This window comes from Protopterus annectens, chromosome 4.part0, assembly GCF_019279795.1.
Source record: "Protopterus annectens isolate FY-2018-M chromosome 4.part0, PAN1.0, whole genome shotgun sequence".
NCBI lineage: Eukaryota > Metazoa > Chordata > Ceratodontiformes > Protopteridae > Protopterus > Protopterus annectens.
In genome coordinates, this window is record NC_056733.1 from 1626230303 (window position 1) to 1626302391 (window position 72089).

Below are 72089 nucleotides of genomic sequence, written 5' to 3' on the forward strand. Positions count from 1 at the left end.
GCCCATATTAGTAGACCATTCTGTGTACTATGTGTTTGTACCTACCAACAAAATGACCCTGTGGAAAGTCACCTGACAGGAACAATTGGTAGAGATCAGACGTGTCATATCTGTGAATCTTATGAACTGTTTGGGTGTTGTACATCACTTTGCAGCTGATGCCTTGGGTATTACAAACCACCTGACAGTTCAGGGAGTCTTAGCCATCCCCGGTTATGTATTTCTGTCTCTCTCTGCTCTAGGTGGGGCCTTTATAGCACCAGAGGAGCTCAGGGGATCATACAGTCTCATGGAATGCCTGTACGGTGCTGGTTCTGTACTCTGCTGTCCTTGGGAACCAGATATGTTCCTCTACAAGTTGCAGCATGATATCAATAATCTGATTAAGTATTCATGAGGCAAAGGACTGCAATATACCTAATGTGTTCCTCAGTCATAACTGGAAGGTCCCTATTTCTTGGATGGTTAATACTACACCTAACAGTGTGTCCTCAGGAATGAGCATACATTGTATATCGCTCACGTCTACCCTTGGGTGATATCATTTAACTAGATCCTGTAGAGCATCTCTGTCAACTCTTAAATGTTTAGTTATGTGTTGCACTGTCAGTAGCTGGCATGTGAGTCACTACCTGTACATACTTCACCTGGTGCAGGTGGCCATCATGTGCAACATTGCCAGAAATGGCTATGACATCAGCTAGCAACAGATACAGATCTACTGCTGCTATGTCCAAGATGGCTTCTGTCCTCCACTCTGTAATTCATGGCACTCTAACTAGGTCAGCAAAACTATGCAGTGTTGCAGTTTTATGCCTCTCTAAATTACTGTGCCATGTTGCCCTCTTGCTTTTGCATATTCTATTTTGCTAATTTGTATGTGGTTCTCCTTTTTACATGTCAGTATGTGCTTATTTGCATGAGCTGCATATGGCAGAATTTTGACCATTACACTTTCGAGAAAAAAATCTCTTTGGATCACCCACACCCTGCAAATGGCCACTATTGGTGCTATTTTGCACTGCACATTGACCAGTCCTTCTATGAATCCCATCCTGTGTCTCTTATTGGACTTCATCACTCAATCCACTGCTTTTGCAGAACTGTAAAGTAAGGGCCTAAATTTCAGCATAGCAACTTGCAGTTAGAAAAATACTTTCCAGTCACTTATGCTGTCAACAGTTCTTGATGTTTACACACACAACATGCATTGAAAATTCCAGTGTGGAACCGATCCTTTCAAAAGCAACAGCAGTAACAGTCCCCTTCTTAAAACAGTTCAGAATTTTCCTTTCACCAAACATTCACAAAGACAAAAACATTCACTATTATCAGCGTATCCTCTTGATTTACAATATGGACATATTGCTATTTTTACCAGTTTGTATTTGAAACTTTCATACTCTAACTAGCTTCCAGAAGGCTCTCTGGAACACCCTTCCTTAGGCTAGTGTAAATCCAAACTGCTGTCAGTTTCTTAAAGGGATCAACCTCCATTTTAAAGTAATACTAGTCAAATGCACTCCAGACGCTCAGGAGAACTATATAGTGGTTCCCCTATGCTCTGTTACATATCCTTCTCCCTCAGCTCAGACCCATAAACCTAGCAAATCAGTTGGGCATTGTCTTTACTCATACAAGGTTGTTAAGACCTGGATCCATCAGGTCTATACCCATTTTCCTATCCAAGAAAAAACGAGAACGAAAAAAACACAAAGTGTACAGCTCCCAAGCAGTCGAGTATGTCAGATAGCTCAAAACACTAAAGTAGTGCTAATCTTCAATCCAAATAATGCCAAACAGCTACAGAAATGCTGAAAAAACACTGGATCCAAGTGATAGCAAGCAGTTTAATGAAAAGCAAACAACTGTTAAGCGCTTTTGTCCCACCAATACAGAACTTCATCAGAGAAATGACATATAAAATTCAACAGTATTTAACCAATTCAAACATAGTCACATGAACAAGAATTCTTAAAACCATGCCCCCTTAAAAACATATAAAGGTAAAATACTCATATAGTACAATATAATAGTATGGTAAAAAATAAACATGTGTAATCTAAATATATAAATATATATGTATCTAATAAATATAATAAATATAATATATATAAATATAATAATATTCATAGTTATCTAAGCAAGGCTTTGAATCTCAATAATGAACTAATTGAGATACTTTCATTAAGTCCTGGCCAACTGGCAGCATCTAAAAATAGCTGCCAATATAATTCTATTTTCTCTAGTAACATAGACCAAGCACCTCCTCTTATTTCAATAGAAATATGGTCAATAACAAAAAATTTAAAGGAATGTGTCTCATTCTCAACCAAGTGCTTATAAAGTGCATTTGTTTCCTTTTGTTTCCTTATTTCATACAAATGTTCATATATACGATTCTTAAGTTTCCTATCGGTTTTACTAATATAGAAACTATTACATTGTTCACACATAGCACAATAAATAACCCTCTCAGAATTACAATTATATTTACTCCTCAATTTAACCATAAATTTATTAATTTCGTACATATGTCCCTCTTTAATCTATTTACAAAAATTACAAAACCCACATTTTCCCATACTGGCTCCATCAGATTTAATCGTAAAGGGGTTCTTTCAAAATATTTTTTTAAGTTCATACCCCTCCTAAAAAACATTGTGGGCCCCTCACCAACATATTGTCTCAAACTCTTATCCTGTTTTAAGATAGTTCAATTTTTAATTACAATATTTCTAAGTTCAAAACTATCAACAGTGTAAGTAGTAACAAAGGATATGTTATAATTTCTATTAGCAATGTCCTGTTCAGTATTAATACAACTGAACTTGGTGTCCTGCTGTGTTGGACATTCAGCTAACACTGGAGTAAAAAAATTCCTTTCTCTCTTATTAACTACTTCTGAAACTATCTCAGAAACAAATCTTACAGGATATCCTCTTTTTACAAACATATTTTTCAAAATGTCACACTCAGTGAGGAAATCTTCAAAGCCTGATAGCACAAACAAGCTGACCCTTCACAATGGCTTTCTTTTGCTTGAGCGGGTGACTATTAGTATAATGTAATAAAGAGTTGCAGTATGTCTCCTTCCTATAAATTTTTGAAATAAAGTTATTATTTATATAATCTTTCGTTAATAAAATATCTAAACATGCTATCTCTTGTAAATTAGCATTATGGGTAAACTTAAAAAATGGGGTTGTCGAATTAATGTAAACCATAAATTCATTTATTTTCTCATAAGGTCCATCCCATAAAATAAAAATATCATCCAAAAAGTGACAGTAATATTTGATATTAGAATAAAATATGGAAGGAAACAAATATTTCCTTTCCCATTGGTTTACCACTATATTAGCATATGTACCACCACAGGCAGATCCCATGGCAACACCTTCTTGTTGTAAAAATAGTTCATTTTCAAATAAAATATAATTATTCTTTAAAACCATCTCCATAAACTGTAAATATAGTAACACCTTAAAATGATTTACTTTCTTAACCTATAAATATTCTACAAACCATTCCAATCCACTTTCATGGGGGATTGTGGAATATAAATCTTTAATATCTGTAGTTAGAAACATATAAGAATGCTTAAAAGGAATTTCATTAATAGCTTTTAAAAAACCTTTACAGATGTGAGTTTCACTATATACAAGATTTTCTAATTTACTATCTAAATATTTAGCCACAGGTTGTGTAATACTGCCTTTAGAATTTACTATCAGGCGCATAGGTGGTTGAATCATAATTTTATGTAACTTCGGTAGCCCAAAAATTACTGAAAACTTCAGATGCATAACTGTAAGGTAATTCAATTCATCTATTGAGATAAATCCTTCTATAAACAAATCATATAATTCATTTTAAATTTTTACATATGCCCCATTTAATTCATTAATGGAGGATTTTGCATAAGTGTTCCCATTTAAAATATAAGTCATCTTCTTATTATAATCCTTAACATTCATTATAACAGCACCTCCCCCTTTGGTTTCATAATTCTAACCTTTTGTAAGAAACCACCAATTTCATCAATAAGCTGCTTTTCTTTTAACTCTTCTCTAGTTAAACATCTATACCTAGATGTTGAACCCGAATATCAAGTTCACACATTTTTTCAAATAATGATACCATAGGGTGTAATGCGGGGTTATAGATGCTAGAAATAGTGAGGGGGTTCAAAATCTGCTCTGAAAAAGAATTTTGAAATAGCACTTTTAAGTTTAATTTTCTAGTAAATACTTTCAAATCCCTAAGCACATTAACTCGGTCACTATGTTGCCAGGGCACAAATGTAAAGCCTTTTGCCAAGATATCACAATAATCAGTATGCCATGTTAAATCTGAAAAATTGTACACATTAAAATCACCTAAAGAATTAGAAACTATGGAACAAGGGGGTAATATATGATCAAAAGAATTTGCTGCTGTAAGGGGCAAAACTACGTCATCATTTAATACATGAAAATGATCATAACTCAATCTCTGTTGTTCCAACTTCTGTTGTAAGATTGTCTCCCCCTCACATTCATTTTCCCCCCTCTGTTTCACCAATTGTTTAATCATTGTTGTGTTTGATACCCCTCCCCCCTCATATTCTCCATTGGGGTATTCTTGTTCTTTAGACGTTCTGAACGTCTCAATGGGGTGTATTCCTCTTGATCTAAAAAGTTTCTTCATCTTCTATGTGTGAGGGCTGTGGTTCAACAGCATTCAAGTCATTTCCAAAATGTTTATTAAATTTGTTACCCCATTCTTACAAAGGTGGTGGGTTAGGGTATGCTACACCCCTACAATACTCCATTTTATCTCTGTTTAGCTTCCTAACCTTACGGGTTCTAATCGCTAAAGCCAGGGAATCAATATTCTTAAAAATCTTTACATGTTCATTTTTAAAATCATTGTACAATCTGTGTGCACATATTGCATTATCTAACTCAGTAACAGTTTCAATCAATTAATTGATAAGCTTATCATTGTGTTTAATAATTAAATTCATATAATCATACCCATGTTGGTCAAACAACGAAGTAAGTGCATTAAAAAAAAACAGAGTCAGCTTTTAATCCATTTGGGTAAGCTAACTAATCAGCGCTCATCTGCCAATAAAATAACTTCCCCTTTGAGCTGATGTGAGTACTTGTCTTCACTTCAACTGAACTTAAGTGCTACAGATTAACCTTCCACAGGAATCTGGACCCACAGAATGGGTAGAAAGAAGACCCACAGAATGCATAGAAAGAAATACCCACCACTACAGGAGGTTCTCCCTTAGAAAGAAGCACCTAGCACTACAGGATGTTTTTTCCCCTGAAATTATCTCCTTCAATACCGTTCTGCATCTAATGAAGTCTATGGAACTTTGACGGAAAGGCTATTTAATATAGTGTATGCGTTTATGAGTGTACTGTGTTCTACATGGCTGGATTAAAGTTTGCGAATACCAGAGCTGGCTTGGACTTTCCCTGGGTACTTTTGTTTTTGATTCTTAAGTCTATAAAGATGGTCTCTTTTGGTGGTCACTATGCCTGAAAGATAAGATGGCTAATTTGTGGTCAGATTTAACCAGGCATGAGGAAATTGGTGATATGTAATAGGCTGGGGTTAGGTTGGTGTGGACCAGGTTAAGGTTATTACAGCTTCTTGTCGGTACTTTAGAATTTGTTACAGTGCATTGGTATTAGTAACGTCTAGGAAACGCTGGGAATATCCATTTGTAGAGGTGTAAGTGTGTCAGTCAATGCCTAGATAATTGAAATCCTCTAGTAAGAATGTATTTGGCTTGACATTTAATCCCTTAATGGTATTAATGTGATTTCCATTACCTTTGAGTGGCATTGATAGAGATCTGTAGCCAACAAGGAAGTAATAGCTGCATTTGTTAAGGATGATTTGGATCTCCAGGATTTCCGAGTTAAGGTCTTGAGTAATTTGACATGATGTAATGATGTTTCTGACAAATACTGATTCTCCCATGCAGTTACCCAAACCCTGAAGGCATGCTAAATCCTGGTATATGGGGATTGCTGTCATTGCACTGAAATCTTGTTTCACTAACTCTACAGATATGAATGTGTCTGAGTTTCAGGAGTGTCTCAAGTCCTGACATCTTTATGTTTCAAGTCATAACATTGAGTTGTGCCATCATCATCATCATGGAGTTTGCTATATAGGAATTCCATTATGGAGAATCAAAAAAGACACAGTGAAGGTAGCAGGGGATTTAGCCAATATACGGAATACATGGTATGAGAATCATTATGTAATGTAGAAACGGGAAAAGGCTCCAAAACCAGTAAAAAACACTCCAAATTCCCCGTAGTACAGAAACCAATGAAGGCAGTCTCACAGTACTATATGTGGAATAGTTCTCTAGCATACCTTGGATACCACTGGGAAAAACACCTCCAACACCAATATACACCAAAACACACCCTTTCTTGTCATGACATACAATGTCAATACTTACTCAATAAGAAAACTTATAAATAAGACATGGGACATTTTCAAAACTATGCCTAATGGGCTAGAAATATTTAGTAGACAAATAAGCTACAGTTTTAGGAGGGGTCCTAACCTTAAAAATTTGTTCGAAATGAACAAGCAGGACAACAACAAAAAGAAAAAGGGTATTTTTCATTGTGGGAGATGTTCTCAATGTACATTTATTGCAAACACAGAGGAACTAACATTACCTTCTATCCCTACAACCTTTAAGGGTAAATACCACTTTACCTGTTATACCAGTGGGGTAGTATATTTGGTCTATTATACTTCATGTTGGGGAAGTTATGTGGGTAAGACAGAGAGACATCTACGACAAAGAATATACGAGCACATGTATGATGTAAACAGGAAAAAAGAAACAAATGCTTTATACAGACATACATTAACCTGTTTAGGAGCTAACTTCAAGTTTTGGATATTGGAAAAGGTACCCAGGAATAGTAGAGGGGGAACGCAACTCAGTTACAGAGAATTAATCTGGCAACTACGTCTGGATTCCAATACACCTCCAGGAATGAATGATCACGTGTCACTACTACCAGCCCTAAAACTAAGGGCCAACAGGGTAAAAACAAAAAATAAAAATAAGAACAAAAACAAAAACAAATAGAAACATCATTTTTGCAACACCATTACTATTACTATTACTAATACCTTACACTTTCTTACCACCTATATATTGTTCATTTTCTCACCACTTATCCATTTTTTTATCCATTTATTATCAACTGTTTTTGCTTATTTTTTATTCATTCATCTATTTATTATTTCTATATATAACTTGACAGAAGTTTTTATAAAAGTTTTTTTGCAATTTGTTTTTTTCTAAATTGTTTGTAGGAGACATTTTTTTTAAAACTTTAAAACTGTTTTTTTATAATACATATTGCAAATCAATATATATAGTTATAATACACATGGACATATGTATTTATCTATTTATTTATTTATTCATCCAAAAATGTATACATATGTATGATTTTAAATTAATATGTTACTAGTGATGAATTTTACATACGTATATCAAATTTGTAAGTCAAATTTGTAAGTCATTTCACTTGTACAGACAGACTAACCATTTGTATGTATACGCTTGACACCACACTTACTATTCCTTTCAATTCATTCTTACCTAAACGATTTGAATTGAAATTCCAAGTTAATTGTATTTAATTTATCTAATTAACCAATAAGAAGATGTATAAAAGATCTTGTATAGTAACAGCATACATTCTGATGAAGTTTCCGGTTAGGAAATGAAAGTGCTAAATCCTTGATGCTATGTTTATTTGTTTTGTTTTGTTTTGTTCAATAAATTACTTTTTCATATCACGGACTGCAGTCTTGCTAGAGAACTGTTCCACATATAGTACTGTGAGACTGCCCTCATTGGTTCCTGTACTACGGGGAATTTGGAGTGTTTTTTACTGGTTTTGAATCATTATGTAATCCCTAGTGTAACAGAAAGTCTTATCTACCATCTCATCCCAGGCTGACACATACTGGCTCCCATTTGAATTACACCAACTACTTAGCCAATCGTTAAAGCCAGTTATCTTGTCCTGGTATCCAGGCATTGTTCACGGTGAAGGCAATATACTACTGAAGGCCAGTGTTATTCCTACTTTGAACACAAGCAAAATAACTTCTGTCATGTTTCTCTGTACATTCCCCTCTTGCTGCAGTGCCTGAGGTCATTCACACTCACATGGGTCACCACAAGGTGATAGTCATACTTGTCTGGTTTAAGGGACCTTAGGGCCCTTGTGTCATTACAGATCTCACTCCAAGGCAAGCAGCTTGTCACCCTGTTCTTGTCAAGTCTGGAAAGTGTGGAGTCTCTATACAACATTTCCCTATGATAATGCCAACATAGTCGGCCTTACAGGCTTAGGTCTGCTTTTCTGGTGACTTTTGGGTGACTTGTGTGAATTCTCAATATGTGAGAGTAGAGAAGAGTACATGTTGCCTTGTGTTCTGGAAGCTGTCTTTTAGAGTGTGTTCTAGGAGACTTTGGCAATTTTCTTCTTTAGAGCATCTGCATAAATTATGGGCTTAGTCATGTATTGTGACTGACTGCGTTTTTGTGGCTGTTTGATGCTTACTGATAGTGGGCTAATGTAATAGGTTTGCCTTAATGTTTCTTAAATATTTACATTTCTCACTAGTTGTACTATTAGGTGGTAGAAGGAGTGAAAAGCTGGTAAGCATAAGGCAGCAGCTACACTTCCTTAGAGCACCTGATGCCATCAGGCTAGAGTCTGGACACAGATGGGGTGACAGCAGACTGCTGGGCCATGTTGCCAGATTGTTGAAGACTAGAGCTGGTAGTAACACTCAGGAAAAGCTGCATTCTTGTCTGAGCTAAGGAACAGAGTTCCAGCAAAGTACAATTCACAGTTCTTACCACCACATTCAGAAAAATTCAGCAGTTTTTTTATTTTAAGACACAACATTCCTCACAGTATTTTGCATAATCCTTTCTAAGGGTGCATAAATCACTTAGGTAAAGAGCAAGCATATGGGAATTTCCATAGTATACAGTTTAAGGGAAAACTTTTTTTTTTCATTGTCAGATGAAAACCATTTTAGTGCTGGCATACCTGTAACAGTACAACTGTCTCTGGACTCAGTAGTTAGTTTCTAACTGTAGATCAGTTTAGAAAACATAAAAGGGAAAAAAAGTCTGCATTTAAACTTGGGAAAAATGAAACCGAAAGAAAGCATAATTTCATGTTCACTGTTAGTCTGAGGTCATAAGCTCCAGTTTCTACCAACAATTTCCGAGTGCAGTCTAGTTACAGAGACCACTTCCAGAAATTAAACCTTGCTTATCAGTACGTTAAGTAGTGCCAACTATCCTACCTGTGATAGGATAACAGCACAGCTCCAGTTCAGGATAATCAGCACAGTTCAGACAACAGTAGAAGCATTCCTTCTGATTTTTCCTCCTGCATACTTTAAAATCTAAGTGAGAATGTTCTCTTTCAGAACAACACCATACATCCAGGTAGCTCTCTTGACTTCAACTGCAGGGATTTACTCTTTACTGACAGTACTCCAATTATACTGCCTAAAACAGGTTGCACTCAGGTTAGTTGTTTTTCTGTTTGTCTCAAAAATCTGTATATTTCCTCTGAATTACAGCCATCTTCTGTAATGTACCTCTTCTGTTTTATATGCGGAAAAAGGCTTAACAGTCACAACATCACAGTAGTTTTATCTGGTCTTTGTTAGTAGAAAATAATTAGTTTTCGGGAACTAAATCAGAAAACACTTTTTATTTCAGATAAAAATATGGAAAGTGTATTATTACCTTTCATTAACTCATTTGATTATAGCAGACTTGATGAAATCTCAGTTTATCTACATTACTCTGTTTTAGTCATGATTCACAGCTAATTGCTTCAGTTTCTGCTCAAGCTTCTTCTGCATTCTGGGTGTACAGGTACCACCATTGCAGACAAGATCCTGCTTTGTCATAAACTAGAAATTTCACATCATAAAGCAGGTACATTTTACATTACCTCTTCAGAAATGAACTGACTGCATTTTTAAGTAACATAAAAAGTGTTTAGCCGTTACATAAAACTTGGGGTAAAAATTTTCATTTTCTATACAAGACAGATTTTTCCTATGCATCTACATTGGCTCATATGTTCTTTATTAGAGACCCTGCATTCTTATGAAGGATATTCCAACTTTCCTGTCAGACTGAGACATCCAGATAAAATGTGCCTGGGCATCACACAAGTGGTTATTCCAAATTTTCTGTGTTTTAAGTTTTGGTTGGTATGATAACTCATATCTCACCACCTCTGTAGTACAACAACACTGCGCATACTGAAAGGTTATTTTCATTCTTTACATATCCCTGGTGTAGTAACATATGTTCCCATATTCCCAAAAGGAAAACAGAGCTGTCTTCTACATCACAAACATCTTTGTCATCATTAGATCCTAGGTCACTGTCATCACTATAGATAATGTCACCATCACAAGCCAACATCAGCTTCATCACAGTTCACTTAATTAGCAATCTGACAAGACTACCACATGTGCATGTGGGACAATGTACTTTTAACTGGAATACTGTACATAGTGGTTCATACGTCTGTTTTTATTTCACATCTTTCCAGAGCACTAATTCATATGCTGCTTCTGTTTTGCTTGTGCAGAGGAATAGCTTTGAAAGGACTGACAGACATACAAAATAAACTGAGATCCCTTGAAAAAACTGAAAAGGAGCTTTCCTTAGACAGCTTTCATTTATCTGTTTTTAATGGTATATTGTGCTCTTTTGTTGCTATGTACTGTAAAATATTTATACAAATCTTACTACACAGATGGCAATAGAAAGGAATTTGGTAATTTAAACAACATTTAAATAACAAGTAAATTAAAAAATCCAGAGTTTTTCAAGACAGTGAGGATTTGATATTATTTTCCAAAGTTACACGTATAACACCTAAATAAAAAAAAAATAGTCTTGAAGTTTTCATTTCAATGCCACTGTGATGTTCCTTTCCAAAGTTACACTCATAACTTTAACAGGTCAGACTGCAATTTTAAAATCTTATTGGCCATCGATCAAGGGAGTGGGTATCATGGAGTTTACCAAATCAGTTGTTTAAACCTGCTAAAAACTTACTTCACGGATTAGGAGAGCAAACATAAATTGCAAAATTCATGTTGCTTGTTTAAGTTCCATTAAAAATGAATTTAATCTCTGCTTCCATAAGGTTAAAAGTAGGGATACTAATTCAGATGTACTGAGGAGTTCACTGACACCACTTTACATTTGTTTTCACACAGCACATATTTGGTAGAAATTTTATATGTAAGCTTCATAGGTTCATAGGTAATTGCTAGGTTATTGAACTATGTGGATCTGAAGAAGCTTAACCTTACATTCCCTTTGTAGTTTTAGCCCATATATTTTGTATGCAAATAACCCAGAGATGGGCAGAACACAGGTATGTTGGGACATTTACTTGTTTCCCCTATCCATGAGGGGCAGGGGTACTAAACCGGGGAGTGAATTTGTGGTTACCAATCCAGTCATCCAAATTACATTTGAATAGAGCAACAGAGGTATTTTGCTTTATGTGATGTTGAAGATGGTTTCATAAAAGCAGTACTCTCTGTGATACAAATCTATCCCTCCAACATGTTCTACTTATTTTGCAAAACAAACTGAGATCCCTTGAGCAGGTGTTTATGATGTAATTGGACTTGCGAATGTGTAATAGGCCTGACAAAATAGGGTCTGTTGCAGTTCTATATGCAAGGCAGAGGTTGCCTTTGAGTAGCCTGAATGATACTGAGAAGAGGGATAAGGCCATCAGATGGTCTGCATAGTTTTAATGATTTAGGTTATTGACTTTTTTAGTGAGAAAGCATTGTGGTTGTTCCATTTGTGACAAGTGTTTGGATAGGTACATCCCAAAAGGGCATTATACTCAAGGATTGGCCTAAGCACAGTGTAACAATTACACTCCTGGATCTGGATGCATTACATTCAGATATAAGCTGTGCAATGGAAACTGACTCCCTTACAACAGTGGATACATGTTGATCAAAGGACATTTCATTGGTGACATAGGTTCCCAGATCTCTAACTATGAGACCAATCTTCAGGGGTGTTTTGTCAATATGATAGTTACAAGGGGAGTCATGCTTCCTGAAGGATACACTTACTTACTTTTTGGCATTTAGTTTTAGTCCATGATTTTGACACAAGCTATTTATTTGAGACAGGCCTCCTTAGAAGATCTTGTTGTCCACTGGGAAGTTTTTGATGGCACCAAGATTTTATTCATCTGCGAACTTGTCAGCCACAAACACATAACCCTGCCTTTAACTTCTGAGTACTAAATGCCAAAGAGGAGTGAATGAAGGACTGAACCCTGATGTGACAAAAGGAGATACTGCCAGCACAGTTAACTGGAATTTTGTAAATAATTATATGTCATTGGTGACTATTGAAATGATTTATATAAGACGCGTGTTACAAATGTATTACAACTGTATGTTATGCACATATCAAACTGCTGTACAGACGTGTGTGTGTTGAAAAGGTATTTGTAAAATGCTTGTATTTAAAATGGATCCATAGTGTGCCCTACTGAAAGAGAACAGAAATGTACATGCACTATTGTAACTGTTTAAATCTATATATTTTAACAGTGGAAACTGGAATACAAGGAGTTAACTTCAGAAAAATAAATGAAATTAAATTACTTTATGGCTAAGCCATAAAAGATGGTATCTTACAGTTTTCAATGCAACAAGAGACACACTGTCTGTACTAGAAAACTTTCTGCATTGTCTTTAGGGTGAACTAATTACTAGTTTTGAAAGAGTTAAGGAATGCAATTGTTTTATATGACTTAAAGCATCTGCCAGCAATATGAGGAGAAGCCCTTATCTATATATTTTACAGGTAGATGCTAAATACTGCCAGCTTCATCAATGGTTGTTTGGCCTGGGAACTAGCAGTCAGATGACAAGAAATTATGTCATTCTACAAACTATCAGTGATATTTTAGATATTAATTTGAGAAGTCTCGTAGTAAGACAGTGCATTCTGGATTCTGTCTTTGACCTGACAAGAACTAGAAAATCCATTCAGCACATGTGCATTGCTCTATTAGTAAGCTAGTATGTCCTTAGGTTAAAGTAATTCTCTTAGATTCAGTCAGGAATATAATGAGGCTTAGTTTAGATACTTTTCTTTATTTATTTGAGACTGTCCTGCAATGTTGTTTTAAATATTTCCTGTGGTTTTGAACTCTGATGTCACTGTGAATATATATTTAGTATTGTCTTGTTCTTTTATTATTTATTATTAAATATATTTAAACCTGTCATTGTGGCTGCTCTGTGTAGAAATATTTAAGCTTTGAGACTACATGCATATTTATTTGGTGACACTGTGTGGGCTACTCCTAATAGCCTTGCTCTTGGTCAAATTACCATTTGTATTAATATTAATATTACACAGTAAGATTGGACACCTTTAGTTAAGGGCCTTAAAGTATATGATAAGGAGTGGCTGGTGGCAGTAATAACTACCTTATAGTCTGGGCAGAAGGGGGCATAGCTAGTAAACCTGCACCAGACTTTCCCAGGTGTGTGTGTGTGTGTGTGTGTGTGTGTGTGTGTGTGTGTGTGTGTGTGTGTGTGTGTGTGTAAATTAAACCTCAAAGTTTGTGTGTGTGTCAGCTACTTGGGCAGGGACACAAAGCACTGTTTGACTGTTTGGACAGAGAGGGTGCTGGAGGAGTCTTGGCTTGGTCACTCAGCTGAGATCTCAATGCTATAGCTGTGCCAGTGGGGAGTCTTATTGAGTATCTGGAGGAAGAATGAGAAACCAGCCCCGGACTGGCTGTGTCCTCTTAAGGGAAATTGCACTTGATGCAGAGAACTGCATCTGGAAATACAGCGTGTGTGTGTACACGTCATCCTCCAAGTGAACGTTCCTCCACTATTGCCAGTGGTGAGGCTTGAGGTTCCTTGATTGCTGGTCCAGTGGTGGGATGTCACACCTGGGGTACATAGCTATTGACAGGAGGTATAGCCACCCACCCTAACTTCTTGGGGTTTTGTTTGTGAGCCTATTTGCTATCCAATGCATGACATTGGGATTGACATTTAGTTAGGAGACTTCATCTATGATACCTGAGTGCTGGATGGTGTTGAATGCCTTTGAGTTTTACCCTCATCCATTACTTCAGTAACTTTTTTGAAGAAGTTGGCCTGGTTAAGAAGGCAGGATCTGCCCTTGTTGAATGCAAACAGAGATGGTTCAGGAGTTTGTAGGTTACCCATATGCTTATATATTGGTTCACTAACGATTATTTACATAGCCATACAGATAAGACTGGTCAGGCTTATAGGCCTATAATTATCCAACACATTGAAGCCTCAACTTTGTGCAAGGGAATGACTGCTGCTGTTCTCCACTCATCTGGCATGAAGCCTGTTTTAAGGCTGGAATTGAATAGCTTCTGTAGAGGATCAGAAAAGTCATGTTTTAGGCTGACCAGTAGGCATACCTACCAATTAAATGAAACAGATACATAAATGTCTGTACCATGAATATGTTCAGCTTCTAACTTTAAATTCTGCACTGATAAAATATTCTAACTATCCTTCAGTCTTATGGTGCAGAAATGTCTCCACATACTGACCTTGGTATTCCTACATAAATTTGCACAGATCTTGTTCTAGTAATTGTTCATTTTTTCTAATAAGATTGAGCTTGTATGTTCCTATTAATGTACTTGCTGAAGTTGATAACTATCATGCATCTTTGTAGTGTGTGTGTGTGTGTGTGTGTGTGTGTGTGTGTGTGTGTGTGTGTGTGTGTGTGTGTGTGTGTGTGTGGGTATGTGTGTGTGTTTATGTTTATGTTTTATCAATAAAACATGGCTCATTTTAGATCGGTTTTCTCATCTACATTGACTGTAACCTTGCTGCATCCTGTTTGAATCATGGTTTCCCATTCAGAACAGTGTTCCAGTTATGGTTATACCTACACCCAGCAAAATGGTGACCTGTCATCATATTTTTGCTATAACCGTCACTTCTTATAAAACATAGCAAACCACAACACTATGCATGTCTTTCCATATTGCCAAGTCATCTTTATGCTCTAATTGCAGTTATATCCATTTTCTTGATGTTAGCATATTCCATGTTAAAAATCATCGCACCTACATATGCAGATATAGGACAGACTTGGTTCTGATTTGGAAATAAAGAATTAACTGTACTCCCATTTAATACTAAACGAAGATTCATCTTTCACTGAATATAGTGGTGTTTTGCAGGTCAACCTTTTGTTATCTCAATTAGTTAGTGTAAGTAGTATTAGACATCACCACTTGTTTCTTATTCTTCAGTAATTTTTTGCATGGATAAAAGTAAATATGTCACACTCAGTGTGATCAATCTCTTAAAACCATGTTTGTAGCAGTATTTTGATTCTCATTTAATACAACACATCTAGTAATGTCAATGATTGTTTATAATATAGGCTCTACAGTTCTTCATTTTTACTAGATATTTGTTCATGACGTGATATACAGATGTAAATTTAATTATCCACACATAAAAAGAAATTATCAAAGAAAGAAAACATGTCTCAGTTCCTGTGACAAAGGGAGATACTGCCAGCACAGCTATCTAGAATTTTGTAAATAATTAAATGTCATTTATGAATATCAGCATGATCTATATAAGATGCTTGTGTTACAATTGTATTAGAACCATATGCCATGTCTATATCAGACTGGTTTGTACAGACGTGTGTTAAAAATGTATTTTATAACGTGCTAGTGCTTAAAATGTAACCACAGTGTGCCCTGCTGGAAGAGAGCAAAAATATACATGCACTAATGCAACTGTTTAAATGTATATAATTTAACACTGGAAACTGGAATGCAGGAGGTTAACTTCAGAAAAATAGCTGAAATTAAATTAATTTATGGTGATGCAATAAAAGATGGTATCTTTCAGTTTTAAATGAGCTAGAGACATAATGCCTGTATTAGGAAGTTTTCTGTATTGTCTCTAGGGTGGACTAATTACAATTTTTGAAATTTGAAGGAATACAGTTGTTTTATGACTTCTAGCATCTGCCAAAGATCTGAGGCCTATGTATTTTCACAGGTAGATGCTAAATACTGCCAGATTCCAGCAGTGGGGGTTTCACCTGGGATAGAGTCAGGTGACAATAAATTATGTCATTCTACAACTATCCCAGCAGTAATATTTGATATATTAATTTGAGAACTCTCTGAGAGAGACAGAACATTCTGTATTCTGTCTTGGACCTGACAAAGAACATTCACCACAACGTCTGCCTTGCTCTGTATGTAAGTTTCTAGGGTATAGTTACTCTCTTAGATATAGTCAGGAACATAGCAAAGCTTAGTTTAGATATTTTTCTTTATTTATTTGAGAATGTTCTCCAATGTTGTTTTACATATCTTCTGTGATTTTGAACTCTGATGTCACTGTGAATATATATTTAGTATTGTCTTGTTCTTTTATTATTTATTATTAAATATATTTAAATCTTTCATCGTGGCTGCTCTGTCTAGAGATATTTAGGTTTTGAGAGTACTTTCATATTTATTTGGTGACGCTGAGTGGGCCACTCCTAATAGCCTTGCTGTTGGTCAAACTACCATTTGTATTAATATTAATATTACACAGTAAGATTGGACTCCCTTTGTTAAGGGCCTTAAAGTAGCTGCTAAGGAGTTGGCTGGTGGCAGTGATGACTACCTTATAGTCTAAGGGGGCATAGCTAGTAAACCCGTGCCAGCCTTTCCCTGGTGTGTGTGTGTGTGTGTGTGTGTGTGTGTGTGTGTGTGTGTGTGTGTGTGTGTAAATCAAACCTCTAACAGTGTGAGTGTCAGCTACTTGGGCAGGGACACAAAGCACTGGTTGGACAGAGAATGTCCTGGAGGTCTTGGGTTGGTCACTTGACTGAGATCTCAACTCTATAGCTGTGCCAGTGGGAAGTTTTAATGGGGATCTGGAGAAAAAAGCAGAAACCAGCCCCAGACTGACTGTGGTCTCTTTGTGGTCTTAAGGGAAATTGCACCTGATGCAGAGAGATGCATCTGGAAATACTATGTGTGTACTTGCCATCCTCCCAATGTCCGTCCCTCACTGGTGCCAGTGGTGAGGATTGAGGCTTTTTGATTACTGGTCCAGTGGTGGGGCATCACAGTTCCATAGGTGAAGAACAAAGAATACTAAGAAAACAATTTTAACAATGAGAAAGTCTAACAACAAATAGGGGACTATGTAAGGAAAATGTCAGAAAATGGGAACCCTTTTAGTTTTCGTGAAACTATAAAAAACTAAACCAGAAGGAGAAATTTTGTTTACATAAATTATATCATCAATCACATGCTCTAAGTGGAAAGACTCAAGCTCTTATTCTCTCTGATTAGATCAGCCACTGTCTCACTGCCCCCCCCCCCGTTAGTTTCACCATTCCCTCTTTCCTCATCTAGTAATAACTCATACTCCTTGTGACAAAGTAGCTCAAACCATTCTCACTTTCCTAATTACTTTATTTTTCAATAGTAAATGTAACAATACATTCAGTTGCCCTGCTATTGATATATCACTCAGTATTACATTATCAACCACCTTCCCCCCTTTCCAGTGCCACCATAGTTAAACTGCCCCTTCTTTTCATTATTTTAATTGCTAGAAATCACAGGTAATATTACAGCATCTTTTGCAATGTTATATATCACTCTCTCTGCTATGTACAAACCTGTTGTCTATTTCTAATGAATGATCAACATTGTATAAACCCATGCAAGCTATGTACATGATCTGCTTCTAAATGATGTTTACGTAAGCTATTATAAAGCTTTTTCTCTCCTGTATGATACTTACCTATACTTTGCATTCTTTCTGCTATCATGTAACTGTATTTCTTGTATATGTCAACACTGGTGTTAAATGTGGAGCTTTTCTCCTCTGGACTCCACTGAAAAATGGTTTTATCCCAGTCAGACTTCCCTGGTAAACAAAGATAAATAAATAAACAAAAACAAACCCTATTTGAGATATGTTTGATGTGTGCCTTTACTATTGCATGTCTTTCCTTTTTGTTTTAAATTTTTACATTTACAGTGTTAAATACATGAAATAAACTGAATGCAGATGCATTCTGTGCAACTTGTTTGCAATTATAACAATTTAAGAGGAAACTCCTTAAAGACTGGGAAGGGGTATATGATGTAATTCAGAGGATTGTAATTGTAGTCTTTGGAAGTGCAACACTGTTATTTTGATAATAAGGGAATATAAACCATGTCCAAGTTTGTGGTATCTCAGAGTATTCCCCCTACACTGACCTTGGAGTTAGTATATATATATATATATATATATATATATATATATATATATATATATATATATATATATATATATATATATATATATATATATATATACTTTAGGGGGCAGAGTGACAGATAACATTTTAGAATTCAGGAGCCACAGGTTTAGACCTTACACTTATAACAGGGAGCCCTAGAAAGAGTAAAGATTCAAAGGAATAATCCAAAAATAATCCCACAGAGAGACTGAACTGTGGTGAAAAGATAATGTTGGGTTTAAAGAAAGGAGAATGAGGACAACTTGAGTAGAGACTATGCCTTATCTTACATCTGGGAAAAGAAATCAAGGTGTGTTGGAAAGAAAAAAAAAACAGGATGATGGCTAGGTTTGGAGAAAAGGTAAACAGGCTGAACTTACCTCGAATGGAGACTGTGCCTCATCTTACATTTGGCAATACAAACCAAGCTGTGCTGAAAAAAGTCAGATAGTGGTAAAATAAATGCTATGCTGCTGTTCATGTATATGTCATCTGGCAGTAGATGTACGTGAACCACTAAAGCAGAGAACAGTAGAAGTTGGGAAGTATTGCAGGAATAAAAAACAAAACTCTGTCTCTAAGAAAATATATAACTACACTGCTAAAAGTATAAATGTTATTCCACAGTACACTTATTATTGAATAAACATTTACATTTTTAATGGTGTAGTTGCACGTGTTGCATATTGCTGAATAAATGTTTGTACTTTTAATAGTGTAGTTATATATGTTGCTTGAGCCAGAGTGTTTTTTTTTTTGTTTGTGTTCTTTTCATTTGACTTCTGGTTTGGTTTGCTAGTTAGATCTCCCATTCTGTGAAAACCTCTCCCCTGCAACCCAGATGTGGGGCACAAGCCACCCATCCCTCCTGAACACACACACACACACACACACACACACACACACACACACACACACACACACACACACACACACACACACACATAAATATATATTTTATATATATATATATTATTTCAGACAGCTCACTTCACTGAAAGCACATTTGATTGAAAGCACATTTGGTCGAATTCCATTTGGTCGAAAGTGGAATATAATCCCTGCCCCCACTGCAATGTGACCCTGGATTGAGAATATAAAGTTGGGAGGGTGTGGGGGGGCATAGCCCCCCACATTTTGCAACAGGTTTTTACTGACGTTATATGTTTCAATGTATTTTTAATGGATACACAAGTATATAATAGTGAATACACTGCAATTATGTATATAGATACACCAATTCCACAGTTACACTAACTCAAAGAAGGGAAAACTTCCCCTGGGAATGGGTGTCACTACTGGCAGAACTTGCCAACAGTAATTTCTTGTGAAGGAACTCCAATCATCAGCAGGACAACTTAAGCTCAAGAGTTCAGTCTTCATCTACTCATTGGTTACCAACCAAAATATGTCCCTGTAGGATTTTAACAGGAAATCTGCATGCCAAACAACTGTAATATGCACAAATTTTGCACAAATGCTTATTTAGTAATTTGATTTATTTGTAAGTAGACTGATCTCGTAGGCCTTTTTCAGCTATTGTACAGGTTGTAAGGACAAGGGTAAAGGTCAAATGTGCAGGTATATATTGTAGCCAATCAAACCGAAGATCTTTTGGGATCTGGGAGGAAACCAGAGTATTCATTAGTGATCCACTTGCAGAGTGGAAGATAATGAAAGCCACAAAGGCAGTACTGGAATAAAAAAGATCCTCTAGTTATGAAGTACCTATGGCAACTCTTCTAACAGCCTTTCTGATAAAAACTAAACAGGAGTTCATAAGGTGAGGAGTGTGGCCATATAAAGCAAGCACTAAAGATGAAGACTAGTGGAATATGATCCTAGACAACAAATGCTGACCATGAGTTTGTGACTGGGGTAATGAGGCCCTGAACAGTGAATACATAACATCAATTCAGGATGTGGGAAGCAGGAACTCTGGACAAAACACACTGAGCAGAAATTCAGGAGGTTGGGGGAGTGACACTAGACAAGCAATCAGCACGAGTTCAGGGAGTGGGTGAACCAGGACAATGAACACTCAGTAGGGATTACTATGTCTTGTTGAACATGCTGAGCTCATATTGCTCAGCAGTAAGTTCTCATAACTGTAAGCTCAAATATGCAAACTGCTTAAACATGGGTACTTAAGGTATTACAGTACAAGGAAACAAAGCATATTAAAAACACTAAAAAGTATTTTATGGTGAGTGTGTCCCTTTGAGATCCCAGCTAGGGAACTCGGGCCCCCACAACCTCTAATTTTATTATTTCTTCAATGACTTCAACGGTAAACCTAGCTCACTCCTTCTCTAGGAGGTCTCTATCTTAATCTAAGCATTAGAATATTTCTCCCTTTTGAGACACACAGCTCACCATGAGCAGTTGTGATGCATTCAGTAGTGTCTTGAGTACTTAACAGTAAGTTTAGTGATTATGAATTCAGCAAATGGGAAGGGAAAACTAGAAAACAAGTAATGAATGTGAATTTGAATAGTACGAGAGCTCAAGGACAGTGTAGCTGTTCAGGAGGTGAGGTCCCATAGACACCATTTTGGTTATGCAGTGTAAAATTATTAACATTTAGAAAACATAAAGGAGTGTTAACCAAATAAAGCACAAGTTCATAATTGTGAGACAAAACTTTCAAAATACACATCATATGCATCTAGATCATGAACTGTAATGTCTTTGTGGAGTATGGTCTTAAAATGTGATTATGTAGCTGTTGAGGAAAATTAAGTTTTCTGTCCAAAATCATGCTTTGCAACAGCCTGTGATGTCAGGTCCCATTCAAAGTGTTTTGCAAATCTGGTATGAAAACTTTTAATTTCAATGAAATAATGAGGAATAGTTTTTGAAGTAAAACACAGGCTCATAAATTTGGCAGCCAATAATGGTTTAAGATTTAATGGCACTAAATATACAGAACCAACGGATATTGCCAACATGCTGGCAGATAGGTTCAGTGCTAATTTTACCCCTCTGTCATCCCCTAAAGGGCCCATCTCTATACCAGAAAAATGCAAAGTTCCTGTAATCACGGCTGCACAGGTAAAAAACACACTATTCAAAGCCAAGAACACAGCATCCATGGGACCTGATGACATCCCAGGCTGTGTTCTACATGAACTACAGAATGAACTGGCACCCCACCTAAGTACCATGTTCAGTCATAGCCTCACCTCAGGTTATGTGCCCACTGAATGGCGCACGGCGACAGTTATCCCACTCCACAAAGGGGGAGCCACCACAGACCCTGGAAACTACCGCCCAATTAGCCTAACGAGCCTGGTCTGCAAGGCTATGGAGCGTATCATCATGGAACTTATAAACAATGACATTGGTAATCTCCAAACTCAGGACCCCACCCAGTTCGGATTTGTAAAAGGCAGATCATGTCTCCTAAACCTGATAGACTTCTTTGAAGCAGTCACCAAAGCCATAGACGAGGGTAAGGTGGTTCACACAGCCTATCTAGATCTCACCAAGGCTTTTGACACCATCCCCCACTCTGGAATTATAGATAAACTCACTAAACTAGGTATAAATCCCTATGTCACAAGATGGGTTGCCAACTGGCTCACTGACAGAACCCACACTGTGAAAGTAGCAGACTCCAAATCCAGCTTCAGACCAGTAACAAGTGGAGTACCACAGGGTTCAGTCCTGGGTCCTCTCCTGTTTGGTATCTACTTCTCTGAAGTACAGGCCAACACAGAAGGTCTTTGGCTAATGAAGTTCGCAGATGACTGTAAACTAGGAGCCATAATCAAAACTCCAAAAGATGTGGACATCCTACAAAAGGGCCTTGCTGAGACAGATGCCTGGTGTCAAAGCCATGGCCTCAAGCTCAATGCCAAAAAGTGCATTGTCATTCCTTTTGGTAAAAACTCAGTACCCATGAACTACCACATAGGTGGTAGTCTACTTAACACCGAAAGTGTGATAAGAGTCCTTGGGACACAGGTGGACAGTAGTCTCTCCTTTGATAATCACATTGCCACAGTAGTCAGGAAATCCTTCTATGTGGCACACCTCATCACAAAAGGTTTCTCATCCAGGAAAAAAGAGGTCATTGTTCCCCTCTACTCATCACTCATTAGACGCATTATAGAGTACAATGCCCCTTTTGGTATGTACCTCACAAGACATCTACAACAACTTGAAAGGCCACAGAAATACCTCATAAAGAGGATTACCGGCCTCAAAGAGATGCCCTATGCAGACCATCTCAAAAAACTGCAGCTTTACTCCATTGCATATCGCCTACTCAGAGGCGATCTCTGCCTAACACACAAAGCTATGTCAAACCCAGAGCTTTTAGACATGCTCCACTTAAAGAAATCCCAATCCCTATGAGCTACAAGCTCTAGGGACCTAAACCTCGTCACCACAATAAACAGAACATGCTGGAGGGATAGATTCCTGTCCCAGAGACTTCCAATACTCTGGAACAAACTACCTATCTATATCAAACAAATCTCCTCATTAGCACTGTTCAAGAAAAATCTTGATGATTGGATGGGAGTTAGGAAATTCACCCCGGGGATCACTTCTGTGGCTCTGCTCGACAGTGGCACAGGAAAATAATTTTCTTGGGTGGCGAAAGCCAGGGTACCTTTGGCTAGGCTTATATAGGCCCTAGGGCCAATAGCCTAGTACCTACCTATGAACCTATGAAGACAAGCTTTCAGAATACATACAGTATATTAGCAGTCCTCACCATGACATCTGTGAGGTTCTATACATGACATTTTCAAAAATGTGGAGAAAAAGTTGAATTGCCAGATTCAATAAAGCCTACACAGTCCATATATACCATGTATGCATTGCACCTCTGCGCCCACGTAGTAGAGCACTGTTTTGGATTCAGTAAGTGACTCTACATGGTGTGTAGCGCAGTGCAAACAAGGTAAACAACGTGGCAAGCTAATTACAACATAAGCAGCTGAACTGCATGCTAATCAACCAATCTAAGATGGAGGAGCTATTCAATAAACTATAAAGCAGCTGTGTAGACTCAGTGCTGGTTTTCCCTGTGAATTCCAAAATCTATTGGAATACAGCCACAGAAAGGAGTCTACACAGAAAGAATGTTAGGGGCTGCTGTTGCTTTAATTCATGTGTATGTGTAACAGGCTGAAGTCCATGCTGCTGCTGCTGTTAGTAGACAACAGCCAAGAAGGAGAAGAGTTTTCAGACTCTATTTAACATTCTACAGTCTGCATGAGGTAAAATTTTTAGAATGCTACAGGGTGGATAGAGACACACTACAGGAACTCTGAGACCTCTTTCATCCTTAACTCAGAGCTAGGGCAAACCAAGGGGAACTCACACAAGTGGAGACAAAGGTGTGTGTATCACTTAGAATTTTAGCTACAGGAACCTTTCAGAGACCAACAGGGGACATGCTGGGCATGTCACAGGCATCAGCATCTAGGATCCTCCATAAATTCCTGAATGCTATGCTACAATATTTTATTTTTTTATTTTATAATAAAATAAAAATAAAATAAAATCTAGAATCCTCCACAAATTCCTGAATGCTGTGCTACAACATGCCAGTGACCACATATATTTTCCCATGTTCTTGAAGACAGGGCCACAGATATGCAGGAGTTCTACCCTGTAGCACACTACCCCTGAAGTATTAGGTGCCATAGATTGCACACATATTGAAATTAAGGCAGCACTCAGGCAACAGGGAAGGCTCTACAAAAATAGAAAGGGCTTCCACTCTGTTAATTACCAAGTCATGTGTAATGCCAAGGGAATCATCTTGAACATGTGGGCTGGCAAGCCAGGCAGTTACCACTACTCACATATCAGGCACACCTCACAACTGTACCAGATCACTAGGGGAGATATCCCACTGGGTCATTTACCGGGGGATGCAGGTTATGCACTGGAACTGTCTGATGGCTCCCATCAGAAATCCATACACACCTACTGAAGAATGCCATAATAAGGCACACGTTCAAACCAGAAATATCATAGAGCATGTGTTTGGGCTGCTGAAGTCACGGTTCCAGTGCCTAGATACATCTAGGAGAGCCCCGCAGTACAATCCACATACATGTACTGAAATATTCACTGTATGTGCCATGTTGCACAGCATCATCCTGAGAAAACAGTTTCAGCAGGATCAACAAGGGGAAGGGGCACACATCCCTCCACCAATGGCAAGTTCACCTCACCTATATGCAAGAGAGGAGTCATGGGGGAACCAGCAGCTGTTTTGTGTGTAGGCAGATGTAGACATGCTCACTATGGCCTCACATTTGTTAAGAGGCAATACATAACACACTCACTCACTACCTAAGGGGCTAAAACCTTCCTCCTATGCACATACATATAGTAACACTGACACCAGGCAATGGTCACAACCCTTGCCTACCCATGCAATGGCTGTGCACTCCTAGCATCAGAGTCATCCCTGAACTAAAACTGTTGAAACTTCTGGATTTACAAGGTAAGTGTTGAACCTGGGGTATATTGTGTAATAATACGAATGAATGGCATATCCTTGCATCTTGTTTATTGGTAATGTGAGCAAGTAAACGGTGGATGATTTGTACAGAAATTACTTTAGCATGTGACAGCAGAGACTTATGTGACTATATGTGTCCTGCATCAAGTAGCAGGCCTTAAGCATCAAAGATTCACACAGTCATGCCTCTCAAAAGTACTGATGGTCACCAAATGTCCTCAGTTTAGCTCCATACTTTTGTACTGGAAAATCATTAAAGAGAGAAGTTAGAAAGGTAAGACACATTTCAGTTTCAGACTTCACAACCCTCACAAGATCATTAACAATACTGATGCAAAAAATATTTGATTATAACAACTGACTAACTTTCTAAGACCAAAATATGTCAAAGGTACAATTACAAAATCAACATCGCAAATGTAGATATACTAAGCTTTAAGTCAGCTATGCACCCTGAGCATCAGACACAAACATTATGTAGCCCTGAATCCAGATGATAGAAAACAGGAATATGACACAGTTATCATCACTTGCACAGGGTGTTGTGTGTGTGTGTGTGTGTGGGGGGGGGGCAGGTAGCCTAGGCTGACACAAAAAGTTGATGAGTGTGTGAGTAAGAAACAGAAGCAAGCAGACATTCAGATAAAGTAACAAATGGCCAGTGAAACAAAATGAGCTTTAAGCTTCATGGATGAACTATGTAACTGTTGTGTGTGTATCTGTATGGTTCCTCCAGGTTAAATTAGTGTGTGAGTGTCTGCACAAACACAGCCAAGCTCTGTTCTAACTCTGTGTCTTGGTATGTCAGACAGGTGTGAGCCCTGCATGGTACAGGTGGCAGGTCATTGTTGCACCTGACCATGAGAACTGGTTCTGCTAGGAGTTGCACTGGTACATCCACACCCATGGTCAGATGCACTGTTGTTACCCAAATGTGACTTATGTGTGCTGGATGAGCTCCTTTCACGAGGATGCCCAGGACCATGACTCCATAGCCTGCAATGTCTAGGTGTGGACACCTCAACAACTGATGGAGCAGTAGAAGTAGTGCCACTATGGGAGCATGATTGGGCACAGGCACGGCCAAGTCAGCTAGCAGTAGATGATGTGGCTGACCTACACCCACAAGGATGCTGTCCCCCTCCCAGCAGACATTCCATCACAGACACTGCTCATTCCAATGTGTCATTCACCTGATCCATTGAATCAGAAACATGATGGAGGCAGTCATACATGTCAGCCTATGCCACATCTACAACCCTAAACATTTCTCTGGAGGACATATGGGAACATGCCTGTGCCTCCATGATGGCCCTAAGCATACATCGAGTGGAATGTGAAGACACACCTGAATCAGATGCAGGATGGACAGCAGGCTTCCTCCAAGCACCCCTGACAACCCTCCTATGTTGCACCTTGCCCACACTTTGGCAATGGCCAGAGTCAACTGGCACTGAAGTCACAGTAGCCACATGAAGCCACAATAGCCACACTTCCCTGATCGAGTGTCTCACCCTCCACCTGCTCAATATCTGAGGGCTCACTGGAATGGGTTGGTGTAGGCCTACTGGTTGTTTCTGATGGAATTACAGGGGGTGGCTGAATGTCTACCTCAGTGTCAGATTCAACCTCTGCACCTCCTGACTGTGCCTTTGTTTGACCACCACCATCATCATCAGCGTCTGCCAATACTCTGACATCAGGTGATAAGAATCCTACACTTTCACTGTCAGGATCACCCGTAATAATAAACATACACAGAAAAAAAAATTAATAGTTACACTACTATAGTCAAATGTATGGTAACAAGTGGTGCCACTACTATAGACAGAACAGCAATACACACAACAGTTCTGACACCCACATCACACATATGGATAAAATTATACATTTCTTTGAACTGCTCATCACCACTGACAAAGAAGATATTTGGCTTACCATGTGCAGTTGATGCTATGCTTCCCATGGATGATGGTCCTGGAAGAAGTTAAGCAAACGTTAAGGACAACATTGTCACAATTAACACTAATACAGCAGGTTACATTTTTTTGCTCTTTATATATCCATTAACTATACTTTCAACAAGAACTTGAATGATAAGTCCAGCCCAAGCCAATGTGTAATCAATCAGAACATATTGCTAACTGCAGCAGTCTGCAATCCACCCCCCCTCACACACACAGACCAATTTATTGCCAAACATACCTAATGTATTGCTGTCAGTTTATTTTACAATACAAGAATATTTAACAATTGGGATACATAAGCCTACCTGGAAGTTCTCCTGGGACATACTTGCTGTCCCTGAAACAGTAGCACCAATGTCTAGGTCATGCTGTTCTGCACTTTCCTGGGAGCTGTATAGATCCCTGACTGTGGTCACAAACTCTTCATTTGCTGTTAGTGGTGGCTCTGTAGCAGGCAGCCCCCCAGTACCCATCCAGTCAAGGGCCACTGCAGCTGCTCTCCTCCTAGGATGAGATCATGTCAGTGGCTCTGTGGTGCACCTGATCATATGTCCAGCTGTGGCTGCCTACTGCATTCACATCAACAACTATCTGTTGCCAAATTTGCATTCTGCCTGACATATCTCCATGTCCCCTCTCAAGCAGAAAGGCACCATGTCACCTAAAGGCTTCCACAATAACCTGATTCTCAGGGTCACTGAACGTGAGGTTTCAGGGATTGAGACACCTGGGTACCATAGTCCTAGGTGACTTAAAACACAACAGAAAGACAATACACATAAGTATCACATAACTAAACAAGTCTTGTTTCCAGATAAAACAGAAAATGTAACATTTCACTGTTACCCACTGGAGAAACATAAAACAGTCAAGATACTGAAATATAAAAAAGGGAATTGTGTGCTTGCAACATATTACATTCACATGCAAAGCAAGTCTGAATGCAAAACAAAGGAGAGTAACAATAGCAACATATCCATGTTTGTGCCAAAACAAAAATGCAACTTTGTTCCCCCAACCCCAAAAGAACAGGCAAATGACACATTTTGCTGACAAACCATCACTGAAATTCTAAAAATGCTATAAAAAGAACTGTCACTGAAACATGTCTACAGATTTAACATAGACCATTCCATTTTTAAGCTATTGCAAATCATGTATACTTGTGGAATGACCTGACAAACATGCCCATGTCAACAGTACACTTGCAAGTAATGCATACAGATAAAAGTAACATTTGCTAATTGCTAATGTAGGTGTGTGTGTGTGTGTGTGTGTGTGTGTGTGTGTGTGTGTGTGTGTGTGTTTGTGTGTGTATGTATGTATGTATGTATATATATATATATATATATATATATATATATATATGTATATATATATATATATATATATATATATATATATATATGTTCATAGGTTCATAGGTTCATACTAGGCTATCTACCCTGGGACAATTATAAGCCTAGCCCGATTCTGTATGGCTTACGCCACCCCTTGATTTGAGTACACTGTGCCCTTTTTAAGGTTTAGTTTACTGTGCCTCTGTCTAATAGTGACACGGGAGTAATCCCTGGGACAAACCTACGATCCCCCATCCACTTATCGAGATTCTTCTTGAAGAGATTCAGTGAGGTGCTCTGCGTCACATGAACTGGAATTTTATTCCAGAGCGAAGGGAGCCTTTGGGTTATGAACCTGTCCCTCCAGCAAGTTCTATTTATTTCTGTGCTGAGGTTCAAGTCCCTCAAGCGTGTGGCTCTAAGGGATTTAGATTTACTGAGGTGGAGCATGTCCATTAATTCTGGATTTGACATAGCTTTGCATGTCAGGCATAGATTGCCTCGAAGTAGGTGGTATGCAACTGAGTAGAGCTGGAAGTTTTTTAACCTAGCAGCATATGGCATCTGTTTGAGACCCTTGATCCTCTTGGTGAGATACTTTTGGGGTCTTTCTAATTGCTGCAGGTGTCAGGTAAGGTACATCCCAAAAGGGGCATTGTATTCTATGATGGGCCTGATGAGGGATGAATAAAGGGGCACGAGTACCTCTCTTGATCTAGATGTGAAACCCTTCGTGATGAGGTGGGCTATGTAGAAGGTCTTTCTAACCACTTTGGCAATGTGGTTTTCAAAGGAGAGATTGCTATCAACTTGGGTCCCCAGGTCCCTAATAACTTTCTCTGTACTTAATGGGTTTCCACCTATGTGGTAATTTGTGGGCACATTGTTTTTGCCAAAGGGTATGACTATACATTTTTGGCATTTAGCTTTAAACCATGGCTTGCACCAGTTATCTGTCTCTGTGAGACCTTTTGAAGGATGTTTGTGTCAGCTGGAGAGTCGATTATGGCACCCAGTTTGCAGTCGCTCGAACTTGGTGAGCCATAGTCCTCCCACATTTGCCTTTACCTCGGAAAAGTATATACTGAACAAGAGTGGTCCCAGGACAGAACCCTGTGGGATGCCACTTGTGACTGGTTTCGAGTCTGACATGGCTCCAGCAACTCTCACTCTGTGGGTTCTGTCTTTGAGCCAGTTTGCGACCCATCTTGTGACATAGGGGTTTATATTTAAGCTGGATAACTTATCTATGATGCCCGAGTGGGGTATTGTGTCAAATGCCTTTGCAAGGTCCAGATAGGCTGTGTGGACTACCTTCCCTTCATCTATGGCTTTGGTGACTGTTTTGAAGAAGTCAGCCAGGTTCAAAAGGCAGGATCTGCCCTTGACAAAGCCGAACTGGGTAGGATCTAGTGTCTGTAGGTCCCCAATGTCTTTGTTTAAGAGCTCCATGATGATCCTCTCCATAGCCTCGCAGACTAAGCTAGTCAGGCTTATGGGGTGATAGTTTCCAGGGTCCGTAGAGGCTCCACCTTTGTGGAGTGGGACCACTGTTGCTGTACGCCATTCTGTGGGCACATATCCTGTAGTGAGGGTGAGATTGTATAGCTGTTTTATTTGAGGGATTAGTTCCTCTTGGAGTTCATGTAGGACGCAACCTGGGATGCCATCTGGTCCCATGGAAGCAGTGTTTTTTGCTTTGGAAAGGGCAGCCTTCACCTGAGCATCAGAGATGTCTGGGAGGCAGCCCTCTGCCAGGATAGATACTTGCTCTTTTGGGGGGGAGGGGGTGGAGAAGTTTGCACTGAACCTGTCTGCCAGGATATTGGTGATGTCTGTGGGTTCAGTGTATTTTTTGTCATTTAGAATCAACTCAGAACAAGTCTGGGAGTTGCATCCCAGGTTCCTAACATAACTGAAAAAAGCCTTATGATTGTCTTTGGTGTCCTGTGCAATTTTTCTCGAAGCTGGCCTTGGAGGATTTTATGAGGGATCGTAATTTTTGCTAGTACTGATCAGAGATGTCTTCCCTATTAGGGATTTTGCTCTATCATGTAGTAGCTTCCTCCTTCTGTTGTACAGTTTATTTATAGCAGGGGTCCACCAGACTGGACGCCTGCCTTTGGATGATTGGGTCTTGGTTTTGTTTGGGATAGCATGATCCATGCATTCCTGGAGATGTCCGTAGAATGCATTTATATAGGATTCTGCAGTTTGGGCCATAGTTTCCACTGGCCCTGGGGCCTTGAAGGATTCCACTTCAGTTTTGAGAAGTGAGAAGTTCGCTTTGAGAAGTTTTTCACTGTGGTTTTCTGGGCTGGGGGTGGGGTCGGGATGTGGACATCCAGTGAAATTAATGTATGGTCTGATCTTACCAATGAGGGATATACTTCTGGTGTGGAGCATAGAGTCCCCATGTTGGTAATGATCAGGTCTAGTATGTTGTCCCCTCTTGTGGGAGTGGTGACTAGTTTTTCCATAGCATTTGAGTTTATAATTTCCAGGAACCTTTGGGCTAAGGTGCTGGGGCTTGAGTAGTGCTCCCAGTCAATGTTTGGGTAGTTGAAGTCACCCAATATAATGGTGTTTGGAGAGATTTTCATGTTCTCCAATATATATATATATATATATATATATATATATATATATATATATATATATATATATATATATATATATCCAGGGTGACAGACATCCCACCCACTGGAGAACAGTGTAGCACAATATTTAAGGTACAAGAGGGATACCCTCAACCAGTGGTTAAGTGAGTTTCAAACTAGTGACATCCCACAACTATGTAAGTATTCTAATGAAAGAATATTTGTAATACATAGAAAGCTAAATATAGGCAAGACCTGTATGCATAATGCTATTCTGTTCTTTCTTTTCTGTTCTTTCCACAGCTAATGCCAAAGTAGAGTTTAATCACCAGGCTCTAGCTGATTGAATGGAGTGACTGAGGGGAAGCAAGTGTTATGTATGCATCACAAGAGAAGTATTATTGTAGCTTTAAATGTTAAAGATATATTGTAGGGTTCTATACAGTTGTAGGAAATTGAGCATGCATAGCCTAACTCTACAAGCAAGTATGCATGCATTAGTCTGTAGTGCAAATCAACTTTAGGAGTCAAGTATAAGGCTGTAGTCACAGGTTGTGGATTCAAATACCATGTGTAACAACCATACCATACTACATTTCTTTAATAATATTACATAAATTAAACTAACTGTAAGCTGTATAATTGGACCAAACATATGTGCAATATATGCACATTTCAAGGATTACTTTCAGCAATCTGTAGTTATAGTGTGTAGTTGTTAGGATGTGTACTTAAATGTAATAGTTAGGATGTGTACTTAAATGTAATACTTCAGATAAAATAGTTGTATAATTGTGTTAATGCATTGTATGACACATATGATGGTACTAATGTTCTCTCTCTTTTTCTCTCACCCCAACCCTTATCTCTTTTTTTTTAAGTTTCTATTATGTGTCATCAAAATGTCTCCATGCCATCCAGCTGTAACAAATCACTAATGCTTCACAGGACAGCAAGGTAGGACAGCCCTAGTGGACCAGCCTGCCCCCGCTCAACCAGCTACAGCACCGATGCCCAGCACATCTGGGACCCAAGATGACAGCACTGCATCTGCTGATTCTGTACTACCTGTCCCCTCAGGTAGTACTGTCCTGGTAGCTGATGCTGTGGTACCCTCCAGGAGTAGTGATGGAGATGGGGATTTCATCACCAGCCAGGAGATGCCAGGGTTTGTGCGCAGTGTTGTGCACCGCAACATTGATGCGCACCTGTGCTTGATGGAGAGGCTGCTCTCCCTCATGGTACATAGGAGGAGAAGACATCAAGCACTTCAGCCATGAGTGGAGTAAGAGGACAGTGATGACAGTCCAGTGGGTGAGGACTAGATTCTCACTGTCTCCATGTTTGATCGGCATTACACTGGGTTGTCTCCTCCCTCACCCCAATCATGGTTTCCCCTAACCTTTTGTCTTCCTCAATATCCCTGTGTCTTGTCTTCTTTGTCTTGTCTGTTTGCATTTGCTTCCTCACCTAGCCACTTATCTGACCCAAAAACAATGTCCCTTACCCAGCATTCCTATCTTACTGAATTAAAAAAGGGCATCTGTCCCACAAAAAATATGTCCCATGCATTGTTCTCCATTTCACACACATGTCTTTTGGACACACTTGATTTAGTCCAATTGGCTATACAACATGATTATGTTGTTGTCACCCCTCTTTCTGGAGGTGACAGTGCAAATTCAGCTAATATTCTGCACAAATTTTCAGTGTTCAGTTTACACTGTTGAAGAAATGGATAACTATGTTTCTTTCCTACCTCCCTCCTGCACATTCCTATATTGCTTTCCCTTTGTACATTCCCCTGCTTGCTCCCCATTTCACCAATTTCCTATCTACTCCAGTTTAACACCTATAATCTGGTCAAAAAATCCAATCACACACAGCACACATAAGTACCAGAGAAAGCAATGGATCCCTTCACTTTTTGGCCTCTGCGTTTGTATGCAGTTTGGCCAAGGGACGGTGAGCATCTCTACAATGTTGCAGTTACCTAAGCCCAATACCACTTAACACCGCTGTGCTAAGTCAACACTCAGTAATGCATGTTGAATGTACTATAGAGAATAATGTAATTGCATTATCACTGTTTATTTAACAGTATTAGATACACCTGGATTCAAACCCAGTATCATCTGGGCTCAAAAAGAAATGTGTCAATGCATTTACACCTGCTGCCACAGAGTCAGCTAAGCAGATAGTGTGTTTCATACACTCAAAACAAAATCTCGGAATTTTAGCAATGAGCCCTGCATTTGCACACTGCTTAACTACACACAAACAGGGAAAGTAATGGAAATATTTATCTTGTATGCACAAACATTTTGCCAACAATCATGCAAACCCGCTGCTCACTGCTGTGCAAAGTCAATATTAACATGTATAAGTGCTGTTTACTGTACATTTACTCTTCATGCCATGATACTACATGTGGAAACATAATAAACTGAAAGCCCTATATAACAACATGTCACATATTTACAATGCAGCCATGTGTTACTTCCCCCATGCACTGCAACCCTGGTCTCTCAGTACTTGTTCACAAATATATCAATGACACTACATAAGTTAATAGCAAATGTTGTTTGATACGCAATGCATGTCAATCTGGTAACATGCAGAGCTAGAACTATCTTCACAGTTGAACATGTCTACACATCCATTTCATGCAGGCCTCCCAACAGCTTTTCTCCAACATCCACTGCTGATGTCATCCGCTATAGGTCATCTTGCAGCCTTGTAAAAGTCAGACCTGTGCTGTGGAACTTGCATAAAGTACTGAGCTCTGTAGTCTGTCTACTTAAATAGGTAGTGGTTCTGTTCTCACTGCAGTCAACTGTGTGTGTGTGTGTGTGTGTGTGTGTGTGTGTGTGTGTGTGTGTGTGTGTGTGTGTGTGTGTGCATCCTATAGTTACCACTCCAATCCAGTGGATTGACACTTGCACATGCCTACACATCCATCTCATGCAGGCCTCCCAACATATTCTCTCCAATATCTACTGTTGATGTCTGCAGCCTTGTAAAAGTCAGACTTGTGCCATGGCACTTGTGTAAAGTACTGAGCTCTGAAGTCTGTGTACTTAAGTAAGTAGGGGGTTCTGTTCTAACTGCAGTCAACTGTGTGTGTGTGTGTGTGTGTGTGTGTGTGTGTGTGTGTGTGTGTGTGTGTGTGTGTGTGTGTGTGTGTGTGTAGCTAGACAATCATAAGTTTGTATCCTACAGTTACCACTCCAATACAATGGATTGACACTTTTTTGACACTTGTGAATGCCTACATATCCATGTCATGCAGGCCTCCCAACATCTTCTTTCCAACATCCATTGCTGATGTCATCCACTATAAGTTATCCTGCAGCCTTGTAAAAGTCAGACTTGTGCAGTGGTGCTTGCATAAAGTGCTGAGCTCTGTAGTCTGTGTACTTAGGTAGGCGGTTCTGTTCTTACTGCAGTCAACTGAAGTGTGTGTGTGTGTGTGTGTGTGTGTGTGTGTGTGTGTGTGTGTGTGTGTGTGTGTGTGTGTTTCTGCACTTGCATGACATTAGAGAGAGCCTTTTACACCAGTATGTGGGACACTGCTATTACCATATTCCCCTGACACTGCTGATGTCAGCACCTATAAGGTGTTGTCTGAGACACACTAAGTCAGACTTGAGCTGTGGTGCTTGCCTTTAATACAGAGTTCTGTAGTCTGTGTACCTTAGATAGGCAGGGGGTTCTGTTCTCACTGCAGTCAGCTGGTGTGTGTGTGTGTGTGTGTGTGTGTGTGTGTGTGTGTGTGTGTGTGTGTGTGTGTGTGTGTGTGTGTGTGTGTGTGTGTGTGTGTGTGTGTGTCTGTATGTGTGTCTGTGTGTGTGTGTTTGTGCACTTACATGACATTAGAGAGAGTCTTTTACACCAGCAAGTGGGACACTGCTATTACTGTATTCTTCTCACCAGACACCGCTGATGTCATCACCTATATCTGATTTATGGATGTGCACTTTTCCCAGCAGGGCAGGGTCAGAGTCTGGCCTGGAGGCCAGGCAGAAGTCACTTTGTCCTATATGATACAGATTACAGTGACATGGCTTTCAGTCTAGCCACATGGATCATGACATGGTTTGTAGGCCCTGTGTTTTCTTGGTGAGAAACCCCTGTGGTCTTTCTAGCTGCTGCATGTGTCTGGTGAGATAATTAAAAAAGGGAGCATTATACTCTATTAGTGTTCTGATGTTATATAATGTGCTGTTATATAATCCTCAGATCTGAATACGATGGCATGACTTATAGGTTCATAGGTAGGTACTCGGCTATTGGCCTAGGGCCTATATAAGCCTAGCCAAATGTACCCTGGCTTTCGCCACCCAAGGAAATTATTTTTCTGTGCCACTGTTGAGCAGAGCCACAGAAGTGATCCTCGGGGTGAATTTCCTATCTCCCATCCAATCATCAAGATTTTTCTTGAAGAGTGCTAATGAGTAGCTTTGTTTGATATAGATAGGTAGTTTGTTCCAGAGTATGGGAAGTCTCTGGGACAGGAATCTATCCTTCCAGCATGTTCTGTTTATTGTGGTGATGAGGTTTAGGTCCCTAGAGCATGTATCTCATAGGGATTGGGATTTCTTTAAGTGGAGCATGTCTAAAAGCTCTGGGCTTGACATAGCTTTGTGTGTTAGGCAGAGATTGCCTCTGAGTAGGCAATATGCAACGGAGTAAAGCTGCAGTGTTTTGAGACGGTCTGCATAGGGCATCTCTTTGAGGCTGGTAATCCTCTTTGTGAGGTATTTCTGTGGCCTTTCCAGTTGTTGTAGATGTCTTGTGAGGTACATACCAAAATTGGCATTGTACTCTATAATGGATCTAATGAGTGACGAGTAGAGGGGAACAATGACCTCTTTTTTCCTGGATGAGAAACCTTTTGTGATGAGGTGTGCCACATAGAAGGATTTCCTGACTACTGTGGCGATGTGATTATCAAAGGAGAGACTACTGTCCACCTGTGTCCCAAGGTCTCTTATCACACTTTCGGTGTTAAGTAGACTACCACCTATGTGGTAGTTCATGGGTACTGAGTTTTTACTAAAAGGGATGACAATGCACTTTTTGGCATTGAGCTTGAGGCCATGGCTTTGACACCAGGCATCTGTCTCAGCGAGGCCCTTTTGTAGGATGTCTACATCTTTTGGAGTTTTGATTATGGCTCCTAGTTTGCAGTCATCTGCGAACTTCATTAGCCAAAGGCCTACTGTGTTGGCCTGTACTTTAGAGAAGTAGATACCAAACAGCAGAGGACCCAGGACTGAACCCTGTGGTACTCCACTTGTCACTGGTCTGAAGTTGGATTTGGAATCTGCTACTTTCACAGTGTGGGTTCTGTCAGTGAGCCAGTTGGCAACCCATCTTGTGACATAGGGATTTATACCTAGTTTAGTGAGTTTATAATTCCAGAGTGGGGGGATGGTGTCGAAAGCCTTGGCGAGATCTAGATAGGCTGTGTGAACCACCTTACCCTCATCTACGGCTTTGGTGACTGCTTGAAAGAAGTCTATCAGCTTTAGGAGACATGATCTGCCTTTTACAAACCCGAACTGAGTAGGGTCCTGAGTTTGGAGATTACCAATGTCAAGTTCCATGATGATACGTTCCATAGTCTTGCAGACCAGGCTCGTTAGGCTAATGGGGTGGTAGTTTCTGGGGTCTGTGGTGGCTCCCCCTTTGTGGAGTGGGATAACTGTTGCTGTGTGCCATTCAGTGGGCACATAGCCTGAGGTGAGGCTATGATTGAACATGGTACTTAGGTGGGGTGCCAGTTCATTCTGTAGTTCATGTAGAACACAGCCTGGGATATCGTCAGGTCCCATGGATGCTGTGTTCTTGGCTTTGGATAGTGTGCTTTTTACCTGTGCAGCCGTGATTACAGGAACTTTGCATTCTTCTATGATGTGCACAACATAGTCATTCCATACCACTGTGGATACTTGGTGGTCAAAGTTCAAATTGCTATCTATGTGTATTCCCAGATCTTGAATCACTGAGTTTCAGCATAGCGGGAGTGTTGTCAATGCTGTAATTAGCAGGGAATTCCACTTTGCAGAAGGACAAAATAAAGACATTTTTGCATTTATTTGTGGACCTTGTGGCTTTGTCACCAGTCATTTGTCTGTGTTAGCCCCTCCTATAGTATGTTATCATCGTGCGAATGTAGGATAGACTTGCATGGGATATGGACATAAATACTTAGCTTTCCACCATCTTAACACTAAAAGAAGATTCAGCCATCACTACCAAAAGTAGTGTTTTCTTTAGTAATTTTGGCATGGTTAAAACTATATATATCACACACAGAGTGGTCAGCCTCTTAAAGCCATGTATCTAACAGTATTTTGACTCTTACTCACTACAACACATCTAGGTATGTCAAGGATTATTTATAATGTAGGCCTTACAGCTCTTCACTTTTTTTACTAGATGTTCATTTGTGGTATGTGCATGCAGGCATAAACCTAATTATCCACATAGCAAAAGAAAATGAAAAAAGGGCGAAAACATGTTGTGTTTCCCAAAAGTGAAGAAAAGGTAATATTAAAGAAACACATTTTACAATAACAAAGTCTAACAGGAAATAGGGGACTATGTTAGGAAAATGTCAGGAAAACTGCATCCTTTTTAAGGTTTCTAGAATTATATAAAAATAGAAAAATATGCTGCATTTGAGATATGTTCGATGTGTTCCTTTACTATTGTATGTCTCTCCTTTTGTTTTTAAGGTTTATTGTTACAGTGTTAAATGCATGAAATAAAATGAATACAGATGCATATTGTACAGCTAACACAAATGTTTGCAATTATAACAATTTAAGAGAGGAAACTCCTTAAAGACTGAAAAGGGGTATATGATGTAATTCCAAGGATTGTAATTTCAGTCCTTGGAAGTGCAACACTGTTATTTTGATAATAAGTGAATACGAGCCATGTCCAAGTTTGTGGTATCTCAGAGTATTCCCCCTACACTGACCTTGGAGTTAATATATATAGTTAGCAATGGTGTGAATGTGAAGCTTCTCTTGTGGAGATTACAAGAAGCTTCAAAAAGCTTTAATAGTGCTGGAGCAAATTCCAAGACTCACTCTTAAGGGATCAGAATGACAGTTTAATTTTCAGAGTATCAGGAGCCACAGTTTTGGATCTCACACTTATAAGAGAGAGCCCTAGGAAAATTTAATTATTTTCCTGCAAAACTTCCCAACTTCTACTCTTCTCTACTCTAGAGGTTCAAGTACACCTACTGCCAAATTGGAATATTCCAAGGAATAATCCTAAAGAGAGACTAAAAGTGCATTTAAAAGATAAAGTTAGGTTTGAAGAAAAGAGAAGGATGATGGGTTTAACTTGTATGGAGTCTTTGTCTAATCTTATATTTGCAAAGGAAATCAAGCTGAGTTGAAAAAAAATCAGATGATGGTAAGGACTGCAGAAAATGAAAAGAGCCTGAATTTAACTTGAATGGGAACTGTGCCTTATCTTACATTTGGCAAGGCAAACCAAGCTGTGTTGAAAAAAAATCACACAGTGATAAGATAAATACTATACTGCCTTTCATATGCAAGCACATAATCTGGCAGTAGGTGGAGTTGAACCTCTAGAGTAGAGAACGATAGAAGTTGGGAAGTTTTGCAGGAAGATGGTTAAATGACTATCCTCAGAAGTGATGGACAGTGCCATGAATGAGAAAACCAAGGAAAGAATGAAACAGGGAATTCAGTGTGTGGTTCTCGTCAGGTGAGGGGATAACTACCTGGCTAGTAAAATACATGGGGAGAATTACAGGCCTATGCTAGAGACCATATAAGGGAAAGATTTTCTCAGAGATATCATAGAGAAAAAGAGTTAAAAAAAGACTCCTTTAAATAAATCTGGATGAGGAAAAGAAAGGTGCTGTTTAAGAAGTCTGCTGAGGAAATCTGAAGAGTGGAAGAGGTTAAGAGAAGAAGTAGGGTGATGGTACACAGTATCAAAGGCATGTGAAGAGCAAGTACTTGTCAATGTCAGATATTAACTTGTACTGATAACTGATTTCAGCAGTATGATAGAAAGAACAGGACAGAAATACTGATTCGGAGGAAACCACAGACAAGGCTTGCTACATATGTGAGGGGTATTAGTTTGGCCTGCACAAGGTATGCAAGAGTTTTGTTGTTCAACTATCAAATCAAGTCCTGCAGCTTTGTACTTTTTCTTGCTTCATTTGTAAGAAATGGCAGGATATATGCATGATTTTATTCCAGTGGGAAAACAAGGGAAAAAAAGAAATAAGCAAGCATTATAAGTTTAAATCAAAATGAGTAACATTTAATGTTGGATATCAATTGCATACAAATGCAAATGGAAAACTACAAGGTGTAAATAAGGTATGAGCAAATGAAGATTTGTAGTTAGACTTGCATTGTAATTGTGCAAATAAGTGTTACGATGTCTCATCAGACTCCATGCAAATCTAATCCCTTAGTGCTGTTGCTGCAGTGTAAAATGCAAGACAACCTGTATTAGAAGGAGTTAAGGCAATATGAAATCATTACATCTATACTTTATACAAAGCACTGCAGTATGCAGATGTACTTAGTAACCTCATCAGCAATAGGCACTATGGTTTTATGCTTGATGATTTAACTACTTTGAATGTTTTTTTTTTCTTTGGTGCATTAGTTACGTTATTTATTTCCTGCAGTTAAATAATGTACTGCTTGTATCTGGTAATTAAAAATTTGGCTCTCAAAAAAGTGTACCGATTAACCATTAGGTATTATTATAACAAATGTTTACTTCAGAGTTCTCAGCTTTCCATCCATAACATGTGGAACAAACAGGCAAAATGTGGAGCACTTACTAGCAGTTTTGGAGAACCTTTAATAGGAAGCTCTCAGCTTAGCTAAATATGTTATACATTTGAAAAGTTATTTTCATGAACTAATATAATTCACTATTATTTGCCATAGCTATTACTTCAAAATTCTTTACTATACATGTCTTACAGACCCTTTCAATGTGAAAAATGTTGAACATAAACTTTTCAAGACTCAAAATGAGGAATGTTCTTCATTATGAGATATACTTAAAATGTATGTATTACTTATAATGCACAGAAATGATTTTTATTTTACAGTCATTTTATGCTTGACCACTAAAATATTTCCTTGTAGAATTGCAAGATGAAATTTGTGTGTAGTTGTAACATGCACACATTTTTCACAGCTTCTTATATAATCGTTTGATTTCTGCATAAGCAGACTGATCTTATAGACCTTGTTTAGCTATGACCTCAGCAGTAAGGACAAGGTCAAATGTTAAATGTATACAAGATTTATTTTATTTTTACATTTGTTTACCAGGAAAGTCCGACTGGGACAGAGCCCATTTTTAAGCAGAGATCTGGAGAGAAATGCTCCAGATACATCTTTGGAATGTGCAAGGAAACCCACGCAAACACATGGAGGACCTGCAGACTCCACACAGAAAGTACCCCAGCCAAGAATTGAACCAGAGAACCTCTTGCTGTGATGTGACAATGCTAAGCACTGCACCACTGCGCCGCCTTTTTATAGTACTCAGTCAAACCGCAGGTCTTTGGAAGGAAACCAAAGTACTCTGAAGTCATTTATTTGAACAGAGTAAGATTAAGAAAGCCAAAAAGACAGTACTGGAACTCAAGAGAAGCAAGGTCCCAGAACAATGAAGCACCTATGACAACTACTGTGACAGCCTTTAAAGTATAACAACTGAACACAGGTTCAAGAAGTAGAGTATGTTATCTTGTACAATAAGCACCAAAGATGAATTTGGAAGTTTGGAGGGTCTGATCCTAGATAACAAATGCTGAATGTGAATTTGTGAGCTGGGACGATGTGGATGTGGAGAAAGGATACATAACATCAATTCAGGTGGTGTAAAGCCGGGACTCTGGGCAAAAACACTGAACAGAAAGTCAGAAGTTTGTGGGACGGACACTAGACAAAGCCACAGACATGAGTCCAGTGAGTGGGTGAACCTGGACAATGAGCATTTCATAGGCCTTAAAATGTCTTCTTGAAACTACTGAACTCATATCACTGTTGCACATTAACAGTTTTTCATAGTTGTCAGCTCAAGTATCCAAACTGCTTAAACAAAGGTACTTAAGGTATTACAGTACAAGGAAATAATGTAAACTAAACAACACTTAAAAATAATTTTATTGTGAGCAGGTCCCCCTGCATTCCCATTTGAAGAACTGTGCCCCCCAAAACCTCTAATTTTACTACTCTGTGAGTGACAGCAATGATAAACCTTTCTCACTCCTTCCCTAGGAGGTCACTATCTCAATCCAAGCATTAGAATATTGCTCCCCTTTGAAACATGCAGCTCACCATGAGTAGTTGTGATACATTCTGTTGTGTCGTACGTATGCGGCAGTAAGGCTATTGAATATCAAGTCAACAAATGGGAAAGGAAGACTAGAAAACAAGTAATGAATGTGAATTTGGATAGTGCAAGAGAGCACAAGGACAGTGCAGTAGAGGTAAGGTCCCTACAGCATAAACTCTCATATTTCATTGTAAAGTATTGTCTTGAAATTGATTTTGTAACTGCTGTGAGAAGTGAAGCTTTCTACCCAGAATCACCCCTTGCAACAGAAATGTGCAAGGACAACATGGTCAGGTCCCATCCTTCTTTTGTTTTTTTTTTTTTTTTTTTTGTTGCAAATCTAGTATAAACATGTTTAATTTCAGTGAAGTAATGAGAACATATTTATGAAATAATATATAGGCTCATACATTTGGCAGTCAGTAATGTCTTAAGACAAACTTTCAGAATACATATCTTAGTAGTCTACATCCTAGCATATGTGAAGTTCTGTGCGTGGCATTTTGAAAATGTGGGGTACATATTGAAAACTATAATAAAATTACAAGAAAAATGTAAAAATAGTATTATTCTGTAAGGAAACTTTCACAATACTCATCTTTGGGGATTTGTTTGAAGTGCCTGTACAGTTTTACCATAAAAGATGGTCTAACAAAATTACAGAATGGCAGTGGTTTATTTCTCTACCACAATGTAGGGAAAATATAGATCCTATATTAATATATAGGTCAAAATAGATTAAGAAATGAAGTCATGGTCATTTGTTTGAAGTCCTATTAAAGACATGAGATAACAAAAATTCTTATTTCATCTGTAAGCATCGAGTTGCCAAGTATTGAGAATGGGCATTAGGCCAGGGATTGAGATCAAACTACAGTTCAAAGAAAGGCAACTATTAGGTTGGGAATGATGGGTAATAATTGGTAATGAGCCTGGAGTGCATGATATGGGATGATGCACAAGAAATAATGACGGACCATTTTCTTTATTTAGGAAAAATAAAGAGTATTTTAATGTATTTTAGAATTCAGCTATCATGGAATTATTTTGCTATCCTGAATCTATATGTTGCCACAAGAGTATAGAATGAGAACAGTAAGAGCAATGTGCAAATAGGGAAGGTTATTTTATTTATTTTCTTTGTTCATCTCTGCTGCACCCTGGAGTAATACAGTATGGCATCATGTATTAGTCATGGCAATATTATAATGATAATAAAATAATTCTATAATGATGCCACATGGGAGTATTTGGAGGAGGTAATAAGTGCAGTGGTTGGTTGGGGACGTTCTTATTACTGCCTATATCCTCAGTCTGCATTGGGTCACACTTAATTTGAGGCAACTTGATTAATATATTAAAAGACTTCTTCTTAGTCCTCTTTTACAAACTATTCACTTTACTCCTACAAACGGTGTCTGCTGCAAGTGAATTGAAACATCCTTTACAACAATTATTCCAAGAGATAATTGTACAAAAGTGAGACCTGCTTCTCTCACTGAGAAGTGTTTGTTACTGACATACTAAAAAAAGTGCACAAATACATCCAGCTTTTAGATCTCTCTCAACATGATTGTATACATGAGTGCTTTACACTGACTAGCCAGGTGGACTTTTGAACCTGATAGCAGAGCTTTGGATGTGATTAGCCCTGTGGTAGTAGTCTCTTTAGACTTCTGTCAAGTGTCTGATTCTTTACCACAAACACAGAGGTAATTCATAACCTGGTATTTAACAGTATGAGTATATGAACAGATGTGAGTTTGTGTGTGTGTGTGTGTGTGTGTGTGTGTGTGTGTGTGTGTGTGTGTGTGTGTGTGTGTGTGTGTGAGAGAGAGAGAGAGAGAGAGAGAGATTAACTGAATAGTTAACCGGATGAAAGACAGGCAGCAAAAGATAATGATTTTGGGCCATCAGTCCAGTTTGGCAAATTTGTACAAGAGCATACCTCAAAGATTTGGTTTAGGTCCAGTCTTTCTTTAACTACTTATTTTCAGTTTTCTCTAACTGTATCCTCAGTTGAATCTCATAATATACATATCATTGTGAAATCTGTGCACTTCCTATATCTAGTAGTAACTCATAAAATCTAAGCAAATACCTTTATGATATTAATAAATGGTCATGTTGACACAAACTTCAGTTTAACACTAACATACAATGTTAGGTACTTTTTAACATACACAGTCTTCACTCATAAACAGAATCTCTGGAAATCAGTAAATGCAATATTTAGGTTTAATAATTCAACACAGAGTGGGCTTTCAAAACAATATGTGGCAGTCAAGAAAGCAGTCATACTGTGAGGTTCTTTATTCAAGGCCTTCTCCCTAATATAAAACCAAGCATTACCATAAAGACATATTAGATATTTCCTCCTCATCCCCCATATTGTATAATACTCATTCCTTTCTCTATTTCCTTACTTATCTTCTTTTTTTTCTTATACCTTGTTCCTTTCCTTACCATTTTTCCCTTCTTTTTCCTTTCTGATTCATTAAATTTCCTTTTTGCGTATTTATATACTTCTCTCCAACTTCTTCTGTTATTCCTATGCATTTCTCCATGCTTCTCATTGCCAATACATATTTCAAGATCTGACAGAACTGTACATATAAACAGGCTTCTGCACCTCCACACTGCCTGAAGTTAACTTACCTGAGATGATTCAAAGAAGGTGTGGTAAATGAATCTCTTCACCTGCTGATAAATGGAAAAAAAGAAACTTTTCACTAGTTGATAAAGATTATCAAATAAGCCTGACTATACTCCACGTGTACATTATTATCTACAGATGCATAACAGAAGAGTTGTTTATGGCCTACAAGGCCTTTAAGGAGACCTTTAAAGAAAAGAATACCACAGCCTTTCTGGGTACAGAAATCTAAACAGGCTACACAGTGTTGTATCAATTTTAAATTCAACTGAACAACACTACAAAAGGAGTAGGTTTGTCAAGCAAAATATTTATAGATTATTGAATAAACTTCCTATATCGAAAAGAATTCTCAAGTTTAAAGTTAACACTGATCACTAAGTAGGAGAACACAATACAATCATAATGTTATGGAGTCTGTGTTCCAGGAAGGTCTTTGTTATTGAAAGCAGGACTTGGTGAACTTATAAACTTTAAATTTAGTACTTTGGTTGCCATCTGTAGTGTGTAGCACTCATTTGGTACATCATTTTTAGTTCTTTTGAATACATCTAGTTGAAGTTGGAAGATCAGCACCTCAATATCAGTATCAGCTTGCAGGTAGTATTACTGGGTGAAAATGATGAACAGTAGTGGATAAATATGGAAGATTTCTTTAACAAGTTGTGAAAAGTAAAGGAAGCATGCATTGTTAAGCTAACCTGAATATGTTTTCATACTGCACTTTATTTTAGAGACTGCGGTGGTGGTGCTGCGGTAGCGTTGTCGTCTCACAGTAAGACGTCCTGTTCGATTCTCAGCTAGAATGTATTCTGTGTGGAGACATGCGTGAATGGGCGTACCTTCATTGAAGGTTGTGCATCAGGGCCGGCAGCTCGGCATGTAAAAATCTACTGCCAATCATTAGTGGATCGGAGTTCTGCTGTGGCGACCCCTAACCGGGAAAAGCCGAAAAAGACAACAACTGCACTTTATTTTAGAAGTGCAGCTGTAGTCTGATACACAATACCCTTCGGCACGGCAGCATGTAGTACACTGGGTGAAATGGTGGAATGCAATAAAAGGAGACATAAGCGTTACTTTTTCCTACTTCAGGGCTCCAATCTGCAAAACGGATTTACTGCTGGTCAAGAATGACCATCAAAAAGTGTCACGCTGATTGATATGCTACACTTACTGGAGCATCAAAAACATTTACGTGCTCTCAGATGGAACAACGATTAAGGTCTTCGCCTTTCATGCACAAAGTCAGACTGCGCACCATGTCAGAGCAAGCCACTCAATGGTGTAAAGTATGGCTCTAGGTGATCTGATCACGTTGACTAAGCTCACTAAAATGGGCAGGAGTATTTACCCGTGATAAGTGGGTCAAGAACCTGGTACACTGTGACATATGCCAGGGACACATGCTAATGTGTGTGCCCCCTATAAAGCCCAGCAGTCCTGTGTTAATAAGCTACTACCTGGTATTAAGCGGGGGGGGGGTGGCTGGACATCCTCTGTATTCAGGAGACAAGATGGAAGGGCAGTGGAGCAAAGCCACGTCTTGGGATCCAGAAGCTACTAATGAGGAGGAGGACAGGCTAGAGGTGTGGAAGATGCTTCAGAAGACAGTGAGAGATGTCATCAGAATTAATGACAGCCTCATGGCAATGAAGCTCCAGTGTAATGGCAGGGCAGTATTCATAATCTCAGCCTGTGCCCCACAGTAGGGTTGTGATAGTGAGGAAAAAAGTGCATTTATACAGCAATTGCAGGACTTACTAGATATGCAGGATGACAAGAATTGGTGTTGATAATGGGTGAACTGAATGCACATATCAGGACAAACAAAAAAGGATCTGAGGACTGACTGAGACCAGGTGGGTGGGCAACAGAAATAAAGAAGGAGTAGTCATTCTAGACATCTGTCTGGCAAATGGCTTGATGGTAGCCTCCTAGTAAGGAAAGTGAAACAGTTTTCCCCAAGCATAAACAACTGGTTGCCACAATCAGCTGCAAGCAGTGGTCAGAGAAGAATCTAAGGTCAACAGAGACCAAGCTTAAGTCTTCACTGGAGAGAAAGCACAATTTCAAGAAATTACTCAGGGCTCTAGCACCTGAAGAAGAGGTGGAAGAGGAAATAGGAAGAGTTGAAGTAAAATGGCAGCACCTCAAAACAGCATGTGCAAGGGCTATAGAACAGATATGTGGTCAAGCCAGGTATAGAGATAAGAAAAGGAACATTGGTGGTGAAATGCGGAAGTCTAAGAAATCATCAAAAGAAAGAAGGAGTGCAGGAATAAGTAAGAGATAGAAAAGAAGGACCAGGCTAGGAAGGAATACTGGTTGGGTAACAAAGAGGCAAAGAGAGGAGTTGCAAAGAACAAAGCATCTGAAGCACTCTGCCAACTTCTGGAAAGTGACTCTGTGGATGACACAAAGAAACTCTATAAGGTTGCAAGGCAAAGACAAAAAGATAAAGATCAGACACCCTTTATAAGGAATGCCAGCAGCAACCTGCTCACCAGTCCACGGGGCATCAAAGGCAGATGGAAGGAGTACTTGCAGCAACTTCTGAATGAAGAAAACCCAATAGAAGCTGTACTACCCCAAACATAGCCCATGGTGAGAGAAGGGGGGAACCCCCCACAGAAGGAGTAAAAACAGCAGCAAGGAAAATGAAGGCAGGGAAAGCAGCAGGTTCAGATGAGGTCACAGCAGATATGATCAAGATGTTGGGTGAGATAGGGGAGAAATGGTTCCTGAGGGTACTCATAGCAGAATGGAGAGAAAGGCCTATCCCATATGACTGGACAATAAGCATACTAGTGCCAGTGTACAAGAGCAAAGGGCAAATTCTCAAATGTGGGCAGTACAGAGGTATCAAAATGGCACAAAGTGTCAGAGATAGAGTATGACAGAAGATGCACACTGGGGGGACAGATGAAGGAATGAGGACATAAGAGCAGAAGCCAAAGTAGGTCCAGTTGCAGAAAAGGTAAAAGAGAACAGATTATGGTGGTTCAGACACATGTGCAGGAAAACAGAAGACAATCTGTTGAAAATTTGGGGCAAACAAGAAGAAAGCAAGAGGAAATTAAGGTATCCAGCAAAGAGGTGGATGGATTGTGTGAGAGACAATCAGTGACAGTGAAGCATGATTGTCAAAGAAGGTAGGTGAGTGGCATTGAATAGGGGGAGATGGTGACAAGTGACATGACAAAAATAGTAAAAAGCAGGTTGATGATGATGATGCTCCTCAGTTATTGGGGCAGTTTATTGGTTTGGAGTACAATGCATCCAAAATCTCATCACTGATATTTAGTCACTGACCTGACAGTGGATGTAGAGTACATCAGTTAGCAGAGATATACCTTTAACTAAACCTGTTGTTGGAGAATTGCAGGTTTAGGACAGGGCTTATCAGAGCACTACAGCTGAGAGAAATTTATGTATCTGTGTCATCATTTAGGAAACCAAAGTTGTGGTTGCACAAGTATTCAGGTTAGCAAAAAAATTAATTAGTTGCATGCCATTCTCATAGGAGAAGACACAGGCATTAAAGGAATGACAAATATATGGAATATGATGGATAGATGCTGGGACACTATGATACCTAAATTCACGGTGCTTATAAGGCATGAGGAGAGCAAAAGAGGGTCTAGCAATATATAGCTTGGATGGTAAAAAGTGCACTATGGGATAGAGTGACCCCCCCCCAAAAAAAGGCATGGAGAAGATTGTAAAGAAAACAGGAGATCCTTGGTAGGCAACTATGGTATATAGACTAGCAGATACCTGTAGAAAGAATGATGAAAGACTTGGGAAATGTCTTTACAGAAATGAGGGAGTAAGTCTCCACAGCTAGTGTGAGAATGAAGTGGAACTGGTAGGAGCTTCTGTAAAACTGAATTCATCATTCTTGACATCATCTTAATCACTGTAGAAAAGATGAAAGAGGTGGATGAGGAAGGTCACTGGGAAACAGTGATGTGGTTCAGTATCCTTTTCATATTCTGGAAAAGTTCAATCAGAACAGGAATATTTTACAACAGAAGAATTTTCTTTCATCAGACAAGAATCTATGTATGAAAGTATAACAGGCATGGAGGAAATGGGGGGAAAACTGAGTCTTTATATCAAGGAAGGTGTGAAGGAGTGAATGAAATCTTGTATCAATAGCAAGAGCAGAGAAAAGAAAGTGCAAAGTAGACAGTTGGCCTTCCTAAAATGAGGGGCAACCAATAATAAGAAAAAGTATACCAAAACATGAGAAAACAGAAAATAATATGAGGCTATCCAACAACAAAGACAGCAGTAGAGGGCAGGCCCAGTATAGAAAATGTATGGGTTGAAGAATTGGTGAAATAAATTCTACAGATATTTTATGTGTTGTAGCAAGACTCAGAGAGATACTTCATTGTTAGTAATATGAATAAAGTTTCATAATGTAACTATTCAGACAAATACCAAATAACTTCTTAAAGGAATTCTGTTCTGCCCATCATATTATTAGTCGTGTTGAAGTAAAAATATGAGTAACTCTTCCTACCTCTGGGGTATCTGATCTACACTGACTAGGCTGGTGGACTTCTACGAGCCTGTTAGGTGAGGCTTTAGCTGTGAGGATCATGGCACAGTTTACTAATTCAGCTCTTTGAATTCATGCTGGCTGTTAGTAAGGATGCTGTCCATATTATAGTACTTTACTGTAGACTTCCTGACTGAGTTAAGGGGTACGTATGAGGCTGCATAACAGTACAAATCATACAAGTTACAAACTAAACAATAAAGGACTGCCTACAGGTTATCAGGATGCCTAGGCTGGTTAGGATATATTATTTTTATTATTTGGACAGGGCTCACAGTATTAGGGCACATAACTCCTTTGACTCATATATTTAGAGAGGACTAATTAAGCAAAAATCCATCATGGGATGGTAGGGCGCATATAGTTGAGAACAATGAGGCAGATGAAGAAAATGCAAGGAATTTGGACACCACCCAAAATAATGAGGTGGCTGCTTGCTAAATGACATGAAACAGTGGGTGGTAGGTGAGGGGAACTCTTTGGAGAAAGTCAGGTAGCCAACAAAGTGTTACAAATTAAGTGATGGAAATGCTTGTTTAATATGTTTCTGATGGATATTATACTGGGAATGGATAGACACATCTGACTGCTCACTCATTGCATCTGTACTGGTTTGGTTTTAATTGGCAAAGGGGTCAGTGTCCATCAGGATCCAATGTAGCTTGTGGAGTGTATGGACTGGTGACAGCAGAGATTTAAAGCAGAAAAGAGGAGAGGGAAATGAATCTGTGGTCATAATCCCCTTCAGATTTTCACAGAATATCCAGATTTTTGCCTCATATTTTTTAGTGTGGTCTTTATAAAATTTGTGGTTTTCTAGCAAATAAGTGCGGACTGAATTCAGCATAAACAGCAGACATTTGAGTTTTGGACTTCATATCCTTCAAGATAGGTATGCTAACACAAACCCTTTTATTCTAACAACTTTCTAAGTTTATAAGAGCAATATTTAAAATGTGTTCCTATTTTTGAGCTTTTGTCCCCGCATTATTTTTGGCTTTGTCCAGATTTCTTCTGCAAAGAGGTTGAGAGGTATAAAAACAAGTGCAAGACAATGGACTAAGTGGGAGGAATGCAGGAGACCACAAGTTTAAGGAGGTGACTTTAAGCAGGAAAGAGGAGAGGGAAATGTCATAATTCCCTCTTGAAAACAATCATTCGCTGCAGTGAAAAAAATACTAGTGTAGGTCAACAGAATACTGAAATGACAGCTATAAACACTAATCCCAAAGATTTCAAATTTTTACGTTCACTATCCAGGGTATTGTTGAAAAGAACATATGGAGCACTGTATTTTGCTTTATCAGCCAAGTAAAGATTAAGGTTGCAAAAATGGTGTAATATGAAGTTAACAAAATCATGACTGCAATGGAGGTGTAAGTGTGTTACAAGAGATCAAGACACTTTGACAGACATACCTTGAAAGAGAACAGAAAAATGTTAGAATACTGAGACCCTCCATTGTCAGGAGCAAGTAAAATGGTTAGAGGCGAAGATGAAATCCAAAGGAGGGAAGAAAGTAACATGGATTCCAGAGAGGGGTCAACTGAAGAATGATTTAAAGAAATAGTGTTTAAGGTGGAGTGAGTTTTGCTCTGGGCCACATAATTACAGGCAGTTGCATAGGGTAAATCAATGGAGGGATTCAATAATGGTTGGAGAATTAGACTAAATGATGAGGCAGAGGTGGGGGAGATGCAGGTGCACAGGGTTTAGCTGCAGTTCCTTATGTTCAAATGCTTTTAACTTAGTAAAAAAGTTTGACTATCTATGCTGTAATGGGAATCACACAGATTATATAGAAATTACTATAGTCCAAGTAATTATTTTAAACAGATATGGTAGTAAGAGGTTTATCTTAGTCATTTCACAAACTAAATTGGCTAGAACTGCCCAGTCACCTTTCCTACATTCAACTCACTCATGCCCACAAACATCTTCAATCTCTCTCTCTCTCTGTCCCTCCCTCATCTCCTCCCTCAAAATGCATCTGCCTGATAGACCTCGTAGATCCACTAACCAGAATTTGATTGAAATGCACAAGCCTGCCCATCCACCAAGCAAACATCTACTATCTTTTTCTGTAGCACACCTCTGGAACTCCCTACCACCTCTTATTCATACCACCCATAACCATGCTATCTTTAAGACCTTGCTTCAATCTCATCTTCTATCGCTCTGGGAATGTTCCTGCTCTCACCCCACATAACGCACATCCATTAGGCAAACATCTATTATCTTTTTTCTAGCATGCCTCCAGAACTCCTTACCACCTCTTATTCGTACCACCTATAACCACTCTACCTTTTAAGACCTTGCTTCACTCTCATCTTATTCCTTCTGGGAATTTTCCTGCACTCACCCCATATAACTCCCTCAGCATTACACTCTACCTCCTCTCATACCTCACTGTAAACTAATAAGACACCTAATCCACATTTCTCTCCAGCACCCAGCTCTTTATTCTACTTCTTCTATTATTTCCTGTTTTCTTACTTCTGCATTAAACTCCTCCTGCCCTACTTATCCTTATATTACTCTCATATGATGCCTATATGAATTGCCATTGCTTCTACTGTTAAATCTCCTTTGTATGAACAAATGTATTTGTAAATATTTGTAAATACTGACTAAGGTTTTTCTTAATTATTTCTTTTTTTTTTTTAATTCCTATTGTATATTGAAATTTTGCTACTGTGTTCTTCAGCTGTATTACTGTATCACTCAATTGCCTATGATTTGTTTACATTGTATAATGTCTTTTATGGAGCTTTTCTCCCCAGGACTACATTGAGAATGGTCTCTTCTTGGCCCAGTGGACTATCCTGGTAAACAAACTGTAAAATAAAATAAAAATAAAAACATTTTGATGAAGTTTAAAAAACATGATTCTTCCAGTGTTCTGCATGTTGATATGTCTTGATTTTTGAAGGCAGTGCATGGTAGTATGTAACAATGTAGAAGAAAATTTTCCATTGGAATGCAGACAATTTTCAGGTAAAAGCAACATTACCCGGGGTGCTGCAACTTTGGAATTGTAATTTAAAGCGGGGGCCTTCCCCTTGCAATGAATTGTTGGTTTATTATTATTATATATTTTTAAATCACTGTGATTTGCCTCACTTTTGTAAGAAATGAAGACTGTTTCTGAAGTATGTTTTTTTGCAATCTGCAGGCTTACATAGCAGTCCACTTCCAAAACACCTTACTTCTTAAAGCTAAATAAGGAACATAAGATCCAGGAGCATGAAATCCAGCTATGAATATGAGCACAATACCAGCCTCACTGCAAATATTAAGATCATAAAGGTTTTTCTTTGAGTTTCCCTTCTGTGTATTTTCATTGCTAATATGCAAAACAGATTACTTTGGTTTGTAGCACGACAGTGTTACTAGCATTAAAAGGAATGGCTTCTGCTGAAGTGGTTGCAGCCTCTCTGTGTCAGATATGTCTGGGGTTCTGTGCACAAACTCTGCACGAATTATGAAAGATAGGCTGAAGGACAACCATCGCTAGTGTGAAAAGCCCACTGTCAGGCCATATCATATCGATGAGTCATTATTAGAACTGTCAGGCAGAGATAGCTCAGAGAAAGCTATAATTCTTTTCATAGAAGTTTCCATTATTATGACAGTATACCATGACAAAGTGTGAGTACTTTATATTCTACCCTTGGTGAGGGCATTGTCCTTGTGATCAAACTACAGGCCCCTGTCATGGGTAAATATATTATTTACCCACATCCTGCCATGGTGTAAAACTGTTAAACAATGGTATTGATTAAAAATGTTGGACCTGTTTTAAACATAGCACTCAATTTCTAGATTTTTGCAGAACGTTCTGACATTTGCTTCATATTTTGGTCTGTTTCTCATACTTTGTGTGGTTTTCTGTCAAATCATTGAGGTCTGAAGTCACTAAATAATGATATACATCTAATTTTTCAGACTTGTCTTTCAGAAAATGAATTTTAACACAAAACCTGTTATAATAACTTTCTAAGTTTATAAGAGCAATATTTAAAATTTGTCCCTAATTTTGGGCCTTTGCCCCTCCCACCCACCCATAATTGTCGGCGTTGTCCATATTTCTTGCTCTTACAGGTTGAGGAGTATGTTAAATATTGCCCTATGCCATGAGCATACTATTCAACTTCTCAGCACAAAGAATCTGGACAAAGCCAGAAACAATGGGGGGGGGGGGGGAGAAAGGCCCAAAAATTGGGACATATTTTAAATAGTGCTTCTATAAACTTAGAAAGTTGCTAGAATAATAGGTTTTGCATTATTATGTATTTTCTGAAGGATATGAAGTCTGAAACTCAAATGTCTGGCATTATTTAGTATTATTTGGTGACTTCAATCTTAAATGATTTGTTAGAAAACCACAAATTTTATGAGGAATAGACCAAAAATATGAGCAAAAATCTGGATATTCTGTGAAAATCTGGACAGTTGAGAGGTATGATGGCATTATTGAAAATGTTGGTGTTTTAAATAATGCTGTCTACCATGGGTAGACATATTAATTACCCATATCCTTGTCACGGCATTTCACTATGAAACAATAACATTGATTTAAAATGTTCTACCTGTTTTAAATAATGCCCCCTACCATGGGATGATTGACTTTAATAATTGGCTTAGTTTCTGGAGTCATTATAAGGGGGTGCAATATTTATCAGCATGGAAGGAGATGGTCGACAGACCATGCTGCTTTGCCAGGGATGGACTGCACCTCTCCCCTCCATGCTTTTGAATATTAGTTAAAACATTGCCTTCCCCATAGTGCCTTTTTTAGGTAATGTGAAACTGAAAGTGCTTCCGACATAGCAAATCAAAACCAAGAAAATCTAAAGGTATTACTGTTCGATGCTAGGAGTCTAAACAAAAAACTCTACTCGCTAGAAGCTCTCATTACCCTAGAGAATGCTGACATCTGGATTTTGTAAACACAAAATCCCTGGACCAGATTGTCAATACACCAATCAGGGGTGCAACCATACTGGACCTGATCCTCACTAATATGGGAGAGCACACCTTCTACTGTATTGACTTCCCTGGTAAGGTCAGACCACAAAATGGTCTCCTTTGAAGTAAAAATAAAACCTGGGCCCCCAGCTAAGCTTGGAATATTCAGGAACTGTTCTAAGGCTAACCTCCTGCTATTAAGTGAGAACCTGGCAAAATCTCTAGCCCCCATAAACCATGAGAACACTGCTGCCTATGCAGAACTGTTCACATAAACGCTGTACAAGCATGTTAATAGCAGCATAGAGGTAGCTGTACCCACCAGGAAGAGGTACAGAATTAACTCAAAAAACAAGCCACCCTGATGGAATCACAAAATCAGTAGGATGTATAACAGGAGGAAGAAAATCATGGCAAAAATTAGGAGGTGCAGCACCCAGCAGGATAAAAGCACTCTCATCAAACTAAACAAACACCTCAGAGGACAAATACAGTCTACCAAAACCAAATTTGAGGTAAGTTTGGCCTCCCAGGCCAAGGACAACCACAAAGCATTCTTTAGCTATGTCCACTACATCAAAGGCAATACACAGTTGTGTGCAGAGCTCACTGTAAATGGAGCCACCTATACTGAGGCAGTAGACATAGCAAATGTTCTGGCTGATAAATTCAGCTGCAGCTTTACCCCTCTGTCCCCCTTAACCTTCCCTCAGGAAATATCATAGGTTCATAGGTGTGTACTAGGCTAATGGCCCTAGAGCCTTTACAAGCCTAACCCATAGGATTACCCTGGCATCATGCCACCCAACCATAGTTCCCAGTGCCTCTGTCGATTAGAGCCACTGGAGTGATCTCTGGGGTGAATTTTCTATTTCCAATCCACTCATGAAGATGTCTCTGGAAGAGGGCCAGTGAGGTGCTCTGCTTGACATGTATGGAAAGTCTATTCCATAGCATGGGCAGTCTCCTGGTTATGAACCTGTCCTTCCAGCATGTTCTGTTGATTGTGGTAATGAGGTTGAGGTTTCTGGAGCATGTGGTGTGGAGGGATTGGGATTTCTTTAGATGTAGCATTTCTAACAGAGCTGGGTCAGACGTGGCTTCGTAAGTCAAGCAGAGATCGCCTCTAAGTAGGCGATATGAGACAGAGAATAGTTGAAGTTTTCTGAGTCTGTCCACATAGGACAAGTGTTTAAGGTCTAGGATCCTCTTTGTGAGGTACATTTGCAGCCTCTCTAGTTGCTACAGGTGTCTAGTGAGGTATATGCCAAATGGGGCATTGTAATCAATGAATGGCCTAATGAGGAAAGGGTAGAGGGAGACAATGACCTCTTTCTTCCTGGATGCAAAACCCTTAGTAATGAGATGTGCCACATAGAAGGACTTTCTGACCGCAGTGGCAATCTAGTGGTCAAAAGAGAGGTTGCTGTCAACCTGTGTTCTCAGATCTCTTATAGCACCTTCTGGGTTCAGTGGACTACCATCGATGTGGTAATTCAAGGGAACTGGGTTTTCCCAAGGGGATGACGACACATTTTTTGGCATTGAGCTTAAGGCCATGGTTCTGACGCCAGTCATTGGTCTCAGTGAGGCCTTTCTGTAGGATGCCAACATCACTTGGGGATTTAGTGCAGTAACAGAAACCTGGTTTAAGGCTCCAGCAAGCACCACAGCACTACCAGGCCACAACTCATACCATACATTTCGGCCACAAAACCCGGACTAAAATACAAAAGGCGGGGGAGTATCCATATTCATCAAGGATACCCACACCTCCAGGTTAGTGGCACAGCACGATGCTTCAGAGATCATACATGTGCAACTAGCAATGGGCCAAACTGCTATTCAAATTATAGCTTGCTACAGATCACCCACCATGTCCCAGGACCCCCACTCCACATTCCTGGAAACACAGGGAAACATAAAGGTCCTACCAAACACCCTGATATTGGGTGATTTCAATTACCCAAACATTAACTGGGAGAACTATTCAAGTACGAACTCCCTTGCCCAACATTTCCTAGAATTTATAAACTCAAATGCCCTGGATCAACTAGTCAACACCCCCACCAGAGGTGACAACATATTGGACCTGGTCATCACCAACATGGGCGACTGGTGTTCCACACCGGAGGTCAATCCCTTGCTGGTTAGATCTGACCATAAACTAATCACTCTGGATATTCACATTCCGCCACCACCCCCAGTCAAAGAAACCACTGTGAAAACTTTTCAAAAGCAAACTTCACGTTGCTTAAGACCAAGGTGCAAAGTTTCAAAACCCCCATGCTAAAGGATAACGCTGTCCAAGCTGCAAAATCCTTTACTAATGCACTATACGGGCACCTAGAAGAATGCATGGATCATGCTATCCCAAACAAAACCAAGACTCACTCCTCCAAGAAAAGGAAACCAGTCTGGTGGACCCCTGCCATAAACAAGCTATACAATAGAAGGGGGAAACTAGTACAGAAAAGAGTAGAATCCCAAGAAGGGAAGACATCCCTGATCAGTATCAGCAAGAAACTACATTCCCTCATAAAATCATCCAAGGCTAGCTTCGAAAGAAAAATTGCCATGGACTCCAAAGATAACCACAAGGCATTCTTTAGCTATGTCAAGAATCTAAGTGGCAATTCTCAGATCTGCTCGGAGTTAGTGCAGAATGGCACAAAATACACTGAACCATCTGATATAACCAACATCCTGGCAGACATGTTCAGTGCAAACTACACCCCCCTCTCACCCCCAAAAGGGCCCATAACTATACCAGAAGAATGTAGTGCCCCTGAAATCACAGTCACTCAGGTTAAAACAGTCCTCTCCAAAGCCAAAAATACAGCATCAATGGGACTGGACGGTGTCCCAGGCTGCGTCCTACAAGAGCTCAAAGATGAACTAACCCCTCACCTAAACACACTGTTTAAACTCAGCCTCTCCACAGGCTATATGCCCACAGAGTGGCGCACAACAACAGTTATTCTGCTCCACAAAGGTGAAGCCACAACGGACCCCTGGAACTGTCGCCCTATAAGCCTGACTAGCTTGGTCTGCAAAGCTATGGAGTGCATCATCATGGATCTCATTAACAGAGACATTGGAAACCTCCAAACACTGGACCCTACCCAGTTCGGCTTTGTTAAAGGCAGATCATGCCTCCTAAACCTGGTGGAATGCTTTGAGACAGTTACCAAGGCTATAGACAAGGGAAAGGTGGTCCACACAGCCTACCTAAACCTTGCAAAGACCTTCAACACCATTCCCCACTCGGGTATTATAAGCTCACCAGCCTGAACATAAACCCCTACGTCACGAGATGGGTTACCAACTGGCTTATGGACAGAACCCACATGGTAAGAGTTGCAGGAGCTAGGTCTGACTCTAAACTGATTACAAGTGGTGTTCCCCAGGGCTCAGTCCTAGGACCCCTCCTGTTTGGTATATACTTCTCAGAGGTACAGGCAAGCACAGGAGGACTATGACTGACTAAGTTCACAGACGACTGCAAACTAGGGGCTATAATTGACTCTCCAGCTGACACAGACATCTTCCAAAAGGATCTTACTGAGACAGATACCTGGTGTCAAAACCATGGCCTCAAGCTAAATGCCAAAAAGTGCATAGTCATCCCCTTTGGAAAAAACAAAGTACCCACAAACTACTACATAGGTGGTAGCTCCCTAAATACGGAAGACGTAATAAGGAATTTGGGGACCCAAGTAGATAAACACATTGCCAAAGTGGTTAGGAAATCCTTCTATGTGACTCACCTAATCACAAAAGGGTTTGCATCTAGATCGAAAGAGGTCATTGGGCCCCTATACGCATCACTCATCAGACCCATCATAGAGTACAATGCCCCATTTGGGATATACCTTACAAGACACCTGCAACAACTTGAAAGACCACAGAAGTTCCTCGCCAAGAGGATCACTGGCCTCAATCAGATGCCCTATGCAGCTCGACTGAAGCAACTCCAGTTGTACTTGGTTGCATACCGCTTACTCAGAGGTGATCCCCGCCTGACATACAAGGCCATGTCCAACCCAGAATTGATGGACATGCTCCACCTAAAGAAAACCACATCCCCTCAAGCCACACAGTCTAGGGATCTAAACCTCATCACAACAATAAATAGGACATACTGGAGGGATAGATTCCTGTCCCAGAGACTTCCCATGCTCTGGAACAAGATTCCAATCTACATTAGGCAGAGGTCCTTACTAACCCTCTTCAAGAGAAACCTTGACGAGTGGATGGGAAACAGAAAGTTTACCCCAGGGATCACTTCAATGGATCTGCTGGACAGAGGCACAGGGACCTAATCTAGGGGGGGTGGCGAAAGCCAACACATTCTGGCTAGGCTTATAAATGCCTTCGGACAGATAGCCTAGTACTTACCTATGAACCTATAATAATAGCTCCCAGCTTGCAATCATCTGCAAACTTTGTCAGCCAGAGTCCCTTCATGTTGGCCTGGACTTCAGAGAAGTAGATACCAAACAGGAGAGGACCCAGGACTGAACCCTGTGGGACTCCACTCATGACTGGTCTGCAGTCTGACTTGAAGTCAGCTACTTTCACACTGTGGGTTCTATCTGTGAGCCAGTTTTCAACCCACCTAATGATATAGGGGTTGATGCCTAGCTTAGTGAGTTTTCTATGATTCCTGACTGGGAAATGGTATCAAAGGCCTTGGCCAGATCAAGGTTGGCTGTATGAACCACCTTGCCTTCATCCACAGCTCTGGTGACTGACTCAAAGAAGTTGACCAAGTTGAGCAGGCATGATCTACCCTTCACAAAACCAAACTGTGTAGGATCCAGAGTTTGGAGATTCCCTATATCCTTGTTTATTAGGTCCATGATGATGCGGTCCATAACTTTGCATATCAAACTCGTCAGGCTGTAACTCCCCCTACTATCACTAGGGAACAGGTCCTTAATGCTCTCTCTAAGACCAAGAACACTGCAACAATGGGCATAGACAATATCCAAGGATGCCTTCCAAATAGCATGAAACATGGCCTATCAGGCCCTTTGGAATTGCTATTTAACTGTAATCTCCAAACAGACTGTGCACCTCAGAAAAGGAGAACAGCAACAGTCATCCCTCTACACAAATGTAGGCCATCTACAGAGCCTGGAAAGTACAGACCCATAAGTCTCACTAGTCTCATATATAAAGCCATGGAAAGAATTATCATGAAAATTATCAATAATGATATAGAAAACCTCCAGACATTGGATCCAACCCAATTTGGTTTCATCAAGGGTAGATCATGCCTATTCGACCTGGTGGACTTTTTTGAGAAGGTCACCAAAGCAATGGATGAGGGCAAAATGGTTCACACTGCCTACCTTGACCTGGCTAAGGCACTTGACACAATACTCCACTAAAGCATTGTTGACACACTCAAGAGGTTAGGTACAAACCCTTATGTCACCCAGTGGATAGCCAGCTGGCTCACAGACAAGACCCATGAAGTTAGAATTGGGGAGTCCACCTCTACAAAGAGGCCAGCCAGAAGTGAAGTTCCTCAGGGGTTGGTCTTGGAACCACTCCTTTTTGGCATTTACTTTTCTGAAGAAAAGGACAATATCATTGACCTCTGGTTGACTAAATTTGCAGATGATTGCAAATTAGGAGCAGTCATAGAATCCCCCACCGACACAAATGTTCTCCAGGGGTGGCTGATACAGACAAATAACCAGTGTCAGAGCCATGGACTAAAATTAACTGCCAAGAAATGTATAATAGTATCCTTTGGGAAGTCATCCACCCGTGGTAACTATCATAATGACAACACACCCCTAAGAGTTGACCCAGTAGTCAGAGACTTGGGGACACACACAGACAGTAATCTAGACTTTGACTATCATGTGTCTACAGTAGTGAGGAAATCATTCTATGCTGTTCGACTTATAAACAAAGGATGGCATCTAGGGCCAAGGAAGTCATTGTTTCACTGCATTTGTCATTCATCAGACCTATCATTGAGTACAATGTCCCTTTTGGTATGTATCTAACCAGGCATATCCAACAATCGGGACATCCTCAGAGGTTCCTTACTAAAAGAATGTAGATCATAAGTAAAGTGTCTTATGCAGACCACCTCATGACCCTATCCCTGTATTCTGTCCCCTACAGGCTGTTGAGGGGAAATCTATTCCTGGCATACAGGACTTTGTCAGACCCCACTCTGATGGATCTCCTCCATATTAGCAAAACAAACAGCACCAGAATTACCCATTCTAAAGACTTAAATCTTGCCTGTGATACAAATAGAACCTGCTGGAGAGACAGGTATGAGACTACCCCATCTCTGGAACAGGCTCCCCATCCATGTGAAACAGTATCCTCCCTAACCCAGTTCAAGTGTAACTTGGACAATTGGATAGGGAACAGGAAATTCATCCCTGGTTTTGCACCCATTTCTCTAGTGGACACAGGCAGCCTGTAAATGTTTAATCTACCAGGCCACTGCTTACACTTACCAAAGATACCAGAACTTGTCAGAGATTTGGGATGCATGGCTAAGCTTAAAAAGACTCCAGTGGGCAACGGCCTAGGGATAGGGCTTTGAGGTTGTCTGCATATAACATGCTACTTATGCTCAGTATTTTTTTAGTGAGGAACCTTTGTGGATGTTCCAGTTGTTGGATGCGTCTAGTTAGAAACATACCAAATCACTGTACTCAGTGATAGGTCTGATGAATGCTGAATATAGTGGAACAATGACTTCCTTGGACCTCTATGCCATACCTTTGTTTATAAGTTATACAACATAGAATGATTTCCTCACTATCGTAGACACATGATGGTCAAAGGCTAGAATACTGTCTACATGTGTCCCCAAGCCATGAATACTGGGTCGACTTTTAGGGGTGTGTTGTCAATATGACAGCATGGATAGCCAACTTTCCAAAGGATACTGTTATTCATTTAATTTCATTTAGTTTTAGTCCACAGCTCTAACACTAGTTATCTGTTTGTGTTGGCCCTTCTTAGAGAACATTAGTGTTGGCGGGGGATTCTATGACTGCTTCTGTTTTGCAATCGCCTGCAGATATGGTCAGCCAGAGGTCCTTGATGTTGACCTTGACAAAACAAACTGTGTAGGGTTTGGGTGGGGCAGGGTTAAGGTTAGCACATATGAGTAAGATTGTACAAGCAGGCACTAATCCTAACCCTAACTGTAACCCTAAGCCTACCCCTCCACTAATCTTAGCCCTACACATGATGTTATTAAAAACCCTTTCTCTAACAGTAGAACTACACAAGACAGAAGGACACAGGAAACACACAACACCCAACATGCAAAACAATAACTCTATCCCCTTACTTAACTCTTACCTAACCCTAACCCGGAAACACTTGTATTTTCAACAACTGCTGTAACACAGTCTTGTACGTCTTCAAAACTGCCACTTTTTTCATTTTACCATCCATTTTCCTACACACTCCTGCTTACCTACATGATACAAAACTAAGTTCAGCTATATGTGATTCACACAAATGTGCAGTTATTCATTTAAATATTCTATATTTTTTCATGCTTACAAACGTTTGTACCAAATGTGCATTCTGCTTTTGTGTGTGTGTGTATGTATGTGTGTGTGTGTGTGTGTGTGTGTGTGTGTGTGTGTGTGTGTGTGTATAAATATAGCTTTGACAACCTATATGGAGTCCATACACAAGCTCACAAGTGTACGCATACACACACACATACACACGCACACACACAGACACACACAGACACACACACACACACATACATGCACACAAATACATATATAGATATTGTGTGTGTATGTGTGTGTGTACAGGCAGACAGTCTTGTATTTACATAACCACACATACAAATACAGCTATATATCAGGGTAACACCTCTACATTGCTGATTTTGGAAATGGTCAAAAGCAGAAACAAAACAGTAAAACATTTTTACACATTAAAGAAAACATTGAAATGCAAGTGGTACACAACTTGCCACAAAATCTGTAGTGATGCATTCTTTCTCAGGAATCAGATTTTAATATATTAGCAAGAAAAATTAATATGACATATTTCTTTCATTCAGTTCCTGAGTCTAAATTTCATATTGTTTTTTTAATAGCTGCACAAACTCCTTCAGAGTTGCTGCATGGTTTAGTGTAGATTATGTCTTTTGTCTTTTGATTAAATTTTTTTACTAAATTCAAATAGGGTGGTCCTGAAAAAAATATAAATAAAATAAATAAGAATATTGGGGAGAAAGACAAAATGCAACAATATTCATTACATTTAAACCAGTTCTGTTTTTTTGTAAGACAGAATGTCTTACTTAATGGTTTATAAAGTGAAAAGAGCTTCAGGAGTAGATTGCTTATGCCTTCTTAATAAAGTAGCAACCATGACAGAACACAAAACATCTGGTAAAGTTCTGAAAGGCAGAAACACCTCTGACAACGTGGCAGACTGTAAGTTTTCCCAATCTGTGGCAGACTGTAAGTTTTCCCAATCTGTCCAAAGTCTGAACTTAAACTGAACCAAATGACAGTCATGGATAATTATGACAGTTATTTCTCTGTATACGTGGCGGCATTACAGCTATTTTAGGATGACTTGTTCAGACAAAGTAACTTTCCTTAAGGCTGTTATAAAAGAACAGTACAGCTCATCCTGATGTGCAAAGGCTGCACCTGGTCTGTGATAGAAAAAGTGCAGTCTTCCCTGAAGCCGTCATTAATCCAAGAAACTCTTACCAAGTAATGAAATAGTTTTTTGTGGTCATCACTGAGACGCTTTAAAATGTTTGTCATATTTTATTTTATTTCATCACCATTCCATCTACAACTTTCATTTAAATCTTTCTGTTGTCTTTTTTTCTGGAGCTTCTAGGCTGTTCTAGACAATAGATCTCATAATGAGGAGTCATTTCATCTGTTGCATTATGACAGCTACTTTCCTGTTAAGGGCTGTATGTCCCTTGTTTCTGTTTATTCATGATCATTTTAAGTTACAACTTGTGACGGAAAACCTAAATCATATCTACTCTCTTAATGATGAAGACTTTTTTTGAGGTCCTGTTTATGCTATGAAGAAGAAAAAGAAATAGCAATTTTAAAACTTTCACATTCTTTCTTTTGAAGTACGCATTATTTAAAATCTGAGCTGACCTCATCTTTTGTATGAAACTAGCAAAACCCCTTTATTTTCTGACTGTTTTGCTGGCTATTCTAAATGTCTGACCTGAGAAATACCATGTCTTCTTATAGGAATTACTTTTCTAATGAGTGTGTTTACTGGGATTGCAGCCAGTAATTGTTTCTTTTCTCTGTCATGGTCACATCTATTTCCCACAAAACAGGCTACTTCCCAAGGTTAGCTCTACCTCATTCTAAGGAAACAAAAAACAAGGTAGCGAAACAGAACTGAAACAAAATGAGTTATTTTCCTTTTTTTCTTAATGAATTGTAAATATTCATGGAGACAATTTGTGTTTGGCTAAGTGTATCAGTGATTAATGGTACATATTTTATAAATGGCCTGCTACACTCACTGATTTTTAACTTGTGACTAAGAAAGACACACCAGATTAAGACATATTTCTACATGTGATACAAGATAAGTTGAAGCAGAACACAAAAACAGAGAATAATAACATGGCTGGCATCACATTCAAGTATGTGCAGGAAAACACAGACACGTACACTTCAATGGCAAAATGTTTCCTAGTCTGGTTCCTTTCCTACTTGTAGTATCAGCAAGGGAAAAAGCAAAAGGAAAATAGGTGATGGGTTGCAGTTAACAAATATTTTTACACAATGCAAACTGTGGACATGTAGAAGACGATGTCTTAGGAATTTTGTAAATCAAACATAATGATTAAGTTTAATAATACACAGGATATAAAACAAGTTAAATTTGATATAGGAAGATGTAAGCGACTGGTTAACAGAGAATGGTACATTGTCCACAAAAGAAATATGCACAAACCACAAACGATTCTTGTCTAATGAAAGTTTTTTTTATTTATATTGCTTCTGTCATGTGTTTTTAGTTCTACATTCCTAGCACCTCCAGCTTAAACATAATAATGAAAAAAAAAACTGCAGTTGGAAAATGCAAGAGAAACCTTTCTATCACAAAATTCAAAGGGAAATGTAAAAGAAGTCATTTATCAGCATGTAAACAGAAAAAGAATGGCACCTTGCCCAAGAGAAACTACAGGATAAACATATGTCTTTTACAGATGCTATTATACAAAAATGTGAGAGAAGCAACACTCTAAAAATACTGCTTTTACAGATGAACAGAGCACATATACACTGCTTACAGAACATTTATATAGTGGCTAATCTGGGAGGGGATCGTCATTTTCTCTGTGCTCTGCCATCGGAAGGCGAGAAGCAATCATAAAATTCACAATGAGCACCATTTTCATCATACTGAATAGAGTAAACCAGAGTACATTATTTCATGTGCTATCATACAAAGGCTGAAAATGAGAGACTAGATCTATGACTCTGCACTGCCTTGTGGCCACACATTAACTTAAAACACTATTTATACTTGGGGTGAGAATCAAAACATTACAGACTGTTGCAAAACCACCTCTTTTACTTCTATCTTTGAAAAATTACAGTAACTATAATTAGTGGGTGAAAGCTTCTGCAGCTCCATTATAGCAAAAGAAAATCAGACTTTAGGCTCTACATGGCTGTTTGGAAACACTTGCAAAATTAGAAAGTAGGGACTGACATACATTGAGAATCTATTGTATGATTCAGATCCAAGATGGATGTCTTATTCTAAGACACATGTGGCTGTCAAATCAGCTACAGGCCATAAATAACTGTAATAACTATATTCAGTCTACACTAATTGCTTAAAGAGACCATTTTCCTGTTCAGTTCACGTCCACATTGGAAAGCACATATAGAGTACTGCATAGTGGTGAATTACGTTTCTGTAAAACAAATGTTCTTATAATACATATCATTGTTCAGTACCATTTGAAAAGCAAAAAAAAAATAAGATTGCTTTCAGTCTTCCTAATTAGCCTTTGTTGTGTATCATGATAGGACTATAAGCATCATCATGGAACTGATGCTTATATTAATTGCCCCACTGTAATCTGTTAGATGAAGCTTTTTTTCAGAAATAAAATGTGTCAGGTTATATATTAATGACTTCAGAGATTAAAAATGTGGGGTCAGTATTTGAGTTTTAATAGCCCTGATACTTACACTTAAATAATATGAATGCACACCACATGGTAGCTAAATATTCTTATAAACTGGCTTTAAGTGGGTTTTCAAAAGAGGAAAATTAGACTGCAAAAGTAACTGCATTTAAAGAGATGGACTGCAGTGCCTGATGGCATTTCTTAACCAATGCAACTGATGGCATTTTTTTTTCTGTGTACTCTTTGCCTTACTAGCTGATCATCAGCCCTCTTAGGCCATTCACACCCTATCAGAGGCAAAGTGGCCACTGAAATGGATGACACCTGACAAGAGGAATCCATAATGTAGGCAGGCATGTAAGTTGTTATGTGCCATGGATAACCAAGGACCATCAACCTTCTGTAATCCCATCCCCTTCACAGATAAGCAGCTCAAGGGACCTGCAGGAGAAAAGCCAGTCTAACCACTGATCCCCTCTCTGCTCACCCCCGACTGCATACATGTACCCCAGTTTGTCTATGGCTTAGCCAGAAGTCCTCATTCATTTGAATATTCAGGAAATTTTAAATTAAGCTCTAACCCTAATCCCTAGTTACTAACATGAAAATCCATATCACATCAAGAGCCTCGTGTCCTCAGACTCATGCATGCATTTCCTACAAATATTCATTGAAAACACCCATCAGCAGTTTGAGATTACCAAGCCCATGTTTCCAGTTTCTGGCTATATCCTCATTGTTGGAAAGTCTCCTTTTGCTACTGACAAGCAAGTAATTGGACAACTGTTCCTTCCCCCAAGACGGGAAAGCTAGCATCCAATACTTATTCTCACCCTCCCTTGCCCAGGTCCTTCAGCATCCAAATTGCTAATCGAACTTGGGTCATACTCAGGGTTGTATCCCTTAATGCTACAGATCCAGCTAGGCTAGGACTTTTTGTTAGTATTTAAAAAAGAGAGAGAGAATTAAATTAAATCTGTCATTTTTAATAAATGCATTATTAACCCTTTTGCTCTATTAGGTGTCATTATAAAAAACAGCTCTGCCCTTGGGATTAATATGAGATGTTCTGAAAAATGAGTGTGGCGTTTTCTGTCATACTATCATTGTTCATTATTTGTCATCTAGTTTTTACTGCTTGCTGGAGAATGATTCAGAAATTCTAGTATATGAAGAATAACTTCTAAGACACAGACGTGTCACATTTCCCCAGTGCTCACAATACCATAATATATATAGATACAGATATAAGATGTGTGCAATGCTAGTGTTTATTTAAGGCTATTAGGAATGGATTGAAACAACTACTGTGTTTTTTAGCAAAGCAATGGTACTAATTTTCACTCTACTTTCGCTGAAAGCAGTCATTCATTTGCTGAACAGTGAGTAACAATAGCAATATTTGATAGCCAAATGATCTCTGATTTGTGAAGCAATCAGTAGAATCTTTTTTTCTTTCCAGTGGCATTGTATAATATCAGCTATTTTCACTTCAAACAGCATTTCTGAAAGAAATAAAACTATGAACAGTACTACATTCATATTATTTCATTCTATGGTACCTGCTATATCTTATTCAGGGTCACAGAGGAGCTGTTAGTCACTGGTAAGAAGAAAGAAACAGTTCTTCATGGCATGATGGTTCATTGCAGGATACACACACACACACACACACACACACACACACACACACACACACACACACACACACACACACACAGATACACACACACATAAACATATAGATGCACACATGCACACACACAAACACACACACACACACACACACACAAACACAGACACACACACACAGATACACACACTCATAAACATATAGATGCACACATGCACACACACGCACACACACACACACACACACACACACACACACACACACACACACACACACACGTAAAGACGCACACGCCCCAACAAGTGAGCACACATACACACACACATGCACACACATGCAAGCACATGCACATACACAAATGCACCACACACACACACATACACACACGCACACACACACACACACACACACACACACACACACACACACACACACACACACATAAAGATACAGATGCACACATGCACACACACACATAAACAAGCGCATGCCCCCACACGAAAACACACGTAGACACACACACATATGTGTGTGCATGCGCACACATGCACACACTCACACAAGCACCCACATGTCTCACACACTCACACACACACACACACACACACACACACACACACACACACACACACACACACACACACACACACGCACTAGTCTTCTATGCTACCTATGGCAGTTTAGAAGATCACCAGTTCATCTAATACCATGTCTTTGGATGTGAGTGGAATGTGAAGCACCTAGTAAAAACCCATGTCAACACTAGTATGACATGCAGACTCCACACAGAAAAAATCTGTGCCAGGAATAGAACCAATCACTCAAGAACTGTGAAGTAACACACTAAATGCTGCAGCATTGTATTACCCATAAGGATAACATATCCTATGCCATGCAGCTATTGAAAATCCTTTTACTCTGGCAGTTAGCACAGAGGATAGAGGCTATTAGCTGTTAATGTGCTGCTTTCTGTAGTCCAGGGTTTGACTCTTTAGCCTCCATTTCCCTACTATGTGACTTTGAGTAAGTCACTTAAAGGACAACAACAGGACTCTGATATTAAATGCTCAATGTCTCTGTCCTTTTTCTCTCTATTTGCTCTGCCTGCTATGAATAAACAACAATACAGCATTTAAAATATTTTAAATTGACTGTTTGTCTCTACTAGAACAGTACCTTACTGTACTGTGGTGGTTTCACTTTCAAAAAATGTTTATCTCGCCCTAGAAAAGCTTGCTGCAGTCTCCAATTCATTGATGTCATCAAGGCCAATGAATACAGGTAGTCTGGTCAATTCTCTTCCCAGACTGATATTGCTACAACCGTCCTAAATAATACCCATGCTGTGATGTCACAGCTTCCTGGTCCTTCCCCTACCCATACAGAAAGTAAAGGCTAGAACAAGGAGACAGTACATGAGTCAAGTCTCCTGCTGTGAGCTGTCAATCACAGCAGGCAAACAGCTCAAATTACCCTTAGCACTTTGACACCTAAGAAAGTTCGGTGTAAAGGGGGATGAGAGATGAGTCAAAGTAGTGCAATTTAGCCATTCTAAAAGGAAGCAGCAGTAAAAAAAACACTTTGGAAGTCTGTTCTGTGACATTTGCACTGCTTGTGTTTTAAGTAGTCATTGAATGGCATGAAATGTTACTTAAAACTAACTGACTGAAAGACCGCAGTGTATGCATGTAAAATCAATGCAGTAACAGGAGCTTTAGGAAGAAAGAGGTCTGTGTGATATATTTTTTTACAGACAAGCACTGCATTGTCGGATACCCAGGGGCCGACTAAACAATCAGAATTACTTCAAGATGCCAGAGCCCATGTGGTCAGACTCAGAAATTATGTATAAAAATATAAAAAAACCTGTAAATAGTCTTAGAGTGGTGTTAAAATGTAGAAAACACTGATGAAATAAACATGTTTTTTTGAGTCTGTGGGTGTGGTTCTCCTTTAATCACACTGTGCTCGGGAGCAACTGGGAAAGTGGCTGGGCTCCTCAGTGGCCTTGTGGACTGCATGCCTAATAACTATCTGTGAACCTATAAAACTAAAATAACAAGCTATAAGAATGTAGTAATTATTAAAAAAATTGAACAGTATTCCCTTCAAACATACTTGTTCAGAGACTGTAGACTGACTAAGGGAGAAAAGGGAAACCTAGCTGTAGTGATCAAATGTGTATAGCTTCAGAATGGACACTATATCAAGACACTGTCCCCACAAAAGTGCTTACACATGAAAGCATCTATAAGGGGAGTGATGCTTTAGCTTCTACTACAAGCACTCCAGTCACAAGTGCTCAAATACCACTGTCTCAAAGTCAGGGACTTGAATGTCTTACAGCTCATACAGGCTGCCACTTAAACACAAGCTCAAATTTGAGTTCAGGCAAGCAGCTGCTGCACATTGCCCAAATGCATTATGTGCTTCTGAGTGGGGTAAGTGCAGCAGCTACTGGGAGGACGTTTGTTAGGGATTTTAGATTTAAGAAGTGAGAATGGGACTTTATGGTTAGGGAATAAAGAGGGAGTTTTAGGTTTGGGGAGTGAGAAGGAAGTTGTAAGTTTATGAAGTAGGAAGGGAGTTTGAGATTGAGGGAGCAAATGGGAGTTTAGGTTTAGGGAAGGGGAGTGGAATTTTAGGATTATGGAATGAGGAATCGGGTTAGGAACTCTGTGGGAGTTTTAGGGTTAGAGTTAAGGCTCTGATAAGGCTATACAGTTTAATAGGATGTGTTCTTGAGAGGACTAAATAGCTAAGTAAGATCAAGCTAGTGGAAGTTAGAACACTTGAATTTTCGAATAAGTGTCACCTAGCAAGTGTGTGTCAAGTTAATAGTACTCAAGTAGGTGCAGTAGACCTGATGCTACACCTTCGTAAACATACTGGAAAATATTAAGATACAACCAAACACCCTAATACTGGGTGATTTCAACTACCCTGCCATTAATTGGGAAAACTACTCAGTTACCAACTCCTTTTCCTAACGGTTCTTGGAATTTATAAATTCCAACGCCCTGGATCAACTAATCCATTGTCCCACCATGGGCTCCAATATCCTAGACCTGGTCATTACCAACATGGGAGACAGATGCTCCACACCAGTGGCCACCCCCTCATTGGTCAGGTCTGACCATAAGCAAATCACCCTTGACATCCACATCCCACCCCCACCCCCCACCCCCAGTAAGAAAACCTCCTTAAAAAACTTCTACAAAACCAACTTCATGCTACTGAAGACAGAAGTGACAAACTTCACAACACCCACAGGCCAATGAATACAGACAGGATCTAGAAGTTCGTCTGCAGAATCCTACACTAAGGCACTGTACGAGCACATCCACTTGTGCATGAATCGTGCCATCCCAAATAGAACCAAGATGATCTCCTCCAAAAAAAGGAAGCCAATCTGGTGGTCCCCTGCTATAAACAAACTATACAACAGAAGGAAGAAACTGTTGCAGAAAAGAGGAAAATCCCAGGATGCAAAAAACTCCCTCACCAGCCTCAGTAAGAAACTGAGATCCCTCATAAAATCCTCAAAAGCTAGTTACGAAAATAAAATTGCCAAAGATTCCAAAGACAACCACAAGGCATTCTATAGTTATGTCAAGAACCTAAATGGCAATGCTCAGATCTGCTCTGAGCTACAACAGAATGGCATTAAATATACTGATCCCAAGGATATTGCCAATATCCTGGCAGATCGATTTAGTGCCAACTTCACCCCCCTCTCACCCCCTAAAGGACCCATCTCAATACCAAAGGATTGCCAAATTCTGATAATCACAACCACACAGGTAGAAACAGCACTCTCCAAAGCTAAGAATACAGCATCCATGGGACCAGATTACATCCCAGGCTGTGTACTACATGAACTACAAAATGAACTGGCACCCCATCTAAGTGTCCTGTTTAATCATAGCCTCACCTCAGGCTTCGTGCCCACCGAGTGGCGCACAGCTACAGTTATCCCGCTCCACAAGGGAGGATCTGCCTAGGATCCTGTCCCATCAGTCTGACAAGCCTGATCTGCAAGGGCATGGAATGCATTATTATGGAACATATTATAAACAAAGACATTGGCAACCTTCAAACACTGGACCCCACCCAGTTTGGGTGTGTGAAGGGCCGATCTTGTCTCCTGAATCTGAGTGACTTCTTTGAATCAGTCTCCAGAGCTGTGGACGAAGGTAAGGCAGTCCACACAGCCTATATGGACCTCGCCAAGGCCTTCGACAACATCCCCCACTCTGGAATCATAGATAAACTTACTAAGCTGGGCATAAATCCCTACGTCACTCGATGGGTTGCCAACTGGCTTACTGATAGAACCCAGACTGTAAAAGTAACAGACTCCAAATCCAGCTCCAGACAAGTGACAAGTGGAGTACCTCAGGGTTCAGTCCTGGGACCACTCTTGTTTGGCATCTACTTCTCTGAAGTACAAGCCAACACTAAGGGACTCTGGCTAACAAAGTTTGCAGATGACTGCAAACTGGGAGCCATTATAGAATCCCCAAATGATGTGGATATTCTACAAAAGGGCCTTACAGAAGCAGATGCCTGGTGCCAGAGCCATGGGCTCAAGCTTAATGCCAAGAAATGTATAGTTATCCCCTTTGGAAAAAACATGTACCCATGAACTACCACATAGGTGGCAGGACACTAAACATCGAAAGTGTGATGAGACACTTAGGGACACAAGTGGACAGTGGTCTCACCTTCGATAACCACATCGCCACAACAGTCAGAAAATCCTTCTATGTGGCATACCTCATCACTAAGGGCTTTTCACCCAGAAAAAAAGCGGTCACTGTCCCACTGTACTCATCCCTCATTAGACCCATTATAGAGTATAATGCCCCATTTGGTATGTACCTCACAAGACATCTGCAACAGCTGGAAAGGCCACAGAAATACCTCACTAAAAGAATCACAGGTCTAAAGCAGATGCCATATGCTGACCGTCTAAAAAAACTCCAGTTATACTCTGTGGCATATCGTCTACTCAGAGGCAATCTCTGCTTAACATACAAAGGTCATGTCAAACCCTGAGCTGTTGGACATGCTCCACTTAAAGAAATCCCAATCCCTCAGAGCCACACGCTTCAAGGATCTAAACCTTATAATCACAATGAACAAAACATGCTGGAGGGATAGGTTCCTGACCCAGAGACTCCCCATACTCTGGAATAGACTGCCCATACATGTCAAGCACAGCGCCTCATTGGCCTTCTTCAAAAGTAACCTTGATGATTGGATGGGAGATAGGAAATTCACCCCGGAGATCATGTCAGTCGCCCTGCTAGACAGGAGCCCAGAGAAGTAAATATTGTGGGAAGAAATTTCCAGGGAATTGTTATGGCTAGGCTTGCATAGGCCTTAGGGCCGATAGCCTAGTACCAACCTATGAACCTATGAATCTATGATGCTTTACATGTTATCTTTTACTAACTGATAAACTGGGCAATTTAGAAAACAGTTCCTCTATTTCTTAAACAAATGTGACTATCTTTAAAACAAAAAAATACGCTGAGACTGACAGCAAAACATTATCCACAATGTGAATGAAACTTAATATGTTAATGCTTGATAGTTGTTTGTAATATTTGTAAATGGTGAAATACAAAGCTTTCTTGCTTTTTAAAGAAACACATTTAGATCTAAGGAAGATATAATTCCATTATACTCAGCCCTTATAAGACCAGTAATTGAGTACAATGCTCCCTTTTGCATGTAACTCACCAGACACCAGCAATTGGAGAGACCACATAAGTTTCTCACCAAGAAATTACAGGGTACACAAAACAAGTTTTAAATGGAAAGATTGAAAGCACTGTCACTGTATTCTGTTTCCTACA